This window comes from Suncus etruscus, chromosome 3, assembly GCF_024139225.1.
Source record: "Suncus etruscus isolate mSunEtr1 chromosome 3, mSunEtr1.pri.cur, whole genome shotgun sequence".
NCBI lineage: Eukaryota > Metazoa > Chordata > Mammalia > Eulipotyphla > Soricidae > Suncus > Suncus etruscus.
The window spans coordinates 126,636,989-126,709,077 of NC_064850.1; positions in this window are offsets into that span (position 1 = coordinate 126,636,989).

The following is a 72,089-nucleotide window of genomic DNA, read 5'->3' on the forward strand; positions in this document are numbered from 1 at the left end:
AATAAATAAATAAATAAATATTAGTATATACAATGCTGAAAAAATTAAATTGAAATGTGCTTGTGATTTCTCAGGAAAGTTAAAGCAATATTGAAAAGCTTAATTGTATTTGATTGGACCATTGCTGAAGTGATGAGATTTTATATCCTATCTATAGATGTAATACATATAAAATAGCCTGCTTAGTTATTGGTTTAATAAAAAGAGGGGGGAAATATGAAATAGGAGAAAGAATAAAGGCAAGGAAATGTTAAATAATTTATTTAGGGGACCAGCAGATAAGACAAAGGACCTAGTATGTAGCTTTGCATGCTTTGCATGCTTTGCATGCAGTAGTCTGGGATTGATCCCCTGATACTACATGTCCCCAAGCACCACAATGACTAAGTATGATGCTCAATATGGCACACTGTTCTCCTCATATATTGCAGATATGCCCCAAAGTAAGAAGTTAAAACCAAACCAAGGGGGCTGGAGAGATGGCACAGCAGGCAGGGTATTTGCCTTGCACATATCTGACCCAGGTTCAATCCCTAGCATCCGAGATGGTGCTCTGAGTTTGCCAGGAACAATCTCCAGGTCGGTTGTGGGTTTGATCCTCATCATCCCATATGCCCCCCCTCCCCAAGCCAGAAGCAATTTCTGATTGCAGAGCCAGGAGTAACCCCTGAGTGCCTCCAGATGTGGCTCCATCTAAAATGAAAGAAAGAAAGAAAGAAAGAAAGAAAGAAAGAAAGAAAGAAAGAAAGAAAGAAAGAAAGAAAGAAAGAAAGAAAGAAAGAAAGAAGAAAGAAAGAAAGGAAGAAAGAAAGAAAGAAAGAAAGAAAGAAAGAAAGAAGAAAGAAAGAAAGAAGGAAAGAAAGAAAGAAAGAAAGAAAGAAAGAAAGAAAGAAAGAAAGAAAGAAAGAAAGAAAGAAAGAAAGAAAGAAAGAAAGAAAGAAAGAAAGAAAGAAAGAAAGAAAGAAGAAAGAAAGAAAGAAAGAAAGAAAGAAAGAAAGAAAAGAAAGAAAGAAAGAAAGAAAGAAAGAAAGAAAGAAAGAAAGAAAGAAAGAAAGAAAGAAAGAAAGAAAGAAAGAAAGAAAGAAAGAAAGAAAGAAAGAAAGAAGAAAGAAAGAAAGAAAGAAGAAAGAAAGAAAGAAAGAAAGAAAGAAAGAAAGAAAGAAAGAAAGAAAGAAAGAAAGAAAGAAAGAAAGAAAGAAGAAAGAAAGAAAGAAAGAAAGAAAGAAAGAAAGAAAGAAAGAAAGAAAGAAAGAAAGAAAGAAAGAAAGAAAGAAAGAAAGAAAGAAAGAAAGAAAGAAAGAAAGAAAGAAAGAAAGAAAGAAAGAAAGAAAGAAAGAAAGAAAGAAAGAAAAGACCCTACCACGGATCTGACATCGACCTGCTCAAAAGAGACTTCCCTTAGCACTAAGAAGACTTGACAACAACAACAACGACCTGCTTACAGGACAGGGTTCTCTGCATTGTCCTTTAATTGTGAGGTGAAACGAGAGGATGCTCTGCACCATCCTGACTGCAACAGAGGATATGCAGATTCCAGGGTCTTTAATACAGAAACATGATACCAACAACAGAGACTGTGTGAAAAATAAAAGTGTGTTGGCACTACAGACAATGACCTGCATTGGACAAACTAGATTGCCTGGAGCCTAGAGTTGGTCTTATGCCAGGAAACTTCAGGGGTAGGGTCTCCTTGTATTTAGGCCAAGGCTTTTTCTTTCTATGTCCCTCATATTTTGATGGGCCTATGCAAACAATAATTGCCACTCTAACACCATTTTTACTGTGCTCCTTGGACTCTAATCCTTAAGAAAAACAACCCACTTCCATGTGCATGGAATAGTAAAAAAGTACTTTGCCTTCAATGTTTAAGGAGTTACATAAGTTTTATGTCCTTAGATTGCTTTGTGTGCTGCTAAGAAATATTATGTACTACAATCTGGGGGCTTGAGGGACAAAGTAATTGTACATGAGTTCTGTTTTATTTTCCTTAATGTTCTTTGGCTGAAAATTCAAAGTTAAGATATCAGCAATGGATGAAGTCATGAAATTTTCCTATACATGTATGTACACAGAATCTATTATGCTGAGTGAAATAAGTCAGAGAGAGAGAAAAACGCAGAATGGTCTCACTCATCTATGGGTTTTAAGAAAAATGAAAGACATTCTTGCAATAATAAATTTCAGACACAAAAGAGAAAAGAGCTGGAAGTTCCAGCTCACCTCAGGAAGCTCACCACAAAGAGTGATGAGTTTAGTTAGAGAAATAACTACATTTTGAACTGTCCTAATATTGAGAATGTATGAGGGAAATGCAGAGCCTGTTTAGAGTACAGGCAGGGGTCGGGTGGGGAGGAGGGAGATTTGGGACATGGGTGATGGGAATGTTGCATTGGTGATGGGTGGTGTTCCTTTTATGACTGAAACCCAAACACAATCATGTATGTAATCAAGGTGTTTAAATAAAAAAAAATAAATAAAAAAGATATCAGCAATGGGACTACTGAGAATTCTGTTTATGGGTGATTGTCCTTCCACTTTAACTTTACCTTGTCCTCTTTCTTTGCATATTTGTTCTCATAATTTAAAATAAAAAAGTAATTAAAAAAAGAAAAGAAAGAAAAGAAGGAAGAAAGAAAGAAAGAAAAAAAGAAAAAGAAAGAAAACCAAACCAAGCATCAATTAGCTACACATCTAACAAATAATAAACAACCTAAACAATATAAATTAATTTACCACAAATTACTAGCTGACAAATTATTGCTAGGATGGGGATTCAAGTTATAATTCAAGTTACATATTCAATGTTCTATTTTTAGATCTGATATTGTCTAGGCTGTGGTATTTGTTTGTTTGTTTGTTTGTTTTTGGGCCACAGCCATTTGATGCTCAGGGATTACTCCTGGCTAAGTGCTCAGAAATCACTCCTGGCTTGGGGGACCATATTGGACGCCGGGGGATCGAACCACAGTCCTATGCTAGCGCTTGCAATGCAGACACTTTACCTCTAGCACCACCTTCCCGGCCCCAAGGCTGTGGTAATTTGTTTGTATGTTTGTTTGTTTTTAGTCCAATAACTATTTACTTCATCTTGCATACAGAGGATTTGTCTTAGTGATTGCCAGCTTATGTAGTAAATGGATGAGGAAAAGCTAATCAATTATTAGCCAATTTATTCCCAATACTGGCTCCACCATCCAATTCGGCTATATTATTTTAAAATAAATTTTATGATTACCCCTCACTGTCACTTGTAATAATTGATTATAAAGAAGTGTTATAGGATATGAGAAAGTAATGCAATAACTTTTTTAGACTCTGTAGAAATTATTGACATAATATATATTATGAGAAAATGAAAAAATTATACAGACACATATAAAATACATATAGTGTTTTCTGGTATTTTATCACTAATGGGGGAAATCTCATCCTTGAATCTTTATGATAAATACAGAAATAATTAAAATGACAGTTCAGTGAGATGATATTTAATTTATAGACATCCCTGGTGTTCTATGTAGATTTCACTGCATAAGATGATCAAGATAACCACCTGCTATGCAAAGTTAATCTGGAATTAAAACAATCACAATGCAAAGTAGTAAAAAAAAAAAAAAGCAATTTGTGCCCTTGACAAATTGCCAAGATTTTTTTTCCACTATGGTCACAATTCTGTAATATCTTATGTCATGGGGATATTTTTCTGCAGAAAGTGTGTATATTTTAAGCAGATATAGGAGTTCTTTTACTTACTTGGAACGTGTAAGACACTATTGCTGAACTTTGTTTTTGCCAATAGTAGCAAAACGTGCGCCTCATTAGGTTAGCCAGACCACAGCAGAACTGCAAATGAGACAAATGGAATAACAAAAACATATTAATTATATACAAAACGTTTAAGTTTCTATGAATAGTTTCTTTCCCTCCTGACTTCGGATTTGTGCATTATTAACCCATTAACTTTCATCTAAAGCTATTAGGATGGTCAGCTACGCAAGGACTCCACAGAGCCCGAGGACTAAGATGGAAGTCTCTGCGCATTCACACTGACCAGTCACTCGGTCTTTGCATTACCTCCGCATGAAAGTGTGGATGGTTGACTCAAACCTTATTAAAAATCTGACCCTAAAACTCGTTTTAAAGTCATATCGATTGAAGCTCTTATACATTCATTTTTAAGAAGATGTTCACTGACTTTTTTGAAAATCTAAAATTGCTATTGCTTGTAAATCTATGCCCTAAAATACATGAAACAACTTGGCACAGTGGCAGTATTGTTAGCTGAACTTTATCTGAGGTGTGATTATTACTAATAGGAATACATGAATGTATAAAACAATATCAGAAGTGAATTGTTAATATCTGAGTAGAATGCAGGCCGAGTGTTACCACTTGCTCATAAGTCATACGATTGTGTAAAGTTCCAGACTTACATTTATCTACAGTACAATGCATGTCACATGAGGTCTGAGCAATTGAAAAGGACTTAACGGGATTATCAACATACCACCAGTTTCCAGCAGATTTCCCTGTTATGATAGAGATTATTATACATGTCATCCAAGAGATGTGGGGTTTCTGCCTGCTGAGTCCTCTTCATGAGTCTTCCTGGAGTACTCTGCTTTTTCCAAAGCAGTGACCACCATATGCTTATGTCTGAAACCTTAAATTTGCTTTATTCCTGCAAAGCTAAGTAGAAACAGTAGTGTAAGCATAAAAAGAAATCTGAAACCAGTTAGAAAAATGCATTAAGCATTTTCAGTGCATTGTTGGAAATAACTGAGGAAATATTTTCAAAAACCAACTTTTAAAAGAGTTTTTTTTTTACTTAGTAATAAGTTACAAGAGATTTCAATGTGTCATTTTATGGCCAATAGCTTTTCAGAGTTTCTAGACCACTGACAAACACAGACACTTAATCATTGATCCAAGAAAAAAATTTCAGATCATAATTTCCAGAGGAGATAGAATTCTTCCAGAAAAATACTATTCAAAGACCTCAGTAGATTCTTGGTACCTATGATTGTAAGATAATAGTAGTTCTATTGCTTCTATAAATGAGAATAAATGGTAAATGGATTGTGACCAAAATATTATGAGAATAATGAACATTCATAACAATTATTTCCATTCATTTAGTCTATAGATAAATGTATGAGACAAAGAGTAACAAAATACACAATTATCCTATCTCACAAAAACTCAAGTTGAATTGTAGAAAACTATATTATACTTTCATGAATAGGATTCTTATCTGTGGGAGATTGTTTGGTGTTTGTTCTTTGGTTTGGTTTTTGGATCACACCCAATGAGGCTCAAGGATTACCACTTATTTTGTATTCAGGGAAAGGAAAAACTTTTGGCCTATAAACAGGGAAATCTTTCTCATTAAGCATACTGGCATAAGACCAACTACAGGCTCTAGGCATACTAGTTTGTCTAACCATAAAGCCTTTCTCTGTGGCACCAGTAAAAGTTCTTCACAATCACGATTGTTGTCGTCAGTTTTCTGTAGTTAGAAATCCTGATTTGTACAGATCCTATGTCAAAGTCATGGTGACATGGAGTGTCTTCTGGTTTTGTCTCACCATTAGGGGCAATGCAGAGAACCTTTCCCTGAAAGCAGGTTGTTACCAACTTGCCAGGGTGTCATATGAACCCACTCTGGAGTAAAAGAATAAAAACCAGCACTAGGGCCTTCTCTGGTAGAAATTCGATTTCTGGTGCTAGTGTACAAAACCATGCTTGGGTCCTTGGGACCCAAGGTTCTGGGGTAAATGGCCAATGTTCAAACTTTTGAAGCCTAAGCCAAGTTTCTATGACAAGTGCTCAGGGTAAAAGGCCCCACTGCAATATAAAATTTATGTGTTATATCCCTATTAGATAAGAATTTGTTTACACACTTAAGATTTCTCCATTTTATTGTGACTATGCAAAAAGAAGCAATGCCACATGATACTTCTGATGCATATGAATGTAAAAAAGAATAAGCTAAACAATCCCATAACCTGGTTCTAACATGAACTTGGAACACAAGAGAAACTTAACAGCTAGAATTTCCTACAAAATAGATAAAAAAACATTGGAGAAAACTATTGTAACATAAGAAGATAGACAATAAAAATTATATCAATTAAGTAAATACATCTAAAGAAATATTCTAAGAAAATATACATGTCCCCTTTAAGTCTTTTGAAACAGTCTGGGGGTGGGGGAGGAATAAAATGCTAAGCACAGCTTCAGCCTGCAAGATGATCTTGTGGAGTCTGACAAATGGCTCCCATATCAGGAAATGTCCTTAAGATGGAGACTTCTCAGAAACCAAATATGGTAGCAAGAAATAATCCACATCAAAGAGAGGTAGAAGAAAAGGGACCAGTGAGAGCAAACCACCAGCAGCAGTGGTGGCAGCTTCTTCTCAGACTGAGGTAAGAAGAGCTGGAAATCTGTCTTTTTGCTTTGGGGGCTATTTAGCAGCTGCTGGGGGGGGGGCATTCCAGTTCCTGATGAGTTAAGAACTGTGGGTAAAAAAGGTTTAAATGGGGAAAATAACAGATCAGTATGAGATAGTGAAGGAATAAAAAAGTATTTGTAACATGGTAAGCGAACGAAGGAGAAGGTTATATATAACAGGGGTAAGGATAATATACAGCATAAACATATATTATGTATATTACAGATGGACGTTAGACAGAAATTGAAGTTGTCAACACATACACTCATGCACATACATAGACAGACACTGAGGATCAATCCACAGATTACAGTTGAAAAGCTGACCCAAGTAAAATGGGTCAGAACACTTAAAAAATTTAAAACTGGCAAGTCAGATGTAAAGGTTTTCTATTTTCTAGGCCAATAATCATTGGTGAGGGTCAAGTTTACTGAAGAAAAACTTTGTGGGTTATAGTGAGTATAGACCATTCTTAAAAAAAAATCATAATTTTCAAGTCTAGGAAACTAAGTAATATAGTAATGAGCACCATAAGAGGAGTATACACCACGATGAATGATCTAGAGGGTCTTGAGCATCCAGGTTTCTTTTCTAAATGTAAACTAAAGTCATGAGCATTATGGAATAATGGTAAACTACTTAAAGTTAAAAACAAATTACAAAATCATACTCAATGAAAGAGCTCTGTAGCAGGAGCTTATGGCAAGTAGTGGCATATTTTATTGTTACTGGTGGACATAAATTTTAGATTATACTAGCAGACATAATCAAGTAGAAAATAAATAGATAGAATTTTATCATGACGTGATCTTAATAAGCACTGTCTTCTGAGTCTAATATAGTATAGAATTGCAATGTGAAACTAGGGCAACCAACCTATATCTCCAAGTACCACTGTGGACAAAAGGAACAAGGAGTTATTTACTACATAGTAAAATTAAGACATTAAAACTTTTTATAGCACTCTTGTACACTCTTGTAGTGTAATTCCACAACTTCCACATCCTTTCTGCACCAGTTTCTGTGGATAAAAACATTAGAGCATTACTAGAGACATCTAAAAAGATCAGTTAATTGGACATCTGCTCAATCTAAACAGCTGTATTCATTGCTGAAGATCTCTTTGAAGTATAGAAAAGAACGCGATTTTTAGTGTTTTTCCTTTTCCACTCAGTTGCTTCTCTTCATACTATACTCTGGGGCTAGTGGTGTTCAGGACAACTACCAATTACACACTTGTGTTCCTCCAGGCAGTTATTCTAAATACCACATATAAGATATCATTCTGTATTTATTCTTTTTCTGGCTCATTTCATCTAGCATAACGTCTCCAAGTTCCATCCATGTTGTTGCAAATTGCATGATTGCATAATTCCTTATAGCTATATAGTATTCCATTGTATATATGTACCACATCTTCATGATCCATTTATCTATTGTTGCACATCTAGTTTGATAACAAGTCTTAACTATTGTACTGATTGCTGCAATGAATAGAAGTGTGCATATATTCTTTTGGAGGAATGTTTTATTTTTCTGTCCTGTGGATAAATACTCAAAAGGTGGACTGCTGGGCCATATGGCAGCTCAATTTTGAGTTTTGTGAGAGCCCTCCATACAGTTTTTCACAGTAGTTGAATCAAGTGGCATTCCCACCAGCAATGGAGGAGAGTTCCTTTCTCACCACATCTTTGCTAACAGAGAGAGTTCCCAGAATTTTTTATTTAAGATTCTTTGGTCACACCTGGCAAGTTCAGGGGACCATATGGGATGCCGGGATTTGAACTACCATCTGTTCTGGATCAAGCAGCATGCAAGATAAATACCCTATTGCTGTGCTATCTCTCCGGCCCCATTTTCCCAGTATTTTTGATATGCGCCATCCTCACTGGTGTAAGATGATATCTCATAGTTGTCTTGATTTGGATTTCTCTAAGGTTAAGTGATGATAAATATTTTTTCATGTGTCTGTTGGCAATCTGTTGGTCCGGCTCTCCCCATTTTTTATAAGGTCTTTGGGTTTTGTGAAGTTAACCTTTTGAGTACTTTGTATATTCTAGAAATTAACCCTTTTATGATGTGTTGAGTGCAAAAATGTTCTCTCAATCAGTTAGTTGCCTTCTAATTTTAGTTCTTGTTTCTTTTGCCATACAGAAGCTTTTTCGTTTGAGGTAGTCCCATTTATTTAAGTTTGATGCTATAACTCTTGCCATTGGCATCCTGTTGTTGAAGACATCTTTGAGGTCCAAGTCTTGGAGTATCCTGCCTGTTTTTCTCAATTAACTCTATAGATTCAAGTCCAATCTCAAAATTTTTAATCCACTTTGAATTGACTTTTGTGTATAGTGTGAGACAAGAATCAATCTTTAATTTCTTACACATAGTTATCAAATTGTTTCAAGGCCATTTGTTGAAAAGATGCTTTTGTTCCATTTCATATTCTTGACTCTTTTGTTAAAGATTATGGGGCCAGAGCAGTGGCACAGTGATAGGGCATTTGCCTTGTCACTGCTGACTTAGGACAGCCACAGTTCGATCCCCCAGTGTCCCATACGGTACCCCAAGCCAGGAGAAATTTCCGAGTACATAACCAGGAGTAACCCCTGAGCATCACATAGTATGCCCCCGCCCCCCAAATATGATTGGTTGACCATATGCTTAAAGGATTTGTCACTGTATATTCTATTCTGACACACTGGTCTGTAAATCTGTCTTTGTTCCAATGCCATCCTGTTTTGATCACTATGGCTTTGTGGTAGAGCTTCAAATTAGGTAATGAGATGCCCCCCAGTTTATTGTTTTTCAGTAATGATTTGGCTATTCTAGATCTTTTATGTTTCCAAATGAACTTTATAATTGATTGTTCTAAGTGCTTAAAGAATAATGTTAGAATTTTAAAGGGATTTATTGAATATATATATATATATATAACAATTTAGGTAAGATGGTCATTTTGATGATGGATTTTTCAAATCATTGAGCATGGAATGTTCTTCTATTTTCTTAGATCTTCAATTTCTTTCTGAAGTGTTTGAATTCCTCTTGATATAGGTCTCTTACCTCTCTTGTTAGGTTGATTTCAAAATACTTGATTGTTTTGGACCATATTTTAAATGGGATGAACTCTATGATTTCTTTCTCCTCTGATTCATTATTTGTATAAAGAATGCAACTGTCTTTTGTGTATTGATTTTTTTTTCTCCTGCCCCATATTACATATCTTATTTTTTTTCTTCTGTTTACTTTAGTAATATCTTATCAATTTCAGTGTATAGTCTTTCACTTCATTTGTTAGCTACTTTAACTTTTTTTTTTATTCATTTATATTCAGGTTTATTTCTTCATTCCTAGTCCCTCCACTACGTCACCTCCCAGTCCCCTTCTTTTTTTTTTTTTTTTTACACCACCCATCACCAGTGCAACATTCCCATCACCAATGTCCCAAGTCTCCCTCCTCCCCACCCGAGCCCCGCCTGTACTCTAAACAGGTTCTCAATTTCCCTCATACATTCTCATTATTAGGACATTATTAGGACAGTTCAAAATGTAGTTATTTATCCAACTAAACGCATCACTCTTTGTGATGAGCTTCCTGAGGTGAGCTGGAACTTCCAGCTCTTTTCTCTTTTGTGTCTGAAAGTTATTATTGCAAGAATGTCTTTCATTTTTCTTAAAACCCATAAATGTGTGAGACCATTCTGCGTTTTTCTCTCTCTCTCTGACTTATTTCACTCAGCATAATAGATTCCGTGTACATCCATGTATAGGAAAATTTCATGACTTCATCTCTCCTGACAGCTGCATAATATTCCATTGTGTATATGTACCACAGTTTCTTTAGCCATTCGTCTGTTGAAGGGCATCTTGGTTGTTTCCAGAGTCTTGCTATGGTAAATAGTGCTGCAATGAATATAGGTGTAAGGAAGGGGTTTTTGTATTGTATTTTTGTGTTCCTAGGGTATATTCCTAGGAGTGGTATAGCTGGATCGTATGGGAGCTCGATTTCCAGTTTTTGGAGGAATCTCCATATCGCTTTCCATAAAGGTTGAACTAGACGGCATTCCCACCAGCAGTGGATAAGAGTTCCTTTCTCCCCACATCCCCGCCAACACTGTTTATTCTCATTCTTTGTGATGTGTGCCATTCTCTGTGGTGTGAAGTGGTATCTCATCGTTGTTTTGATCTGCATCTCCCTGATGATTAGTGATGTGGAGCACTTTTTCATGTGTCTTTTGGCCATCTGTATTTCTTCTTTGTCAAAGTGTCTGTTCATTTCTTCTCCCCATTTTTTGATGGGATTAGATGTTTTTTTCTTGTAAAGTTCTGTCAGTGCCTTGTATATTTTGGAGATTAGCCCCTTATCTGATGGGTATTGGGTGAATAGTTTCTCCCACTCAGTGGGTGGCTCTTGTATCTTGGGCACTATTTCCTTTGAGGTGCAGAAGCTTCTCAGCTTAATATATTCCCATCTGTTAATTTCTGCTTTCACTTGCTTGGAGAGTGCAGTTTCTTCCTTGAAGATGCCTTTAGCCTCAATGTCCTGGAGTGTTTTACCTACGTATTGTTCTATATATCTTATGGTTTTGGGGCTGATATCGAGGTCTTTAATCCATTTGGATTTTACCTTCGTACATGATGTTAGCTGGGGGTCTAAGTTCAATTTTTTGCAAGTGGCTACCCAGTTTTGCCAACACCACTTGTTGAAGAGGCTTTCTTTGTTCCATTTAGGATTTTTTGCTCCTTTATCAAAAATTAGATGATTGTATGTCTGGGGAACATTCTCTGAGTATTCAAGCTTATTCCACTGATCTGAGGGCCTGTCTTTATTCCAATACCATGCTGTTTTGATAACTATTGCTTTGTAGTAAAGTTTAAAGTTGGGGAAAGTAATTCCTCCCATATTCTTTTTCCCAATGATTGCTTTAGCTATTCGAGGGTGTTTATTGTTCCAAATAAATTTCAAAAGTGCCTGGTCCACTTCTTTGAAGAATGTCATGGGTATCCTTAGGGGGATCGCATTAAATCTGTACAGTGCTTTGGGGAGTATTGCCATTTTAATGATGTTAATCCTGCCAATCCATGAGCAGGGTATATGCTTCCATTTCCGCGTGTCCTCTCATTTCTTGGAGCAGAGTTTTATAGTTTTCCTTGTATAGGTCCTTCACATTTTTAGTCAAGTTGATTCCAAGATATTTGAGTTTGTGTGACACTATAGTGAATGGAGTTGTTTTCTTAATGTCCATTTCTTCCTTATTAGTATTGGTGTATAGGAAGGCCATTGATTTTTGTGTGTTAATTTTGTAGCCTGCCACCTTGCTATATGAGTCTATTGTTTCTAGAAGCTTTTTGATAGAGTCTTTGGGGTTTTCTAAGTAGAGTATCATGTCATCTGCAAACAGTGAGAGCTTGACTTCTTCCTTTCCTATCTGGATTCCCTTGATATCCTTTTCTTGCCTAATCGCTATAGCAAGTACTTCAAGTGCTATGTTGAATAGAAGTGGTGAGAGAGGACAGCCTTGTCTTGTGCCAGAATTTAGAGGAAAGGCTTTCAGTTTTTCTCCATTGAGGACAATATTTGCCTCTGGCTTGTGGTAGATGGACTTAACTATATTGAGAAAGGTTCCCTCCATTCCCATCTTGCTGAGAGTTTTGATCAAGAATGGGTGTTGGACCTTGTCAAATGCTTTCTCTGCGTCGATTGATATGATCATGTGATTTTTATTTTTCTTGCTGTTGATGTTGTGTATTATGTTGATAGATTTACGGATGTTAAACCAGCCTTGCATTCCTGGAATGAAACCTACTTGATCATAGTGGATGATCTTCTTAATGAGGCATTGAATCCTATTTGCCAGGATTTTGTTGAAGATCTTTGCATCTGCATTCATCAGCGATATTGGTCTGTAATTTTCTTTTTTCGTAGCATCTCTGTCTGGTTTAGGTATCAAGGTAATGTTGGCTTCATAAAAGCTATTTGGAAGTTTTCCTGTTTTTTCAATTTCATGAAAGAGTCTTGCCAGTATTGGTAGTAGTTCCTCTTGAAAGGTTTGAAAGAATTCATTAGTAAATCCATCTGGGCCTGGGCTTTTGTTTTTGGGCAGACATTTGATTACTTTCTTAATTTCCTCAATAGTAATGGGTGTGTTTAGATATGCTACATCCTCTTCATTCAATCGTGGAAGATTATAAGATTCCAAAAATTTATCCATTTCTTCCAGGTTTTCATTTTTAGTGGCATAGAGTTTCTCAAAGTAGTTTCTGATTACCCTTTGAATCTCTACCATATCAGTAGTGATCTCTCCTTTTTCATTCCTAATACGAGTTATCAAGTTTCTCTCTCTTTCTTTCTTTGTTAGTTTTGCCAGTGGTCTATCAATCTTGTTTATTTTTTCAAAGAACCAACTTCTGCTTTCGTTGATCTTTTGGATGGTTTTTCTGGTTTCCACTTCATTGATTTCTGCTCTCAGCTTTGTTATTTCCTTCTGCCTCCCTATTTTTGGATCCTTTTGTTGAGCACTTTCTAATTCTATGAGCTGCGTCATTAAGCTATTCAGGTACGCCCCTTCTTCTTTCCTGATGTGTGCTTGCAAAGCTATAAATTTTCCTCTCAGTACTGCTTTTGCTGTGTCCCATAGGTTCTGATAAATTGTGTCTCCATTGTCATTTGTTTTCAGGAAGGTTTTGATTTCCTCTTTGATTTCATCTCGGACCCACTGATTATTCAGTATGAGGCTATTTAACTTCCAGGTGTTAAAATTTTTCTTCTGTGTCCCTTTGTAGTTTATATATAATTTCAGGGCTTTGTGGTCAGCAAAGGCAGCCTGCAAAATTTCTATCCTCTTGATATTATGGAGATATGTTTTGTGTGCTAACATGTAGTCTGTCCTAGAGAATGTCCCATGTACATTAGTGAAAAATGTGTATCCAGGCTTCTGGGGGTGGAGTGTCCTGTATATATCTACTAGGCCTCTTACTTCCATTTCTCTCCTCAGGTCTAGTATATTCTTGTTGGGTTTCAGTCTGGTTGACCTGTCTAGTGTTGACAATGCCGTGTTGAGGTCTCCCACAATTATTGTGTTGTTATTGATATTATTTTTCAGATCTGTCAACAGTTGTATTAAATATTTTGCTGGCCCCTCATTCGGTGCATATATGTTTAGGAGGGTGATTTCTTCCTGCTGTACATATCCCTTGATTAATACAAAATGTCCATCTTTGTCCCTTACAACTTTTCTAAGTATAAAGTTTGCATCATCTGATATTAATATGGCCACTCCTGCTTTTTTTTGGGTGTTGTTTGCTTGGATGATTTTCCTCCAGCCTTTTATTTTGAGTCTATGTTTGTTCTGACTATTCAGGTGCGTTTCTTGTAGGCAGCAGAAGGTTGGATTGAGTTTTTTGATCCATTTAGCCACTCTGTGTCTCTTAACTGGTGCATTTAGTCCATTGACATTGAGAGAAAGAATTGTCCTGGGAGTTAGTGCCATCTTTATATTAAAGTTTGGTGTGTTTGTTGGTAAGCCTTGTCTTAAAGTATGCCGTTCAGTTTTTCTTTTAAGAATGGTTTTGAGTCTGTGAAGTTTTTGAGCTGTTGTTTGTCTGTGAAACTATGTATTGTTCCTTCAAACCTAAAAGTGAGTTTTGCTGGGTACAGTATTCTAGGCGAAGCATTTATTTCATTGAGTTTTGTCACTATGTCCCACCACTGCCTTCTGGCCTTGAGTGTTTCTGGTGACAGGTCTGCAGTAAATCTCAAGGATGTTCCCTTAAATGTAATTTCTCTTTTCGATCTTGCTGCTTTCAGAATTCTGTCTCTATCTATGGGATTCGTCATTGTGACTAGAATGTGTCTTGGGGTGTTTTTTCTGGGGTCTCTTTTAGTTGGCACTCTTCGGGCATGCAGGATTTGATCACATGTATTCATTATCTCTGGTAGTTTCTCTTTAATGATGTTCTTGACTGTTGATTCTTCCCAGAGATTTTCTTCCTGAGTCTCTGGGACTCCAATGATTCTTAAGTTGTTTCTGTTGAGCTTATCATAGACTTCTATTTTCATCTGTTCCCATTCTTTGAGTAATTTTTCCATTGTTTGATCATTTGCTTTGAGGCTTTTTTCCAATTTCTTCTGTTGTATGTAATTGTTATGTATCTCATCTTCCAGTGTACTGATTCTATCCTCAGCTGCTGTTAACCTGTGGGAAATCTCAAACATGTTTTTCTTCAATTCATCTACTGAGTTTCTCAGACCTGTTATTTGATCTGAAATTTCCGTTTGGAGTTTTCTCATTTCTATCTTCATATTCTCCTGATTCTTTTTAGTTTTCTCTTCTATACTTTGTTTGAGTTCTTTAAACATGTTCCATATTGCAACTCTAAACTCCTTATCTGAGAGACTGACTAGGTGGTTGATCATGTTCAAGTCATCAGAGTTGCCATCTTCATTCTCTATGTCTGGCACTGGCCCATGTTGTTTCCCCATTGTCACACTAGTACTGCGTGTTTTTCTACGTGTTGTGATTGTATTCATTGGCTAAATGCTGTGCACCGTCGCGAAGGGGAGCGGAGCAACCGTGCTCCTCTGGCTTCTCCCTTTCTGGGCGTGTCGACTCACCTCCACGGAAGGCTCACAGGAAGGCAGGCTGGCAGATGGGCTGCACCCAGGATGAAATCAGGCCAAAAATGCAGGACAGCAGAGTAGAGAGGCAGAAGGGTGCTGGCATCTGAGATCCAGCAAAGTTCAGTGGCTCCTCCCTTTCTGGGCGTGTCGACTCACCTCCACGGAAGGCTCATGGGAAGGCAGACTCCCCGGAAAGTTCACAGGAAGGCAGGCTGGCTGATGAGCCGCACCAAGGGTGAAATCAGGCCGAAAATGCAGGACAGCAGAGTAGAGAGGCAGAAGGGTGCTGGCATCTGAGATCCAGCGAAGTTCAGTGGCTCCTCCCTTTCTGGGCGTGTCGACTCACCTCCACAGAAGGTGTATTGATTTTTGTAGCCAGCCTCTTTACTGTATTGTTTTACTGTTTCTAGAAGGTTTTCTGTGGACTCTTTAGGGTCTTTGATGGATATCATGATGTTATCTACAAATCGAGACAGTTTGTCTTTCTTTTTTCCAGTTTGGATTCTTTTGATTTTCTTCACTGGTCTGATTCCTATTTCTAGGACTTCTAATACTTTGTTGAATAAGAGTTAAGATAGTGGACAGCCTTGCCTCATGCCAGAACTTAGTGGAAATGCATTCAATTTTACACCATTAAGAATAACGTTGCTGTTTATTGTTCAAAATGGAACAATAAACATCCTCGAATAGGTAAAGCACTCCTTGAAAAAAGAAATATGGGAGGCATTACTTTCCCCAGTTTAAACTCTATCAATAAGCAATAGTTATCAAAACAACATGGTATTAGAATGAAGAACAGCAGAATAGACTTGAGTACTCAGAGAATGTTTCCCAGACATATAATCACCTACTTTTTGACAGAGGAGCAAGAAATCCTAAATGGAGCAAGAAAAGCCCCTTCACAGGTGGTGTTGGCACAACTGGTTAGCCACTTGAAAAAAAGTGAACTCAGACCCCCAGCTAACACCATGTAAGAAGGTAAAATCCAATTTTGCACAATGAAGGGGGGTGTTCTTTATATGACTGAAACCAAACTACAATCATATTTTTAATCAAAGTGTTTAAATAAAGATATTAATACAAAAAAGAATAATGTTGACTATGGGATTTTTATAGAGAGCTTTACTATCTTGAGGAAGTTTCTATTTATACCTATTTTTCTAAGGTTTTTTTTTATCATGAATGAGGGTTAGATATTGTCAAAAGCTTTAACTGCATCAATTGATATGATCATTTGTTTTTTATTTTTCCTTTTATAGACGTGGTATATAATGTTGATTGATTTGCATATATTGAACAATTCTTGCATTCCTGGAATAAAACCACTTGATCATGATATATAATCTTTTTGTTGTGTTGTTGAATTCAGTTTGCAAAGATTATGTTAAAAATTTTTGCATCCATGTTAATTAGTGAGAGTGGCATCTAGCTCTCTTTCTTGGTGGTATCTTTGTCAGCTTTGGCAATGAACTTGATATTGCCTTTATAGAAAGTATTAGGGAGGGTTCCTGTCTTCTCAATATTTTGGAAGAGTCTTAGGTATTAACTTTTCTCAAATTATTGAAAAACATCACCTGTAAAACCATCTAGTCCTAGTAACTTTTCTCTGAATTCTTGATAAAATTCACTTGTAAATCCATCTTGTCCTGTACTTTTGTTCTTGGGGAGTTTCCTAATTACTGTATCAATTTCCTTACTTTTGATTGGCCTATGTAACTGGAGGTGATATTTTTCCAGAAATCTATCTATTTCTTCTAGGTTCTCTAGCTTAATTGAATACAGTTATTCATAATAAGCTCTATTTATGTCTTGAATTTCTTAGGGTTCTGTTGTAATCTCTCCCCTTTCATTTATTGATTCTATTTATTTGAGTGCTTTCCATTTATTTCCTTTGAGTCTTGCCAGTGGTTTGTTTATATTGTTTATTCTTTCAAAAAAATATCTGCTCATTTTATTAGTTCTTTGTATTTTTCTATATTGTTGATTTCTGCTCTAGTTTTTTTAATATTGAAAATATTTAATTTTTTCTATTTTTACTTATTTGCATATAATATCTTTTTTTAGTTTTTATTTTTAATTATGAGAACAAAGATAAAAAGAAAGAGGACAAGGTAAAGTTACAGTAGAAGGACAATCACCCATAAACAGAATTCTCAGAAATCCCCTTGCTTATATCTGAACTTTGAATTTTTAGCCAAAGAACATTAAGAAAAGTAAAACAGAACCCATGTACAATTACTTTGTCCCACAAGTTTCCAGATTGTAATACATAATATTTCTTAGCAGCACACTAAACAATCTAAAGCCATAAAACTTATGTAACTCCTTAAACATTAAAGGCAAAGTACTTTTTTTTCATTTCCATGCACATGCATATTAATTTATGTTAACCTCAAGAGTTTAAGTGGGTTTGTTTTTCTTAACGATTAAGTCAAAGGAGCACAGTAAAAAACGGTGTTAGAGTGACAATTATTGTTTGCATAGGCCCACCAATATATGAGGGACATGGAAAGGAAAAGCCTTGGCCTAAATACAAGGAGACCCTACCCCTGAAGTTTCCTGGCATAAGACCAACTCTAGACTCCAGGTAAACTAGTTTGTTCAATCCAAGTCATTGTCTGTAGTGCCATTACACTTTTATTTTTTACATAGTCTCTGTTGTTGGTGTCATGTTTCTGTATTAAAGATCCTGGAATCTGCATATCCTACATTGCAGTCAGGATGGTGCGGAGCGTCCTCTCGTTTCACCTCACAATTAAAGGGCAATGCAGAGAGCCCTGTCCTGTAAGCAGGTTGTTGTTGTTGTCAAGTCTTCTTAGTGTTAAGGGAAGTCTCTTTTGAGCAGGTCGATGTCAGAGCAGTGGTAGGGTCTTCCCTGGTAGAAGATTGTTTACAGATGTTGTTATAAAAAACCTTGGATGTTTTGTAGGATTTCTGCTCTAGTTTTTATTATTTCTTGTCTTCTGCTTGTATTTGGGTTTTTTGCTGCTGCTTTTAAGGTGTCACTTTAGGTAGTTAATTTTGTCATTTTCTTTTCTCCTAATATATTTTTTATTGCTATGTGTTCCCCCTAATTACTGATTCTGCTGTGTTTCATAGATTTTGGCAATTTGTTTTTTCATTGTCATTGGTTTCCAGGAATCTCTTCATTTCTTCTTTTATTTCTTCTTTGATCCAGCTGTTGTTGAGCAGCATGCATTTAGTCTCCATGTGTTATATTTTCTTCACATCTTTTTACACTCAATTTTGTTGTCTGTGGCTTTGTGAACTGATAGGGTGGTTGATAAAATTTTTCTGTTTGTGACCTTATGTATGTTAGACTTCAGTTTTAAAATGTGGTCTATCTTGGAGAAGTTTCCAGGTGCACTAGAGAAGAATGTGTGTTCTGCTTTTGTAGGATGAAAAGTTCCATTAGTCCTAATTTTTATAGCTTCTCGTTTAGGGCTCTTCTGTGTTTGCTAGTATTCCGCCTAGTGGATCTATCTAATAGTGATAATGGGGTGTTGAAATCTCCCACTACAATGATGTTTCCATCCATATGTTTCTCTAAGATTGTGAGCAAAAGACTTACATATTTTTCTGTGTCTACATTTGGTGCACAGACATTGATCAGAGTTAGTACTTCTTGATCTATTGTTCCCCTGATCAATAAGTAGTGACCATCTTTTTCTTAGTGCTTTCTTGAATTTGAATGCAGGTTGGTCTGATATGATTATGGCTGTCCCAGCTTTATTTCTTTACCAGTGGCTTGTATAGTTGTTTTTCATTCTTTTACTCTGAGCTTGTGTCTATCCTGGACTTTTAAGTTTGTTTCCTGCAGGCAGTAGATGTCTGGGTTTTGTTTCCCACCACCCTGTGCCTTTTGATGCAAGAGTTTAGACCATGGACATTTAATGAAACTATTGATAAAAAGGATTATTGTGGCTTATACTGTTTAGGGTTGTTGTTACAATTGGGGGTTTGGTTTGTATAATTGCTCTTTAGGTACTTCATTTAGGATTTGTTTTGTTAATGCAAATATTGCTCATTCTTTTTTGTCTAAGAATGTTTAAATCCTCTCTCCCTTTTGCTTTTGGTGAAGAGAATAAGAGGTAGGGTTTTCTATTTTCTTCCAGACACAACCATGGCTGGCCCCGATGGCACTAAAACCTTGAAGGAGGCTGAGGGAAGACTGGAAAGAAGGCCCAATTCACACTTCTAAAGAGGAAAATTCTGTGTGTATGGAGGAGTTATGTAGTGAGACATATGAGAAGTGAGACAGTTCTATTAGAGGCTTTTCTATGTCCCAATGGACACAGTTGTCACCAGATCTACCCTCATACTGTTGGTTTTTATCTTCTCTGGTAAGTGGAACAAAATAATCACAGGGAAGAGTGATATTCATTTTAGAAATGTACACAGCCATACAAACACAAATGCATGAAATAGAAAACACTTCTGAAAAATGTACTGAATGTTGTTTTCTAGTGCTGAGTTCTTTCATATAATAACAAACTTAGTTTGTTAGCTCCCTCAGACCAATATATGTATTTAGTAAATCTTAACATACTCATGTTAAGATATATCAGAGTCTGCACTCAACAAGGTGTTCCTCAATTTTTAAATATTTAATGCTTAGCTAACTTCAAGCCAAATTATTTAAATCCAGTTGATTTCAGTGTTAAGGTTTCTAACAATATTCTTCTATATCAACATTTTTCCTTTCTTTCTTCCTTCCTTCCTTCCCTCCCTCCTTTCTTTATTCTTTCCTTTCCTACCTTCCTTCTTCCTTCCTTCACTACCTCCACTTTCCTTTCTTTTCTTTCTTTCTTTCTTTCTTTCTTTCTTTCTTTCTTTCTTTCTTTCTTTCTTTCTTTCTTTCTTTCTTTCTTTCTTTCTTTTTTTCTTTCTTTCTTTCTTTCTTTCTTTCTTTCTTTCTTTCTTTCTTCTTTCTTTGTCTTTCTTCTTTTCTTCCTTCTTTCTTTTACTTTCTTTCTTTCTTTCTTTATTTCTTTCTTTCTTTCTTTCTTCTTTTTTCATTTTCTTATTCTTTATTACTCTCTCTTCCTTTATATCTATTCTCTCTTTCCTTTCCAAGAACAACAAAATGAAGGTGCTTGGGAGACTAAGAGAAACAAGTTTTTATGATAAATGAAGTAGGTTACTTACAATGTGATAAAAGTTAGGGGAACTGAAAGGGTTCTCTACAGGTGCTAATTTTACTACTTGAAATGAAATTAATAAGACTCTATAAAACAGCAGGAGATCCTTAGATTACAAGAGTAATCAGCAAGAAAATTTATTGTGGTTTCATGAAGCATAAAATGTTTGTGTAATATATGCAAAAGTGGCACTTTATTCTCTGTCGTGAACAATTCTCAGTCCTTATAATAGAAAAATATTGAATAGTTTGACACCTCTTGAGGCATAGATTTTAAAAACTGTTCAAGTGTGATTAATTTGACTCAACATCCAATAACAATGCAGCAATGCTGAATCATGTAAACCACTAGACAACCTTATGCATCAATAAAATTTTATATCACGGGAGGAGGGGGAAATATCAGAGTATTTCTAGATTTTCATGACCATATATATAACAAATTTTAAATATCTTTTTCAAATGGGAAGACAGCACCCCAAAATTGTTGTCAGTAAATTCCAGTACTTTTGGTGGGGGGATTTCAATTTTTTTCTTAGTGGAAGTTGATCTCAAGGGAAATTCTGGGGTGTGTTTTTGTGTCTTTTTTTGTTTGTATTATTATTTATTTTTTTTTTGGTTTTTTGGTCCACACCCGTTAGATGCTCAGGGGTTACTCCTGGCTATGCACTCAGAAATTGCCCCTGGCTTGGGGGGACCATATGGGACGCCTGGGGATCGAACCATGGTCCTTTCCTTGGCTAGCGCTTGCAAGGCAGACACCTTACCTCTAGCGCCACCTCGCCGGCCCCTGTTTGTATTATTTTTTTTGAAGGTAAAGAATATCTGGTTCAAGTGTAGTGATGTTCATAAAACTTTAATTTAATAAATAATGGTCAATAAAAAATAATCAGCTACTACTCATGAATAAGCAATGTGAAAGCTGAAAAGGAATTAAGTTAACAGTTACATAGAATATAAGGTGAATATAAAGTGCTTAAGGAAGATTAAACATAATGGCAGGTTCGCTTTAGACCATAAAAATATTTATTCTTTGTATATATACATGTAGTATATAAAATACAACACATTTACATAAATATTTGTGTGTTCTAGTTATCAATTATATATAAATAAATCTATTCAGATTTAATTAAGTCATATTTCAATTACAACTTGCTTCAGTTTTGCTGGAACCATTGTGTACATATATTTTCAATGTGCTTAAATATGTTTATGCAGTCTTTTCCTTTACATTTAAGACAACACTTTTGATCTCCACTGATTTTTTTTGATATTCAAGTGCTCAGGTCTGGGGACATGCACAATCTATGGAGGGAGTGGATCTATGTAAATTCAAGAACAGTCATCTACTCACTGTAGATTAGCAAAGAAGAGTGGTGAATATAGTCATTCTTTTCTCTTAAGATATATTCCTCCTTGATATAATAGTGCTCAAGAAACGTTCTATCAAAATGTTTTAGTATATTTAATTAAATATATTATATGTTAGGTTTTTATTTTCAGATTTTATTTTATAGTTTTTATTGTAACCAATGTGAATTACAAGTCTTCCATATTATATTTAAGGTGCATAGTGACAGTGAATCAGGGCCATTCCCACCACCAGTGTTGTCCTCCCTCCACCTAAACACCAAATCTGAAGAGATATCAAACATGTTTTTAAAGTGAGTACCAGCATTGGAAAATCTTTATAAAGCTGCTTTATTCTTAAATTCTTAAGAATATTACATTTTTAAGGGCTAGAGTGATAGCACCACGGTAGGGCACTTACCTTGCAAGCAGCCAACCCAGGAAGGACCTGCGTTCTATCCCAGATATCCATATGGTCCCAAGCCTGCCAGGAGTGATTTCTAAGCTCAGAACCAGAACAACCCCTAGGTACCTCCAGATGTAGTAAAAAAAAAATATGCTATTATGAAAGCAGGCCCTATAATAAAACCTTTTGTTCAAGATTGGTCAACATTCTTTGGGGCTAGGATGATAGCACGGTGGTAGGTCATTTTGCTTTGCAAACGGGGCCGACCTGGAACGGATCCAGGTTTGATTCCTGGAGTCCCATCTGGTCCCCCGAGCCTGCCAGGAGCAAATTCAAAGCCAGCAATAGATTGAGCACCACAGAACCAAACCGCAGCACCAAAACCAGAACAACAACAACAAAAAGAATGTTACATCTGTTACATTTTTATGTTTTTTTTTTTTTTTTTGCTTCGTTTTGTTTTGTTTTGGGCCACACCTAGCAGCGCTCAGGAATTACTCCTCACTCTGCACTCATAAATCACTCCTGGCAGACTTGGGGGGACCATATGGGATGCCTGAGATAGAACCCTTCTCCAACCCAGGTAGTCTGTATGCAAGGCAAATGCCTTATCTATGTGCTATCAGTCCGGCCACACATTTTTTAAATGTGGCAAATTCTATGATTGTGTTTAAGGATAAAATATTTACCCTAATATGTACAGGAGGAGTATATTCTGAAGATAATAATTAAGACAGTACATCTTAATACACCATTAATTTTTTCAAAGTCATTTTCAGATTAATGTATATAATAAAACAATAAGAAACAAAAGAGATAAGTAATATACCTATTGGCTCTATCTGATAGATTATAAAATTAGAGACAAAGAACCCAGTAGTCCTAAAATGGTTATTTGGTAGAATGAAAACTTTAACCTTGGGTCTATTGCCTTTAATACTGGTTGCTTATCTAATAATATATTGCCATATGGTACAATGAAAATATGAACACTGGTTCCATTGAAAAGCCTGGAGAGATGAAACAATTGCATTTATTTTTCTATTTGTTACTTATTTAGACATTTCTCAGATTCTTGCTTTCCTATTTAATTCAGGGAAAATTTCTATTTACATTTTTCTAGGGGCACCACTCTGATGTCTAGTATGATGTTTCTTGATTCAAATTGTGTTTGTTTCTCTGGAATGTCAAGTGATTCTAAAATATTAGTAAGAAAAAATATAAAACAAATGTACCTGGGGAGAAAGAACAGAGGTGATAGTCACATAAAAGCCAAGATTTGACAGTCAAATGAATGTCTATTCTGGGCTGAACTTCAGAAAAATATTTTCCCGATTAAAAGAGATAGCATAAAATAAAATTGGCGTTCTGAGTGTTATAACATATTTTAAAGAGGTGTTAGATGTATACTCATAAAAAACATATAACATAATTTAAAAAACACTATTTCAAAAAAAACACCCTAAATTTTCCCTAATAATCTATAAATTATTTAAGTAAAACATATTTACATGAAATAACCTGAGAACCTTTTAATAGCCACATCACAGCTGAGGAATGAATGTAGTTTACTATTAGATAATTAAATACTCACAGCATAGCTCTGCAAAGTTTGTTTTCAAAGACCATAAAGATTTAATGTCCACAATCTTGTATAAAGTTGAACTGTTATTATTAATAAAAAATGACTTTGAATGTATGCATATCTGAAATTTAGGAGCATTTACCATTCATTGATTTGAGACTTTAAATGCAATTTTCTGCACTTGTTATTTTAATTAAATGACTATCAATATAAAAAGCTCAGAATTTAAAGTTGAAGTGAATTAGAACTAAGCCAAAACACTGACACAGGAAATGCTAACTCTTATGAAACAAACTCTTTAATCTAATTTGGGTTGTCTAAAATAATTTATATTTATAGTAGATTTAGCCATCAGATTTTTTATAAGATCAATAAATATGGGTATTTATCTAGAATCAGACTTATATATTTATCTTGATATTAATTAAGAAAATATGTCGTTATGCTTATAATGGTGTGTATATGAGTGTGTGTGTGCATACAAAACTGCCTTTACCAATTTTCTTCAGCTTAGTTCAAATCTCTAAAGTTGTAAAGATAATTTGCTACCTAGTTTGAGTCCATAACAGTGAATTAAGTCTGCTCATCAACTTGGCAATTCCAGACACAGTTCACCTATGAGTGATCATATTCTCAAGATACTAATTTTTATATCCATACATTTATTCAAAATGGAATATATTTCCTTTGCTGCATAAATGTTCCATTTGTTGCATAATTTCACACAAGGGACATAATACTGAATCATGAAGTTAGAATAAAATTAGACTAAATTTAAATAGTATTAGAACTTTTAACCAAATTTTGTAATTTTATTCAATCTATTTTTTCTGTTATTTTACCAAATTATAACTGAGTTTCATCAGGTACTGGGCTCTTCCCTAAGTGCTAAAATTCATAGGTAGATTATGTGACAACCAGATGCTCCCAATTCTATAAGGATGCCAGATTATGCATAAATGCTGCACTCTAATTATGGGGAGGTGTGGGTTATATTTTAGATATGTGGGAGATAAGGGCTGTCTAAGGAGATATTCATTAATCAGGCAATCAAGTGAGGAGTGGAGATTGTGGAGAAGATAGGTGGAACAAGATTCCCAGCAAGAGAATCAACAGTTGTAGACTCAGAGTAGAGTAAATGAAGGAGTATAGTAGGGCTGGATGGAAGGAAGGGTGAGATTGGAGGGCTGAGGTTGGAGCAGTTCTTGGAGAATAGAGTAAGGTTGGAGTATGAGGTGGAAGGACTCTTAGAGAAAGAGATGGGAGCCTGTCATCTAGGTCCTGAAGGGTGGTCACATCAGATATTTTATTTTGATCAGCAGTGATCGGGATTTCTTTCAGAATTGGAAGCTGTAGTATGCTAGACCACAGTGGCAATTTGTCATTGGCATAGTTAAGGCTACATTGAAAAATAGTTGTATGGGAGTCTTAAAATACTGTACATGACAAAGAAATCTATTATATTTTAGGAGAGAAACAATAATGTCTTAAGACAGAAGGATGATGGTGAGAAACCAGAAAAAGAACTAATTAGTTTAAGTGAGGAAACTTGCTGATAGACAGGATGTGGAGGAAGATAAAGAGGTGAGATGAATGGGAAGATTTGAGCCTGAACAGTCATGTTGATAGTGATCATGATAACAGAGATTATGAAGAGTGAGAGGCTGACGGGAAATCTAATGTCTCATTTTATGACTGACTTTGGGTACCTTAACACCCTCCCCCACCTCTGGAAAGTGGCTGTGAGATAAGGAGTTAGAAAATCTATTTGCATATTTGAGACCCTGAGTTTGGTCTCTGGGATCTTACAAAAATCTTTATAGAAATAAGTCAGGACTTATTAATCAGAACTGTTGAGATTTGAGATAATGTGGCCATCATATGCCAATAGCATTCAAAATGGGACACAATAAATTACTTAGGGCATAATAAAGCAAAAGGGCAGATATTAGAAACACGCTGTTAGGAGCATGGCTGTTAGTATAGCAGATTGGGTGCTTACCTTGCACAAGACTGATTTGGCTTTGATCCCAGAATCTCATAAGTTCCCTGCACATCACCAATAATGTTTTTTTTTTCCTGTTTGTTTTTCTTTTGGGGATATACCCGGTGACGGTGACGCTCAGGGGTTACTCCTGGCTATGCACTCACAAATCACTCCTGGACATGGGGACCATATGGGGTGCCAGGAGTCCATCCTAGGTTAGCGTGTGGAAGGCAAATGCCCTACTGCTTGTGCCACAGCTCAGGGCCCCACCAATAGGGTTTTCTGATTGCAGAGCTAAAAGTAAGTCCTCAGCATCATTTAGTGTGGCCCAGAAAAAGAAAAACAGAAAAAGAACAGAAATAAGAAAAGAAAAGAAAAGAAAAGAAAAAGTACATAAATAAAAAGAAGAAAAGAAAATAGAAGAGAAATGAGGAGAGGGGAGGGGAGGAGGATAGGAGAGGAGAGGATAAAAAAGAAAAGAGAAGAAAAGAAAGATGAGAAAAGAGAAAAAAGAAGAGGAGAAAAAGAAAAAGAAAAAAGAGAAGAGATAAGAAAGGAGAAAAGAAAGAAAAGAGAAGAGTAAAAGAAGAAAAGAAAAAAGAAGAAAGAAGAAAAAGAAGAAGAGGAAAGGAAAGAAGAAAAAGAAGAAAAAAGATGAGAAAAGGAAAGAAGAAAAGAAAATATTAAAGAGAAGTGAAGAGAAAAGATAAAAGAGAAAAAATGAAAAGATAAGGAAGAAGAGAAAAGAAAAGAAAAAAGAAGAGAATGGAAAGAGGAGAGAAGAAAGGAGAAGAAAATGAATGAAAAGAAAAGAAGAAAACCGAAAAAGTAAAGATAGCCAAAAATAATACCTGTTATTATGAAAAGAAAATATTTGGTATTGTATCTACACAAAGCATCTTAAGGAATAGTAAATAATATCATGGGTAAGAATAGAGAACATTAGAAGATTAAGGTGCTTGTAAAGTAAAGGTAGAATTTTCAGGAGAACTAAGGTTTTTTTGTTTTTGTTTTTGTTTTTTTTTTTTAATCCCTGATATCAATGCTCTCCAGAGTTAATTAAGAAAGAAAGACTCTCTATAAACAGAACAATCTGGGAATACCTATAGACTTGGATTTTGTTTCTTTTAACATGGATAAATTTTAAACCTTGACTAATTGACCAAAGGCAGAAAAGCATATTTATCTTTCTATTTATATCACTTAGATTTTGGCTGTCTTGCTTTTATGGTAAATAGTAATAGTGGAGAAACATTATTTGACACTTTTAGACCCTCAGGGTGATGTGGAAGAATAAAAGGTTTTATCACAACATTGTTTATCATTCATAACTATGAAAGTTCAGACCAGAAATAGCTAAAAGGGCAAGCAAAAAGTTATATCTCAACCAGTCTAATCTTACACTATAATGTTTCAGTGTTGTTTCATATATTTATATTGACATAAAAGATATAAAGAATAAAAGTTAGACACAAACACATAGAGAAAACACACCTATTTAGAACTACTCTTCAGGAGTGATAATACTTGAAAGTATTTTGCCTGCTGGACATTTGTCATTCATCTCACTAGGACTATGTTCTCTTCCATGTGGTCTGTTTTCCTGTTTACACAAGTTAAATTTCATGGTCAACATTCTTACTTTGCACAATTTCTCTAATTCACTTTGAGGGGTGGTCTTTTTAAAGTAGCAGGACTAACCTATTGTTGTGTAGAAGGACAAAACTCAGTTCAGACCTGCTAACTGAGAAAAAGTGTTATCCTGGGGGTTATGCTCTCCCCAATAGAAGTGGTAGTCGCTAAACTTTTCTGTAATCAGTGGGAAAATGTCAGTTTCAAAAGGCAATGTCTGTGTTAAAGTTTGAAATGCATTATATTTATATGCTAATTTGTTTTGTAACCAATATTATAAGATTTGCTTGATTCACCTAGAACTAATAATAGTTAGGACAAGTCAGGCTTTAACCCTGAGCTTGGAACACCGATAAACAGGCAGAACCAAGAAAAGACTGGTCCTGTTTTACCTTGATCCTTATCTATGAGATATATTAAGTCCTGTTAAAAGCATTGGGGAGGGGGGCTGAGTGGTGGCACAAGCGGGAGGGTGTCTCTGCCCTGCCTGCGCTAAACTAGGATGGTCTTTTATTTAATAATAACAGCCTAATCACCTTTGTGAGGCCACCTGCCTTTATCCTAGGTTCTGGTTTAGCACTGGGTGTTCTTTAGGAAAATATCCAGTTTCCACAGGATCCTGCATGAAATCAGAATCACACAGTACTCAGCATATTGTCTAAGAATGAGACTTGATACAAATGAGACTGAAACAAAAGTCACCTCACAATATTAGATTGGATTAGAGAACCCCATGATTGTTAAACTGTCTCAGTAATAAGTTTCAGTGTCAATACTCAGAAATTATTAGGCAATTTAAATTATTTCAAGGTAGCTCAGAAGTATTTCTAGTGTTAAAACAATCTTTAAAAAATAAATTTAAAATTATTTTCATAAAATTATCCACTATTCATATATATATATATATAAGTTTTTGGGCCATACCCAGTGGCGCTCAGGTGTTACTCCTGGCTCTGGGCTCAGAAATCATTCCTGGCAAGTTCAGCGACCATTTGGGATACCGGGAATTGAACCCAGGTCTGCCCCAGGTTGTTTGCATGCAAAGCAAATGCCATACTGCTGTGCTATCACTCCAGCCTCATTCCAAACTATTTTTAATAAGATCTAAAATATTATTTTATTGACTTAGAAGCCAAAAACAAAAATATATTTAATCATGGGGGATAAAAACTTAAACCTTGGGAGAAGAATGTCTATTTATAATTCAAGTTTGTTTAACAATCAAGATAGATTGAAATGGATCTACAAATGTCTAAAAATAATGTACCAGAAAGAATGCAAGTTTCTTTTACTGCAGATAGGGTATTTCAAGCAAGCTTCATGTTGGGGCCAGGCAATAGTGCAGTGCATAGGATGCTGACCTTGCACACTGCCAAACTGGCTTGATTCTGCTACCATATCTCACACCCTAAGCTCTGCACTGAGCACAGAACCAGGAGTAAACAAGCCCTTAATACTTTTGAGAGTCAGTCAGGAAACAATGAAGAAAAAGAAAACATCAAATATAATGGTCCTTTAAGTGAAATATATCCTAATATCTTTTCCATAAATCATGCTATTAAGATGGTTCCATCAGGATTCTAGCTCTTCTTTCCCAAACAATAACTTCAGCATGAAAATGTGGATAAGGACTTGAAAAATTCCCTGTAGTTAGCCCATGCTAATTTTAAGAACTACAAATTCTAATTCAAAAGAGAAAGAAGTCAAAGATATAATGATTAATACACAAGACATTTCTAAAAACTTTTCTGGATTTGCTAAGTGTCATATGATTTCTCATCCCAAAAGCAAGACATAAACCTAGAATAAAAAGTTAAAACATATGGTGTAACTTCTTTACTAGCATGATGCTTAGACAGACACTACATCCAAATTTTGAACTGTTTTGTGTTTTGTGATTACTTTAAAACCAACTGTAGCAGTTGACAAAACATCTACAAAATTACCCCTCAGTCTGTAGAATAAAATCTAAGACCCTAAACAGGGAATAAATGCCTGAAAACATAAAAGAAAACAGCCCTTAGCAAGGTGGGAAAGCTCCTTTGACAGTGCTCAGACTTACACCAAGAATAGCCCTGACTCCTGGTTTGTTCTCTTTACTTTAGTTCTCCAAACTGTCACTGCAAATATAAATGGAGTCTCATGGCAGACCAGCATTGTTCAACTAACTCTCTGCAAACCCATTGGTCCATGTTACGAATGCATGTGTTTTTTAAAATATTTTTACATAACAGAGAAATGAAGAAAAAAAGACAAACCATGTACATGATTCCCTATGGGTAGCAAGTAATACCTGGAACAGAAAAGTTAGAGGTATTTCATTCTCTGGCTGGTTTTGAGTCCTGAAGGTTCTCAGCACTGAGAATTCCAAGGGCCAACCCAGGGAACTTGGGCTCAGACTGAATGCTCTCTTGGGTGTCTTGTTCTTCAGATGCAAGTTCTTCTTGCATCATAAATTATGTTGGGGTTGGAAGGTCAAGGCCAGAAAGTTCAGAAGGAAGGGGTGCTCCCTCTCCTATGAGGCCACATGCAGAGAGATGAATCCCATAGTTCCTCAATAGCACCATTCATTACTGAGGAACACATGCAAGGTGCTTGGTTATAATTTGAGGTATCAGGTTGTAGACCAACATGAGTTGTGTCTGAACACTGTATCATATGCAGTAGTAAGACCTCAAAGATCAACTCTGTGAAGTAGGCAGATTGGAGAAGACAGAAACTGATAGTCCATAAGTCAGATCTCTGGGTTCTCATGAACACTTTTCCGACTCTCCCACTTCTCTTATTACTGAGTTGCTAGCTCTACAGCCAATCCATATTGAACTACTTGGTTGTTCTGTTCCCTAATTGCCTCATAAATACTTTTCTTACAAGACTAATCTTTTTTTGGGGGGTCACACCCGGCAGCACTCAGGGGTTACTCCTGGCTCTATGCTCAGAAATCGCTCCTACAGGCTCGGGGTATCATATGGGATGCTAGGATTCGAACCACCGACCTTCTGCTTGCAAGGCAAACACCTTAACTCCATGGTATCTCTAGAGACTAATCTTCTTTTAGTTTAACCACCTCCAAAGAAATAGCCTGTTATTAGAAAGATGGTAAGAAATAAAGTTCAACAAAAAAAACCTCCATTTTTATCTCTGACACAGTCTTTGTAGAATTTGGTTTGAATGAGCGTATGCCAAAGCCAGCTTTATGCCATGTTAATGTATTTATTTTAGAAATATAATAATTGACTTTTCCTTTTTTCCCCCATTTTATCTTACATTCTTTTATTTCAAAATTCACTACCCTTTCTATCTGGTATTTCCAAATGAAACATAATGTAAATATAAAATAAATTTATTATGAGATGCATGTAATATAGAATATGTAAAAGTAATACAAATACAAATATAAGTGTGAATAAATAACTGTCATTTAAGGAATAGTTTCATGCTCATAGTTCCAATAAAATTACACTCCTTTAACTATAAAACAATTCTACTTAGACTAGAGCCATCTTCAAAGGAGCTTCCTTTGACATTTTTAACAACTGAACATGTCTCTTTGTTGGCGAATAATCAATTATTGAAATGTGTGCATAAAGTAATTGAATAAAGTGATAACTTGCCTTCACTAAAAGAAGCAACTTTAACTAAAGGCAAATTATCATTTTACTGTATTCGAGTCACCTCAGCCATAGTTAGCTTCCTTGAACCTAATTATTTCAATAAATACTCTGGCACAGCAGTCTTTCTTTTGCTGATTGTTTTCTGTTAATATGAATATTGAGTCTGAAAAAAGGTAGAGTTTATTTTTCTTTTATGCCTGCTACCACCCACCAAACATCTTCTCTTCTTTTTCCAAGAGGAAACACAATTTTACTGTTCATTCTCATCTGGTGAATTTGTTTTCCATAATCAACTATGCTTGAATATTTAACACATATTTTTGTTTCATAGTGAAAATGAAAATGATTCCTAAAGAAACTTTACTACAAACACACACACACACACACACACACACACACACACATACACATACACACACACTTTTATCCCAGTTACAATCTATTTTCTACTTTGGAAATGCCAAATAAAAAGGGCAGTGAATTTTGAAATAAAAATAATGTAAGATGAATTGAACATGCACAAAATTTTCCAATTAAAACTTTTGCACCAGCATCAGGCTTTAAACGGCGACTTTCCTAATGACACATCCAGGCAATGAGAGGAAGTTGCAGGACTGTGCCTGGCCAGAGGCTGCAGCTGTAAAGGACCACATTTTGGTTTTTCTGGAATGCTTGGTTCCACTTGGAAAAAGAAGTATTGCACTGCCACCTTCTGACAGCATCGTTCTCTGGGATGAGAGAATTGCTCTTATAAAAAAAAAAAGCGTGCGGAAAAAAAAAATCATGCATTCTTCACTTGCATCTGGTATACTTAAAATGTTTTTTGATTAGCTACCTTTATAAAAAAAATAATTTGTACTATTATTAACAGATACAATGACTTAATCTGATTATCTGCGAGTTATAGAAAAATGACAAAACAACCAGGAATCCACTCTCCAAATTAAGAAATAACATTGTCAAAGAAGTTGACATGGCATTTATTGCCTCCCAAGCTAAATTTCACATTAAATTCTGAAAATAGGGTTTGAATGAGGCTGTTCAGGGGACTGACATTGGCACCAGCAAGATCTCCTTAGCTGGTTTGCTTAGTTCTCTGTTCTGACCAGCTTCGGGTTCTGTGTGTGTGAGCGCGCGCTTTCCTCTTAATCTTTGAAGTTGTCAGGAGGAAAGACTGTATTCATCAACAAGATTTATTGGAGCCACTACGTGTCAGTCTCGGTATCAAGGCCCTCAGGTCCCAGGAGGAGCCCGGAAGCATCCCTTGCCCACCTCAGTCACAAGATTGATCTTGATGCAGAGAAAGAGACACACAGAGAAACTCCACTAAAATCCATGACTGGTCAGGTTAGTGCAACACTTTTGTGGGCCTGGCTGCTTCTCAGAAATCCCAGGAACTCCAGCACTGTGTGAAGTGAATGTGTGTGTGTGTGGGGGGGGGGGGGGGAGACTCTGATTCATTCAGAGTGGCTGAAAATTGTCCATAGGTCAGTCATCAGGATATTGATATGAGTGAACTTGGGCTTCTAAACCCAATGTCCTATGAAAATGACTTGGTGTTTGTTTTTTCTTGTTTGGTTTGTTTTATTTTTTTAGTCATTTTGATTGAAGTACTGGGGTTTGTTTACAAGAATGTTCATTCTACTTTCATCCATAAGTCAATCCAACACCAAACTTATCACCAGAAGGACAGCTGCCTCTGCCAATGGAAACTCTATTTATTTTTTATAATAGTTTCTTTACAAAATGTAATGTATATCCTATTATTACAGAGTGTTGTTCCTCTAATAAAGTTGGCAAAGGTGACAAGTTATAAGATTCAAAGAAATTTTTAAAAAATCGTTGGATGTGTTACAATGAAAATGACATTCGTTTATGTGCATAAGAAAGTGGTTCTAAGGTTTGTTTAGATACATCCAGCACAATAAACTGGTGACATAGAACTCAGTCATTTTCCTTAAAATTCTTAAATAATGAAGAAACCAAGCTGTCAGTTCATTTGTTACTCAAAGGCTTTCATTAGTAAAATACTTACCATTTGTTCATTTCTTGAATAAGAAACAATATTTTTGTCTGAAATTGCTTAAATTACTAAACTATGGTGTGAAACATCTGCTTTAGCTCATGACCACAAACCATATAATGTGAGAAAATTAAGTTTCTGCCCTGAAATGGGGGGGGTTAATATGAAAACTTCATTCTATACTTTGGACTCCAAATCAGTTTTTTAAAAATACATCTGGATTTTTTCTGATATTTCATTGTTTCAGGTAGAAAAGTGAAAAGTCAATCAACAATTATTTGTGTTACATTTAATGTTCCATTTGGGGCTTTTTGGAGAAGGCCAACTCTCAACTCAATAGTGGTTTCCAATATCCCAGGTGAACACTGGTTACTTACCTGGGAGCACTGGCCCTTTATTTACATTCCAAAGAATGTAAAGGATTCCAAAGAATCTTCTAAGGCTGGAGCAATAGCGCAGCAGTAGGGAGTTTGCCTTGCACACGGCTGACCCAGGGTGGACTATGGTTTGATCTCCAGCATCCCATATGGTCCCCCAAGCCAGGAGCGATTTCTGAGCACATAGCCAGGAGTAACCCCTAAGTGTCACCAGGGGTGGGGGATGGTTCTGTAATCCAGTTGTGGTTTTACATGCTAAAAGAAATGTTTAAGAAAACAGGAAGTAGGAGAAAAAGCCTTTGTTAGGTTTTTACCTAGGTTCACTTTATACCCTCACAACCTCAGGCATTTCCAAAGACTGGATTCCACACAAGCACAGAGCCTCTCTCTCAATTATTTAGGGCATGAAATAGTTCTCAAAGATGATCATTGTTAAGGGTCTGAGAAAGCCCCCTGCCTCAAAGAAAGATGATGAATCTTCAGAGAATGCAACAGTAAAGCAAGTTTATTGATTCCAGCTAGCTGCGTCGACCTGATCTGTCATGCAAACTGAAACAGCAGGCCCCTAGCAATTTAGGAAAGTATCTTTTATAGGCTTTAGGGGTGTTGAGGGGAGGGTCGATATAGAAAGTAGGACTTGTAGAATGCACCAATCTCTTATCTGGGCTCAAGCACAATATCCAATCTGTTGACATTACTGGGAAAATTTCAGAGCAAGGGTGGAGGACAAGAGTGGGGGTAAAAAAAAAATGCAGATGCTTTCAACTAAACAGGCGTTTGCATTTTATCACTTAATTGAATTACTGAAGGAATTCCAGAGCAAGAGGGTGGAGGAGAGCAAGAGGATGGAGGACAAAGATGAGGGAGGGTAAAGAAAGCAAGAAACAGAAGCCTTCAAGCAAGTGAAAGCAGAAATTAACAGATGGGAATATATTAAGCTGAGAAGCTTCTGCACCTCAAAGGAAATAGTGCCCAAGATACAAGAGCCACCCACTGAGTGGGAGAAACTATTCACCCAATACCCATCAGATAAGGGGCTAATCTCCAAAATATACAAGGCACTGACAGAACTTTACAAGAAAAAAACATCTAATCCCATCAAAAAATGGGGAGAAGAAATGAACAGACACTTTGACAAAGAAGAAATACAGATGGCCAAAAGACACATGAAAAAGTGCTCCACATCACTAATCATCAGGGAGAAGCAAATCAAAACAACGATGAGATACCACCTCACACCACAGAGAATGGCACACATCACAAAGAATGAGAATAAACAGTGTTGGCAGGGATGTGGGGAGAAAGGAACTCTTATCCACTGCTGGTGGGAATGCCGTCTAGTTCAACCTTTATGGAAAGCGATATGGAGATTCCTCCAAAAACTGGAAATCGAGCTCCCATATGATTCAGCTATACCACTCCTAGGAATATACCCTAGGAACACAAAAATACAATACAAAAACCCCTTCCTTACACCTTTATTCATTGCAGCTCTATTTACCATAGCAAGACTCTGGAAACAACCAAGATGCCCTTCAACAGACGAATGGCTAAAGAAACTGTGGTACATATACACAATGGAATATTATGCAGCTGTCAGGAGAGATGAAGTCATGAAATTTTCCTATACATGGATGTACACGGAATCTATTATGCTGAGTGAAATAAGTCAGAGAGAGAGAGAAAAACGCAGAATGGTCTCACACATTTATGGGTTTTAAGAAAAATGAAAGACATTCTTGCAATAATAACTTTCAGACACAAAAGAGAAAAGAGCTGGAAGTTCCAGCTCACCTCAGGAAGCTCATCACAAAGAGTGATGAGTTTAGTTGGATAAATAACTACATTTTGAACTGTCCTAATAATGAGAATGTATGAGGGAAATTGAGAACCTGTTTAGAGTACAGGCGGGGGTCGGGTGGGGAGGAGGGAGACTTGGGACATTGGTGATGGGAATGTTGCACTGGTGATGGGTGGTGTTAAGAAAAAAAAATAATATTTTTGTTAATACTGATGATTTACCTAAAATACTTATAGGATTATGTGTAGAAATAAAGCAAAGATTAGGAGCAAAAAAAAAAAAAAAAAAGAAGAAGCCTTCAACTAAATAGGTGTCTATATTTGATTATTACATTTAGCTATTATCTGTCATACTACACTTAGCACTTAACACTAAACACTAATTTCACTTAATTCTACCTTAACAATAATAGTAGCCATTGCTTCTTCCAGACAATTAATAATAACTATGCCCACCCAAGCCAAGCCCTTCTCTGACGGGCTAGAAGCCATTTTCCTCCTGTGCTGTTCAGACAGATTTTTACTGAAAGTGCACCTAACAGTCTACATAAGCAGATGGCAGAGGGAAAACTAAAGGATTTCTGCTGTGAAGACATTGTTGGCTCCAGTGATAACATATATAATTTAGAATGGAAAAATGAACTGGAATAAAATGGTTTGGAAAAAAGAAATATTTCCAGCTCATGATTTGAGAACAGTGGCATGGAGTGAAATAGTCACTCCGCAGTATGACGGGTGGCTGTCCTTGTTCAGAACTGGCAGAAAACATGCTGGAATGAGGCATCAGACCTGGATAGTGTTTCTATGTGAATTGAATCCTAAGTGTAAAGCCACCTTGAAATAGGACAATTGTGGGACCAGAGAGGTGCCGTAAGTGGAAAGATGTCTGTCTTACCCGCGCTAGTCTAGGACTGACCATGGTTCAATCCCCTAATGACCCATAATGGTCCCCCAAGCTGGGAGCAATTTCTGAGAGCATAGCCAGGAGTAACCCTGAGCATTACCGGGTGTGGTCCAAAAACAAAAAAAAAGAAAAAGAAAACAAAAAAGAAAAGAAATAGGACAATTATTTTGGCGTTAATTCCTGGATGTTTTTTTTAATTTTCATTAATTACTAATTAAAATGCAAATACTTGGGTAAGAGAGAGGAGAAAGATAGTATAGGGCTTAAAGCACACATGTATTGTATATTCTGCCCTGGTTTAAACTCTGGGGCTCCAGCATGTTTGGGAAGGCCCTAGATCATAGGGGAGGGGAACCCCCAGTACCTCAGGGCCTGAGTAGGCCCACAGTATCCTGGTAGAACCTGGAGATCAAACCATCAATGAAGCAATGGCTGGAAGGCTCGTTTAGCTTTAGAAATGAAAATTCAGAGCCTGTAGGGCTTTGTTAGTTAATTTGTTTATTTGTTATATGAAGGTATTCTCTTTGGTTTAAGGAAGTCAAATTAATTTAGCAAGTGAAAGAAATGTGCTTGCATTAGTTAGCATGAGGAAGAACCCTGGTTGTCAACTCCTCCTGCTGCTGTCCTAGGAGCTCCAGCAGAGCCATACTCAGTTTCCCTGCTGAGTCTCCAAGATAAGACATGAAACTTCTCAAGATCTCTTGCAGGAGAGGAGAGAAAGGTCATTTCCACAAGTCTGCAGAAAGCAGCCCATCATAGCTGATGGTCCTTTGGCTCGCAGTGTCCACTAGTCTACTTGCTGTCCTTTCCAGGAATGAAAGATGCTCGCTTGGTATCTGGCGGGACTGGGCATCTCTCAAGCCACCTGAAAGGGTCTTATTAGTATCAGACTTTAGTGGGGTGCGGAGCACCACGGGAGGGAAGGAGAGGGGCCTGGGAAGAACACTGGATAGACTTTTTCTAACCAGCCCAGACTCCACATTGATATTGTTGAATGTTTTGCTTCCCATGATTCGCCGAAAGAGTAAAAGAAATTGGAAATGTGAGACCAAGTATTCACATTACTGTAAGGGCCAATGGGACAGGGCTGGTATTTCTCCAACTTCCACATAAATAACCATACCATAAACACACACACAAACATACACATGCCTGCAGACCAGTGAGTAGATCCAACTTGTCACTTAGAAAAACAGCTCTAGCATGACAGCAAACTAAGAGAAAGTAAATAGAATGAATCTACTTTGGAAATATTTGTTTTTCCTCACATAAAATATGCTTATACAAAATACTGTTCTTTGTCAGTATCTCTTTTTGAAATAGTGACAACTCTTGTTCTTGGACTATTATCAAAGCAACAGAATTTTTTGACAATAAAAACTAATCATTTATTTTTAGAAGCAGCATTTAAACATTTTGAAATGTGTTACAGATAAGTTATTTATGTGCCTATAAAATAAATATGTTGGTTTATAAATTTACAAAATTTCTTAGTAAAAGAACAGATAGTAAATATTTTTCATTGAACCTGCCATATGATTACTTTTGATATTATAATTAAGAAGCAGCCACAGTCAAGATACAATGAGTGAAATTTTCTGTTTTAATAAAACTTTAATCATAAAAATAGGTGACAATATAAATGTAACCTAAAGGGATAGTAGGCTTACCCCTATTACATGAAATCTTTATTCAAACAAAAATTAAATGTATTTATACTATTGTTCATTTTTAAAATAATATACTTATTTTAGAGTATGTATTTAGTAAGAATAATTTATATCTAATGATTTTCATATATAATTTACAAATGTCAATAAGAATATATGTAGAAACATATTTATGTATACAAATATGTTTGTCTTTTTTAATTTTGAAGAAACAGTTGTTTCCTTTGATCTTGTGATTATAAATGAGTAAGTTTACACACATTACTTTTTCAAAATATATTTTTATTTTAAAGGTCATAAATATCTCATTTATTGGGCCTGGTTGATTAAACATGTATCAAACTCCACATAGGTGGACCAAACTGTTGCTCAAATTCTATCCTTCACAGGATTTTGATGAAACAAGATGGCTTTGTTTCCAGTAAGTTAAGAAACACATTCAAGGGCTAAGGAAGTGTTTTTTCCCAGGAAAATCAAAGGACCTTGGAAGAGAGTGTGGGATTCTTTTTTGGGGAAGGGGTTGGGTCATACCCAGCAGTACCCAGGGATTACCTCTGGTTTTGCACTCATAAATTACTCCTGGCAGGCTCAGGGTATCATATGGGCTGGCAGGCAGGGGAAAAACGAAAGTTAGCTGCATGCAAGGAGAGTTCTCTACCTGCTATACTATAGCTCTGGCCCAAGAGCCTGAGGTTCTGACTTTGATAGTCTTACCATGATCTAGCTCAAATGTTTGTGCAGTTCTTAGGTTTACTGAAGGAAAACTTTGATAGAGAGAATATAACTGAAGTAGCACAGACAGAGCTAGGTAATTTTAAAATCACTCCACTTACCATATTTCCAACTCAGGTCTGAAGCAGAGTCACTACACAAAATAAACCAAACCAGGCTGAGGGTGAAACACAGGTATTCTGGCAATCTTTAACCTTGTATCAAGAGAACTGCCTGCCAGAACTGTCATTTGTATTGAGTACAAGGACCACCTCCAGATAAGGGAGTGTGGACAGAGTAAGGACAGACAGCTCAGGATATCCTGTCCAGTCCAGGTTTACATGTAAGACAATCTCTATTTTGGGATAAAACCAAGTTGTAAGCAAAAAGATACCAGGGATGATCTTTCTTTTGGGTGAAACCCAGTTGTAAATAAACAGATACAAAGAAACCTGGGATGAACTTTATTTTGGGTGAAATAAGCTGTAATCTAACAACTCACCTTTTTTGTTCAAAATTTTAGAGGAGTACATAAATTGTGTTCTACTGTCTTCTGCAAGAGATGGGAGACCCAGATCAGAACTTTTAAAAGTGGTTATTAGTTTGCATAGCATAGTAAAAACTGGGGAAATAATAAAAAAAAAAACACTTTTAGCATCAAGTCAGGTGGTGAGAAAAGTTTAAGCCAGTTACTGTTATAGCTAATTCCTAGGAATCACTGCTAGTGAGGGTAAACTTAATTATAAAAGTGTTATAGGTTAGATGGTGCACACATCATTCTCAAAACAATCAGCTTTTTCCATATCCACCTTATACATATCACAAATTTTTTCATAGAAATTTTGGAATATAAACATTAGAACCTCTCTGCAGATATATTAATTTGAAAACAAGTTTCTAAACATTCTTAAAATGAGCACTGCAATATAAGTCTAGAGAATTCAAGTTTCTTTTCCATAGACTTTTCTAGACAAAATAATTAGAACACTTCTGCAGATATATATATATATATATAATTTGAAAATAAGTTTGCTAAAACATTCTTTTAATGAGTACTATAATAAAAATCTATAGTATCCAAGTTTCTTTTCCATAAACTTCTGTGGACAAAGACATTTTTGCAAGCGTACATAATTTGAAAATAAGTTGCTAAATTATATACACAATCAAACATCATAGCAATTGGAAAACATTCACTAGGATAGCTGAGAACCATTAAAAATCTAACAAAATATTATGTACCTCCCCAAACTAATATTAAACCACTAGAGCTGGATACATAATTATCTGTTTGCAGTGAGATCTAGACCAAAAGAGTAGCTATCAAGATCTACACAGATAGACAGTTTAACCAGCAATATAGTAACCTAGAATAAAGTTAATTTTTTGGAAGTGATTCAGGTGTAGAAGCTGAAAGCCACTTCTCTTCAGTTGGACTCTGGTTGGTTTCTCCATCTCCATCTTCTATGGTAGGTTGCTGAGGTCACCTGGGACAGAAAAGCCTTTGGTTCCTGAGCTAGAATCTGGATTGGGGGCGGGGGGGTCACTCATCTTACTACTGTTGGTCACCCTCCAATGGAGCTGTCCCTTTGTTTTCAACCCCACCAGTGACTTCAATAAGCTGCTGCAGGTTTTGGGGCCAAAGTCCTCACGTAAAACACCTTTGGTAGAAGAAAGGTGGTAGGCATTGGCATCTGGGATGCTGCCCAGTGTCTTCAGATCTCTCCTCTTTCACTGCCCGCTTCTGTCCCATCTGAGGGAACTTCTGCTACCATAGGTGGTTTGGCAGCTGAGCAAGGCTGGGGGATAAATGGACAGAACCAATGTCAATTGGGACATTATTGTCTACCTTTCACTGGCACTCTGCCAGGTCCAGATACATTAGAAGCTTTTAGACACCTCTCTCCTTTCACGACATCAAATTCCAAAGTCTCCCCATCTCCAACACTATACAGAAACTTTTTGTGATTGTTTCTCCATGCTGCCCAGTAAACAAAGACATCTTCTTTGGTGTTATTTCTGTTGATAAATCTATAACTGTTCCAGACATTGAAACATTTGACATTGCCCAGGACTTGAATAGCCAGCACTGGATAGTCCACCTGACCCTAGTCTTGGGGCATAGGTGTCTAGTGGAGTCATTTTCAAACTCTGAGTTTGTAGAGATGGTAGTTGGCTTGTAATCATTGGTAGGACATGGGGGGCGATCTCTCTGTTTTAATGCCAGTACTAAATGATAAAATATCAGCTTTGGGAAGAACTTGTCGCCACCAGGAAGGCATACCTCCCCTCCTTAGGCATGTACAAAGGAGAATCTTCAGGGAGATTTAAAGTTCTTTACAGTTGACAGTTATTTTTTTTTTAATGATCCCCTGAGCCAGGTGCTATTTCTTTTATTTATTCTGTTTTTTATTAACCTTTTTTTATTTAAACAAATTAATCACATACATGATTGTGTTTGGGTTTCAGTCATGTAAAGAACACCACCCATCACCAGTGCAACATTCCCATCACCAATGTCCCAAATCTCCCTCCTCCCCACCCAACCCCCCGCCTGTACTCTAGACAGGCTTTCAATTTCCCTCATACATTCTCATTATTAGGATAGTTTGAAACTTAGTTATTTCTCTAACTAAACTCATCCCCGTTTGTGGTGAGCTTCATGAGGTGAGCTGGAACTTCCAGTTCTTTTCTCTTTTGTGTCTGAAAGTTATTATTGCAAGAATATCTTTCATTTTTCTTAAAACCCATAGATGAGTGAGACCATTCTGCATCTTTCTCTCTCTCTCTCTCTCTCTCTGACTTATTTCACTCAGCATAATAGATTCCATGTACATCCATGTATAGGAAAATTTCATTACTTCATCTCTCCTGACAGCTGCATAATATTCCATTGTGTATATATACCACAGTTTCTTTAGCCATTTATCTGTTGAAGGGCATCTTGGTTGTTTCCAGAGTCTTCTATAGTAAACAGTGCTGCGATGAATATAGGTGTAAGGAAGGGGTTTTTGTATTGTATTTTTGTGTTCCTAGAGTATATTCCTAGGAGTGGTATAGCTGGGTCATATGGGAGCTCGATTTCCAGTTTTTGGAGGAATCTCCATATTGCTTTCCATAAAGGTTGAACTAGACGGCATTCCCACCAGCAGTGGATGAGTTCCTTTCTCTCCACATCCCGCCAACACTGCTTGTTTGTTGTGTATGTAAATATTTTATGGGATTATTATGTTACTGACCCTACCCTGATGGGTGATTGTGCTCTATCTACCCTAGGGTGTGACCTGACATTCTGCCCCCACCCTAGGGTGGTATCTGATTCTGCTTCCACCATTGGGTGGTATCTGATCCCACCATTGGGTGGTACCTTATTCTGGGGGATAAAAACAAGGGTCTGTGAAAGGCGAGAGGCTTTTTGCTGGAACTTATGCTGAGTCTTTGGACTTCAGTCTTGTCCACCGAATAAAGCTAATATTTCCACAAGCCTGACTGTCTGCGAGCTGTTTACCCACCGTTTCACCTCAGAACCATTGGCTAGACAGGGTGGCAGAGGCGTGCTCCGAGCTGGACGGGAAGCACCTCATCCTCCATCCCTCCATCAGTCAACCTCTTCAGGGGCTGACTTACAACACTTGTGCTCATTCTTTGTGATGTGTGCCAATCTCTGTGGTGTGAGGTGGTACCTCATAGTTGTTTTGATTTGCATCTCCCTGATGATTAGTGATGTGGAACATTTTTTCATGTGTCTTTTGGCCATTTGTATTTCTTCTTTGTCAAAGTGTCTGTCCATTTCTTCTCCCCATTTTTTGATGGGATTGGATGTTTTTTTCTTGTAAATTTCTGTCAGCGCCTTGTATATTTTGGAGATTAGCCCCTTGTCTGATGGGTATTAGGTGAATAGTTTCTCCCATTTAGTGGAGGACTCTTGTATCCTGGGCGCTATTTCTTTTGAGGTGCAGAAGCTTCTCAGTTTAATATATTCCCATCTATTAATCTCTGCTTTCTCTTGCTTGGAGAGTGCAGTTTCCTCTTTGAAGATGCCTTTAGTCTCAATGTCCTGGAGTGTTGTTCTATATGTCTTATGGCTTCGGGTCTGATATCGAGGTCTTTCATTCATTTGGATTTAACCTTCATACATGATGTTAGCTCTGGGTCTAAGTTCAAGTTTTTGCAAGTGGCTAGCCAGTTGTGCCAGTACCACTTGTTGAAGAGGCTTTCTTTGCTCCATTTAGGATTTCTTGCTCCTTTATCAAAAATTAGGTGATTGTATGTCTGGGGAACATTCTTTGAGTATACAAGATATGTATTGATTTAGGGATTATTCTAATGACTGATATCAATGTCACTGTGGGAAAGGCTATTCAAATTATATATCTTTATCATGTTCAACTTTGTGTGAGTCTATTGATATTTTTGAAATAAACAAAATTTTTGTTCCATTAAAAGGAAAATGAGCAATTACTGTTTCAATAATATTTTATTAAATGTAATTCTTGGGGCCAGAGAGATAGCACAGTGGTAGGGCATTTGCCTTAGACACAGAAGGACAGTGGTTCGAATCCTGATATCCCACATGGTCCCCTGAGCCTGCCAGGAGCAATTTCTGAGCATAGAGCCAGGAGTAAGCTCTGAGCGCTGCCAGGTTTGACTGAAAAACCAAAAAAAAGAAGTTAACATAAATGTAATTCTCAACATTTCTTGGAAGTGTTTCAGCTGTAAGTCAGATTTTTAAGTAGCCAATCAGTAGTTTATCTTTTATCATATTTAAAAACAATATTTTTAAAATAAACAACATAATTTTCTTTTATAATAAAGTATTTTATTTGAAGTCCAGATCAATATAAAAAATTTATTGACTTTTCCATAAGTTATCTGATTTCAGGTACCAAAAAAAATTGATAGATTATTAAAGTTTTGAGGAAATTAAGTATTTTCTTAATGCTGTCACTGTATATAGAAGTCAAACATAAAAATATTGCATTGTTGTATTCTTATTTAAACAACGTAGTGATGGTTATTGCTATATACCAGGGTGCCACCGCATACATAAACTTAGGGGAACTCAAGAGACACACCAGATATATCCCCAGATTTTCCTGGTGTGGAGTACTGAAATAACCCCCTCAAAAAGCTGTGGACGCCTTTACCCCCTGCGTGGATAGTTGAGGAAGTCCCGAAGAGATAAATCTATGCTTGGTATTACATTCTCTGTCATCATTTGGCTAACTCTCTTTTGTAAAATCTCAGGCAAAATTATGACCTCTGTCAAATAATTTGGCTCAGAAATTCCAGCACCGAAGATTACTATAAGAACCCCTTTTCTGGATAATATTTAGCACCTAAAAGCAAAGAAAATGTTTTTTCTCTTTTTCAAATATGTCCTTGCTGTTTTTGGTAATCAAGGGTGTAGCCAGAATGAACCTGGGCTATTGACTCTTCTCAGAAAAAGGGAACCACACTTTAGAGAATTTGGCTCCTTCCTTTACTTGACCTTTAAAATAACAGAGCCTAGCTCAACGAACACCATGTTCCTAGATATTTTCTACTTCTTAATATTCCCTGATTTTGTATTTGAAATAAGCTTGCAAAGAGCTGCTTGAGTTATAAACTTCTCTTTTGTAACTCAGAATCCTTATGTCACACCCATAGTTCAAGTAGTGTTTACTGTTAAACTTTACTTTGTGATAGTAAACATTCTTCTCTATACCTATGACTATTTTTCCCCTTTTAAAGCCCCCTGCTTAAAGAATAAACTTGTCGCACTCCTGCCAGAAGATGTGTTGACCTCACATACTCTGTGTGTGGTTTCATTATTTCATATTTCATATTTCGCTGCCCGTGCCACCTGCTCTCCCTGAAGTGCATTCATTGAAATCCCACCGATGGTGGTAGGACATAAGTCTCCTCCAGAACCAGGGGGTACTGGAGAGATAACAGCCAGGAGGTGGCTTGCTTTGCATGAAGCCAACATGGGTTTGATCCCCAGTATACCATAAGATTGCTCAAGTATAGTCAGGAGTGATTCTTTAGCACAGAACCATGAGTAATCCCAGATTATCACCTCATGTGATCCAAGATTTAATCTTTAGCTCTACATTTGGTCCCTTGAGCTCTACCAGGAGATATCCCTGAGCACAGAACCCTTTGAATCACCAGGTGTGGCTCAAAATCTAAAATAAATAAATTAAAATGCCATCAAGCCAACTAGATGGATTAAAAGCTATTTTACTCAGTTTTAAAAGTATAAACTAAATGCATGATCTAAAGAAGAAAAAATATTATCAGCCATGGTTGACCTTCTAAAGGTTATTGTTGTTCTTGTAACAGAATTAAAGGCATTTTCTGTTCAATAAAGATTTCTAATAGTAGTTGATGGTCTATAGATCATTGCTGGGAGGTTTTCCTGCCAGATTCATTTTCTATGATCCAAACCCCTTAAATTAAGGAGCATAGTGTTTGTAGGTAGCTAACTTGGCTTTGCCCCCACCTGAAAAGTGGCTCCGAGTTTCTCCCAAGTGCTATGATGGCAGAATTAGTGGACTATGACTATTAGTAGAAATGGAACCAGTGGCAGGAGAAATCTGGCCTTTGAACCAGTGCAAAGTTAAGTGTGAATTACTGTGAACTATGAATTCAGCATAAAACCAGTAGAAAATTATATAATGTGAGTTATTTGTGGAAAATGATAAAGAGCATTTTCATGTTGGTTTCAGCCCTAAAATTTATGATTATAAAGAAATAGGAAAATGAATTCTTTTAGAACAAGTGAGGACAGAAGGCAGGAGAATTAAGGAATGAAATAGTGTCAGTACCTCACAACCTCACAAAATTTCATATTGGTTTCTCACCTGAATAGTCCAAGCAAGTGTCCCTAGGAGCATGTCAGGGCGACCGGGTCCAAAGGAACATGTCTAGAAAATTAGGTTTCTCTCTTTTCTCCCTGAGATATGAAAAATTTATTTGTGCTCTGTGAGATGGGAGAGTGTTCTGGTTTAATCATATTCCACTGAATGTGATGAGTCACAAATAGTACCTAAAGTAATGTCCGCCTCACTTATAGGAGTGGATGGCCAGGATTCCATTTGTTTGAACCACAACTAAACATAATTCTCAGAAAGCTTTGGAGCTCATTGGGGGGCATTAATAAAAAGGAACTGGATAACTAACTCCCTTTCAGACCATCTATTTTGAGGCTCATGATTTGCCTATCTAGGAAAAAGGAAATATCTTATTCTAAACTATTTTACTTATAGAATTCAAATACAAGCTCAAATAAATCCTTTGCTTTTCTGAGCAGTACACTTCCTTTCCAACCTGTCTAACATTTGCATGATTTGATAAAAATCAAGTCAATTGAGTCTAAAATAAAAATCTCCATTTTTTTATTTCCAACATCATGGAATAAATCTGGAATATTTTTTATCTTTTTTGTTTTATTTAAACAACTGGAATATTTATTTTTATGTTAAATTTTAATACATGTATACTATGTCTATGCATACAGACCTGTATTATGTAGATCTATACAGTCAAATACCCAATTCCTTGGCACTAGAAGATAATTGTAAAGTCCTGGCAATATACTGGTAGGGCAGTATATTAACTGGTATGGAAAACTGAAAACTCAATTTTCTTATCAGGGAAGAGAAATTGATTTGTAGTTTACCAGAAAAAGGATTTCTTGCAGTATTGACCTCTTTGTTGGGATTTTCCCTACTGTCTATTATTGACTTTATTATTACCAATAATGACTGGTAATGAATTCTTCCTTTGCATGTTCATGCTCCTTGGGACACCTGTACCTTCACTGACTCTGGCTAGATGATGTAACTTCCTCTGAGCAATAAGACATTACTCAAAGAAGAGGCGATGCAGAATTATGCAGGGAGAGGGTTATGACTCCAACTTGTATTTCTCATGAGAATCTTATAATCATCTATCACCCTGTGATTCAAACTGGCCTTGTCTGCTGAATATATGTGGCTGAAGATTCCAGCAAGAGTCTAGAGAACAAGTGTCAGGGGAGTGGTTCAATCTATGTCCCTGAGAGCACAGTTAAACTGTCAGTTACCAAAGCACAAGATATGGACCGCTTGGCTGAGTCCGGCCCACATGTCTAATTTTCAAATCAAGGGCTAAAGCTTGAACTCTATTTAACTTAGAGGTGGTTTTCTTTAGAGCAAATTTTATTAATGTACTATTCTTATCTCAATTGGCCTGGCCTGAAGCCTGAATCTCTTGTACGCCTAGTGTTTTCTCCTTGCACATAAACCACCTTCTGAAAAATCTGTGTCATGATAAAATCTGGAAAACATGGCCCAAGACAACTATCAGTTTGCCTACACACCAGATTTTAGGGAAGAGAAAAAGATTGTTCAAACTTATGCAACTATATGAGAACAATGGAACAACCAGTTTTCAGACCATTTGAACTCAAACAAAGCAATTTTTCAGAAATAAGCTTGAGGATAAAATCTGGTGGAATTTGCCAAACCTGGATTATTTACTCTTCTCCTTACTGTGCAGCCAGCCTCCTCCTAACAACATTTTCTCTGAGAGCTATGCCAATGAAAGGCTCAGGTCCTGTGTAGAGACATGCCAGTGGAATAATACTTCTAGAAATCTAACAAACTCTTTCATGTAAAGGGCTGCGAATCACTCATGTTATTCCCAAGGGCTGTATTCCACACAGAAAAAGCAATCAAGAAAACAGGTGGTGAGATATTTGCTGTCACTTCCATGACACATAACAACAGAGAAGGTGTCCCTGCCATTTGTTGCTCGACAGAAAGATGCTCTAGCACAGGAGGGGTGAAAGGTACCCGCTGAGGAGATCTTGCCAGCATGGCCTGTGGGGCTGGCTGTCCTCTTACACAGGTAAATGCTGAAGTGACAGAAGCCTGTCAGCACCTTAAAAACTGGCATCAGGATTGTCACTGTCACCTCTTTTTATGTGTGATGCTTAGAGATTTAACCACCAAGGACTGTATCAAAGGCAGAGCGGGCTTTTAGACTCTCCTACATTTCCCAGGGAGAAATCTAATCATGTTTTTTTAAGTATGTGTTAAAATTTTGCTTACAAAAATATGAAAATCTGAAAATATTAACTGATGCTTTTTACATATAAACTTATGTATGATTATTAGAAAGAGTAACTTTCATAGAGTGATAGCATATCAAGTTTCCAATGCAAGTCTGAGAACCAGGTTATAGTCTATTTCTGAGAGATGATGTATATTTTATTTGATGGATGAAAATTCAACTTTAGATAATATTCTAAAATGAAAAGTTACTAAATCTTTAGTCAGATGATTACTTTTCCCCATTAGTAATAGTAAGGGAGTATAAGACTATGATAAATGGGGATATTATATTTGAATTACTGAAATTAGCAGTACAAAAGGAATGGGAAGCTAGAAATTTGTGTAAGAGAGAACATTCATTTGACCTTTAGCAACTCTTTTATAGAACAAATGCTGAAATTCAGATTAGGTAAAAGTGCAGTACATGTTAAATGGCTCGCTTGTATTTAAAACATGTAAACTTTATAAAACAATGTGGGCTAGAAAAATATTGTAGTACAAAAAATGGAAGTGTATGTAATCAATGCTCTTGAATCTAGAAAGTCTAAGTTCCCTGTTTAAAGTACTGTTTTTAATTAATAAAGAACATTTAAGTATTATATTTTATATAATGTACAAAAATAGTATGATAATTTTGTGCAAATATATCATAGAATTTATTATTCTAAGGGTCAGTAACCAATGTTTGCTCCTAAAATTGCAAATAGTAATTTAGGTCTGACATGACTTGATCATGTCCCCTCTATCTGTGTGTTTGGTAGAGAACAGTGAGCATCTCTGATTTGGGGAGACTGCTCATCTACCAAACTTGTTTGGAGATGCCCCTAGAAGAGCAAAGCTACTCCTCTTTTCTTGGCAAAGAGTTCAATGTCCTTTGTGAGACCAGAGTATCATCTTGGACTATATGGAGTAAAGACACAGTCTGGATAGCAGATCAATACAATAAACACTGGACACTGGGTCACCACCATATATGTTCCTGTTCCTGCCATCTGACATTCTCATTCAGAAAGAAACCATATTTCATGATCTTCCCTTCTCTAAGTTCTGATGTCAGCTTAGATAATAGCCCTTCAGCCAAAAATCATAGGGGAGAGAGAGAGAGAGAGAGAGAGAGAGAGAGAGAGAGAGAGAGAGAGAGAGAGAGAGGGAGGGAGGGAGGGAGGGAGGGAGGGAGAGAGGGAGGGAGGGAGGGAGGGAGATCCAGCTACAAACTGATCTGACCATCTAAGAGCCTGTTCCCTACACTACAGTCACAAAATGGGGTGTTTGTTATTTTGGGCTCTTAACTTGGCTAGGCTCTATGTCATCCCTCAGTGACCTGGGCAGTTACCACTGATATGTCTTGTAGACATGGTTCAGGTTTATACCCGAATTTGATAATGAAATCTGATCATATGGGTGAGTCAGCTTAAAAGTAGAAAGGAAATAGTGCCCGGGATACAAGAGCCACCCACTGAGTGGGAGAAACTATTCACCCAATACCCATCAGATAAGGGGCTAATCTCCAAAATATACAAGGCACTGACAGAACTTTACAAGAAAAAAAAAAAAACATCTAATCCCATCAAAAAATGGGGAGAAGAAATGAACAGACACTTTGACAAAGAAGAAATACAAATGGCCAAAAGACACATGAAAAAATGCCCACATCACTAATCATCAGGGAGATGCAAATCAAAACAACTATGAGATACCACCTCACACCCCAGAGAATGGCACACATCACAAAGAATGAGAATAAACAGTGTTGGCGGGGATGTGGAGAGAAAGGAACTCTTATCCAGTGCTGGTGGGAATGCCGTCTAGTTCAACCTTTATGGAAAGTGATATGGAGATTCCTTCAAAAACTGAAAATCGAGCTCCCATACGATCCAGCTATACCACTCCTAGGAATATATCCTAGGAATACAAAAATACAATACAAAAACCCCTTCCTTACACCTATATTCATTGCAGCACTATTTACCATAGCAAGACTCTGGAAACAACCAAGATGCCCTTCAACAGACGAATGGCTAAAGAAACTGTGGTACATATACACAATGGAATATTATGCAGCTGTCAGGAGAGATGAAGTCATGAAATTTTCCTATACATGGATGTACACGGAATCTATTATGCTGAGTAAAATAAGTCAGAGAGAGAAAGACGCAGAATGGTCTCACTCATCTATGGGTTTTAAGAAAAATGAAAGACATTCTTGCAATAATAATTTTCAGACACAAAAGAGAAAAGAGCTGGAAGTTCCAGCTCACCTCAGGAAGCTCACCACAAAGAGTGATGAGTTTAGTTAGAGAAATAACTACATTTTGAACTGTCCTAATAATGAGAATGTATGAGGGAAATGGAGAGCCTGTTTAGAGTACAGGCGGGGGTCGGGTGGGGAGGAGGGAAACTTGGGACATTGGTGATGGGAATGTTGCACTGGTGATGGGTGGTGTTCTTTACATGACTGAAACCCAAACACAATCATGTATGTAATCAAGGTGTTTAAATAAAAAAAAAAGTAGGATGTCTAAAAAACAAAACTGAGGTTTCTCAGGAGGAAGAAAAATTTTGTCTCAATATGAAGAAGATATTTTTTATAAGGAAGAAAATATTTTTAATTACCAAATTTAGCCCCAAAATTTCCAGCTGGGTGGCCTGGCTTCCACATTTTTTTGAGGGAGCCACACCTGGTGATGCTCAAGGATTACTCCTGGCAGGGCACTCAGAATTACACCTGGCTTGGGGGACCATATGGGATGCTGAAGGATTGAACCACTGTCAGTCCTATGTTAGTGCGTGCAAGGCAGATGGCCTACTGCTTGTTCCACCACTCTGGGCCTTGGCTTCCACATTTCTGTTTTACCAACTCCCACAGTCATCCAATATAATCGCTGGAAATCTCTCTCTAATTATAGAAAATCTGTGCATTTATTCAAATAGATGTGTACTTGTTCTAAATATAAATAAATAATATATATGTAGATGTATAGAGTGAATTATATGCATATATACACACAAATATAAGAATCCTATTCTCTGAAACCCCATTGATACAGTTGAGTTTATATCCTTTTACTTTTTCTTTTCTTTTTTTTTTTTTTTTTGTGTGTGTGTGGTTTTTGGGTCACACCCGGCAGTGCTCAGGGGTTATTCCTGGTTCCATGCTCAGAAATTGCTCCTGGCAGGCACAGGGGACCATATGGGACGCCGGGATTCAAACCGATGACCTCCTGCATGAAAGGCAAATGCCTTACCTCCATGATATCTCTCTGGCCCCTCCTTTTACTTTTTCATATTTGAAAGTTCTGGGGATTAAGGAGAGATTTTTCAGGACAAGGAAACTTACTATCTCAGAAATTCTGTGTCAGGGCCCGAGAGATAGCACAATGGTAGGGTGTTTGCCTTGTATGTGGCCAACCTGTGAGGTACCCAGTTTAATTCCCTGCATCCCATATGGTTCCTCAGCCTGTCAGGAGCAATTTCTGAGTGCAGAACCAGGAGTAATCCCTGAGTGCAGCTGGGTGTGGATAAAAAAAGCAATCAATTAATCAATCAATAAAGAAATAAAGTTAAAAAAATGAAATTCTGTAACATTACCTTTCATCCTATATACATTTAGGCCTAGACAGTGACAAGGTAGCACAACTCAACAACCTGCAGGCTTATTGGAATCACTTCCTTTGTCAGCTCTGAACTCAAGATCAGATCCACAAAGAACATGAGGAGATGGTCAATAATGCAAAATCAAAAGAATTTATTCCAACATGTTGGGGCTGTAGCTCACACAAGGTGGCAAGTTGGTTTCTCAGGACCTTTTTATAGGGTTGCTAAGATTTCAAGCTATGGGTACTTGGCCTTTAAAACTATAGGTTCAGATTGCATTAGACAAACGACGAGGTGTGGTCTTAGGCCCAGTAGAAGGAAATCATGCATCTCCAGACCCAAGGTGAGATAGTTAGTTCTTGCTTTCTTGAGTCTATTTTTAACTCTCTTGGGACATATGGCCATTGAGGTATTTTCTGGTATGTACCATGAGGTCTGGTACCTGGAACTGTTCATTTTTCTAAACCTAGTGTTTGTTTCTTGTGGCTTTAAGCCTGTCATGGCTGTCCTTATATCTAAGAAAATCCAAGTTACAGAGGCAAAATAGTGGTTAATGCTATACTAAAGTAGGTTTCTCATACCAACAGCAGAAGCCAAAAGCAAAAGGCAGGTAAAAAAAAGGTTTGTCTTTCACACCTTAAATTCCTGATCAGAGGTGAGATACATAATTATCCACATAAATATTGAGCTTGAAGAAGATGATATTCCAAGAGTAACAAACTATAATTGGAACAGGGATGGATTTGAACAGTACTCACTGCATCTTAGCCTCAAAATCATTTCCTATGTCAAAGGGTGACACAGATTCATAGTTTATATAATTTTATTTTATAACAGTTACCAAGTTATTATATGGTTGTCTATATAAAATTAATATATTAAAAGTCTAGAGCATAAATGTCAAAATATATAGAAATTGAAAAGAATAGTTGAAGTAAAAAGAATATTTGGAGGGTGTATAAAATAGGATAATCTTAGAAGTTTTGCAAGCAATATTTGGGCATGTTTACTAATTTTTAGGGTGACTGTGTACTGAAAGAGAGTTTTTTAGGAATATTTTATGACTTACATGGTCCAAAACTTCAAATTAAGAGTTATGTTCAAATAGCAAAGGGATTAGAAGCCAAAGTTTAAAGATGGTTCTAACCCAAACATTGGCTCTTTCCTATAGATCAGGTCAGAATAAAGACTTCCTGTGCTTTCCCCAGAGATGACTGTTTACAATGCAGAGTAACAGGCCCTCTTCCACAGACAGGGGAGTGGTGCTACCCTACATAAGATTTCATTGCAGGGGCCGGGCGGTGGCGCTGGAGGTAAGGTGCCTGCCTTACCTGCGCTAGCCTAGGAGACGGACCGCGGTTCGATCCCCCGGCGTCCCATATGGTCCCCCAAGCCAGGAGCGACTTCTGAGCGCATAGCCAGGAGTAACCCCTGAGCGTTACCGGGTGTGGCCCAAAAACCAAAAAAAAAAAAAAAAAAAAAAAAAAAAAAAAAAAAAAAAAAAAAAGATTTCATTGCATAACTTAGAGGTTGCTCTTCTGTGATGTAAATTAATAGCATTTAGGCTACCAGGGCACTGTGACAAGAAGTTACTGAGGCAGTAATTTGCTATTTTTCTGATGTTGAAATTCTAAGATCATGCTGGCTCTCCCCATCTTTATCTATATTTATCTATCACAATTTATCATTAATGTATATCTACCAACTTTCTATTTCCATCTTCATGCCTATACCAATTTGTATTCATACATATTGCTCTCTGGTCTTTGTACATGTCTTTACATATATACCCTGTACAAACATGTAGAAATGTTATATATTCTCTGTAAAGCCATTTCTATAGCTCTATTACCTATGTAGCTTTATTGACAATACTTTTTTTGGTACTCTCACTCTGGATCCATATTTTTTGTTTCTTCCAGTTTCACTTAGTTGAGATAATTAAAAACTGAATCAAGTTCAGGGAAGAGTCCTGCATTCTAGTTTCTGTGAAAAGTCCAAAGAATCCTCCATTCAGTTTAGTTTCTGTGAAAAGTCCGAACATCGGGCAAAGCCTGGAGAGGACCCCCTGGTTCTCCGTGGCAAGGGGGCAGCGGGGCTCTTGCTGCCGGCTGCTTCTCGCCCATGGGGTCTGCTCGGGTATGGTGAGTGTCCAGCCTGCTCATGGCCTTACCACTTGGCTGGAGGTGGTCTCAGCTGGGCAGGGTGAAAGGGTGAGGAAAGTGACAGATTGCCAAGGCAGAGATCCAGAGCTAAATTCCTGTTTCCATCCACGGAAATCACATAGCGCCCCAGAATTCGGGTTGGGGTGCGGTGGCTACCCCCCCCCCCCGACCCCCGGAAGCTTTAGTGCCCAGGAAGCAGTACCAGGTTGCCATGGCAGCACTGGATGCTGTCCGGACCCCTCCTTGTGCTTGGGCCCCAGCAGGTCCGTGCACTTAGCCCAGAGTGCACCAGGGGGTGGCGGCCTTGTCACAGTCTAGGCGGATGTTGAGGACCGTGCAGGGGGCGCCGCCCACCAATATTGTCAATATTTCTGCAATATTTAATATTTTGGTAATAGTCATTGACAATATTTTAAAACAAGGAATGGTGTAAACATGGAAATGATATTTGGTGGATCTTTTCACTGGAACATAAAGGGCCCACCATTTTGTAAACAGACATTTGCATGAGTTCTCTGAAAACTAAGCTTCACAGTGCAGATGAGCTGGTTGTCAATAGGCTTTCTTTTTTTTTTTTTCAAAATGTCAGTTCACTTTAGAAGGAAATTTGACTGAGGAACCTGGTCCAGCAGTCCAATAGAAACTATGCATTTGTACTTGGTGTTTTGGATAGTGTCAGCAACTCTTCCTATCCCGGCTTCTCTTTCTGTCTCATCTCTCCTGTCCATCCATGCAGGATTTTGCTTCTGTGTTTTGTTTTTGTGTCTTGCTTTTCTAGAGGTTCCCCTAAGATTGCCTTTCCTGGGATGAATCAGTGTGATCTTAAGGTTTTAAGGTGTGGAAACTTCATTGCAACTGTTGTTTATGGTCTTTTATCATAAAATCACAAACTTCATACTTGCCTGTTTAAAAGATAAGACATGAGCATATTTTTATTCTTTGAGTAGGGAGAGAGGGATTTACCTATCACAATTTATCTTTCAGGGTCAAGTTAAAAAATTACTTCCAAGACTTCTTGTTTGTGCACCATACCTAACCCAAAATTAGCCTCACAAAGCCTTCAGATATTGAGAAGCACAGAGCACTTCTGCTCACTTTTTTTACAGGATACACCAAGAGTTTAGTATTATTAGCATATATGTGAAGATGAAAAATTTTCTTGTGGCGATGAAAAGAAATGATCTATTCTGAGTGCTCACTGTCACTTATCAATTTAGAGCCTAAATGACTATAGAGTTAATGGGTGGCAAGGCAAGGTGTCAGAGAACTCAGTTATGCCTTTGGTAAGTAACAATTCAAAGTGAATTCAATATTGAATTTTATGATGGATGACTAAAGCATTGAGATTTGGCTTCACTGATTAAAGGAAGACTTGAATGTTTGAAAGACGGAGTCTGTAGGACAATTTTTTAAATAAAGTCATTGACATAAAGGATGACTTAGTAACATGTCATTGAAAAATGCTTAATTATGAAAAATAAATATAAGCATGATCATGTGACTAGTAAAACAAGAAATGTCATCACTTTAATTTAAAAGAAAAAAAATTACATTTTTATGTTAAGTGTGCATTAAAATTTTCAAGATAGTTCAATAAATATTTGTAAAACTATAAATTTTTATTCTGGGTGTGTGGATTCATAAGAAGTCTACAAAATTAAACTATGTAATATTTCCTTTCTTATTTCCTTTTTTCCTATTTATATTTTCCATTATTCTATTTGGCATTAATACCCTTGCTTTTATGTGTTTAAGAAACTTGCAGAAATTTGGGTAATATCCTTTGAAGTATACAAGTGTGCATGCTAAGATTGGTCATTGCATTAGGCTTCCCGATTCTGGTTACCGTGGAAAGGTACTCTTGAAAACACTGGTGGAGGTCTATATTTGTGTCATATTTAGAATGACAATCATGCAGCCTTTTTTTTTTTTTTTTTGGCTATTAAGAATGAAAATTTATCTGTTCTGACAAATGAATTTCCAGATCTAATTAGTCTTAAAACCAAGCATTTACAATTCTAGTTACTCTTTGTTCTTTCTAATGTGTAGAGTAAAATAAGACAAATTAACTAGATCCTCTTCAGCAAGCTTGTCATTTAAAGATTAAATCAGCACTTTAGTGGATAGTGTGATACAGTAACATGGCCTGCCTAAGGCACAAACATTAGCACTTTTTGTAAACCAGGCTTTCAAAATTACAGTGGTGATGAAAATGAAGATGAGGAGGAAAGGAGGAGGGGGAGGAGGAGGACAAGGAGGACAAGGAGGAGGAGGAAAGGAGGAAGAGGAGGATGAAAAAGGGAGAAGAAAAAGAAAAAGAAGAGGAAGAAAAGCTGAGTTTGCTCTCCTCTCTCTCCCACCTCTCTCAATCTCTCTCCCCCAGCTTTCTCTCACCTCTCTCTCTCTCTCTCTCTCTCTCTCTCTCTCTCTCTCTCTCTCTCACTCTTCGGGTCACATACCTCTTCCCACACACCCATGGGGTCAAAGGAAAACTCATACACTAGCCCTCAATCTGAATAGTAGTCATACACTACTCTCCGTCACCCACAAAAAAAAAAAAAGAGGGAGTAAGAGAAAAGAGGAAGAAGAGAAAGAAAAAGAAGAGGAAGAAGAGAAAGAAAAAGAGGAAGAAGAGAAAGAAAAGAAGAGGGAGAAGAAGAGAAAGAAAAAGAAAATGGAGAAGAGGAATAGAGGGAGGAAGAGGAGGAAGAGAAAGACAAGGACAAGAAAGAGACTGCTTTTTTAAATTGTCCATAAGACTTATCTAAGCATAGATTAGGGCTGTTTCTTTACTTGATGTTTCATCAATCTGAAGAAATCTCATCTGTTTTTATGAAGTTTTAGTTTCTCTGACTAGACGGTAGTATAAGAACATAGAAGAGAAAGAGTAATATTTAAAGAGAAGGAGCCAAAGTCAGAAGACAAATAGGGGAAACTATTGGGGAAAATAGGCCCCAATCAGGTCTCAGTTGGACTTGGTAGAGAATAAATATTATAGTTACTTGATAAGTGTTGCAGAATGGGTGTCATACACTTTTATCCCATCTGATTAATGCTTGCATTCATGCTTGCACCATGTAAATGTCAGTTTGTATGATGTCTGTGATCAAAAAGACACTCACTGGTTGTCCATGTAAGTCTTATAATGATAAGTTTGGAATCTTCAATTCACATTGATTTACAACAAACACTACTGCCCAGGGAAGACCCTCCCTACCAAGGCTACCTGCTCAAAGAATCAAGAAGAGTCGTATTTTTTTTTTTTTGGGCCACACCCGGTGACGCTCAGGGGTTACTCCTGGCTATGCGCTCAGAAGTCGCTCCTGGCTTGGGGGACCATATGGGACGCCGGGGGATCGAACCGCGGTCCGTCTCCTAGGCTAGCGCAGGTAAGGCAGGCACCTTACCTCGAGCGCCACCGCCCGGCCAGAAGAGTCGTATTTTACCCTTCAAAAACATCCAAATCTCAGAGATGCCCTTAGCTATTCTTTTTGCCATTTATTCTATGACAAGGCATTTATTTTCAAATAAATTTCATTTACTTCATTTTATTTTGATTTGTAAATATCAGCCTTGAGTGTCCTGCCTATTAACCTAGCCTAAGGACTGATGCAGGTCCTGATTTCTGTTCAGATGTGTGAGCCAGCAGACAGTCATAAGTTGTACTATACCTTCTATCATCTTAATTGAGGCCTATTCACTAGCCTAATCTAAAGACTTCCTCTCCCTCCTTTTATTATCAAAGCAGCACACCAGTTTGAACACACAAAAATTGAGACAGGCAATGATGTCCTCAAGAAAGGAAAGTGGGATAGACCAAGAGGTAGAGGACATCCTCTAGAAATTATGATGAATGTCAGATCTATACCTGGAGACTAAATCTGAAGAGACTATTATACACCCTCTCAATCTGTCCATGATTCTGAATATTAATTGCCCTAGTTAATTTGATCAGGCAACAAGCATCCACATGAGTAACATTGTGCAGAGGGCTGTACCAAAATGTGTTGGTTGTTCTCAAGGTCAATGTGTTTGTTATGGGTAGGAAAGCATAGAGTTATTTCACATATGTATTTTCAAAATTCTTTTCAAAATGTTTCACATATGTATTTTCAAAATTAAAAGAAGTATAATAGGGGTAGATAAATTGATTATAACTAGAAAATTCTGCTTTCTGACTCACACAATGGACATCAAACTTTAATTGTTGGGATATTCTATGTGAACTATCCATAGGCAGGTTAACTACTTGCCCATTTAGTCTCACTGCTTTGAGATTTATAGTGATTTACTCCTGATCACTATTCAAGAAACACAATCTATGCCATTTTGGCAAGACGTGAAGCATACACAAGCACTCACAGTCTTGCCTTCAATGCCTTCACCTATCATTTCCAGTCCCTGAGTAAATTTATGACACTCGGGCCATAGGGTCTAGGAAAGCTGCTTTGTGCCCAGGTATGAGAATAAAGAGCTTTGATAAATTGGATGCCAGGAAGGCTGAGGCTGTAGACATGGGTTTAACTTGAGAAAGAAAAACAAGGTTTCAAGACTTGATGGAACTTTTGCAAACTAAAATTGAGCCAGATTTTAGAAACAAGACACCGTGTTTGTGGGTTTCTAGCCACGTGACAGAATAGTTTAGATTTTTCTCAAGGCAGTTGATGAGGGATTATTCAGAGTTAAAGTCATGTTCCATAGGGCAGAGGGGAGAGAGGCAGAGTACTCGGGCCACCCAAGTGTAGAGAGGCCACCCAAAGCTCCAAGTGCAGTATCTAGTGTCCCAGTATTACTCACAAAATGTCACTTTAAAAATAAAATGTGAAGTAGATGAGCAGCTCCAAGTATGAAGAAAGAAGAGGCATGGATAAAAGATATCTCTCATGAGCAGAAGGTCAGGAAGTCCTGAGGTCACAGAGGACCCATGTATGACACTAAAGGTCAAGGAGAACAGTTGAACCTGTGTCTGTTGTAGATTCTGGACATCAGTTGAGCTGACAAGAAAGTTCTAATATCTGATATTTACAACCAGCTCACTCATAATTATAAAGAAAGTCCTCTGAGAATGAGATATAAATGACTCCCGACTGATTCCTGTCCACTGGGGAAGAAGACCAAGTGGCCATGAAGTGAAGATTCTGGAATCCAGAGAGGGACAACTACAAACAGAAACACTTCACCATCAGTTCCTCCCTCTCTTTTGCTGAATTGGGAAGAAGCCAGGTTGGAGAGAAATCTTGTGTGAGACAAGACTAGTAGCCTCAGACTTCCTCACATAAATCTGTATGAATTGTCTTCCATTGCCACAGACATTTACTAAAGGGCATTTATGGCCTGTAGCTCTGTACGCTAGAGGGCCAAGAAGTTTATTATGGTCTCTGGACACTAAAACAATGTGAAAAAGGTTTTGAGTCTTATCTGGGGTTATAAGGCAGAATTTATTCCATGGTTGGTTGGCATCATTGCCCAAATTCTGTTCTCATGACTGTAAAGCTGGCCCAGATTCCAGGTGCCTTACTTGATCTTGGCCCATGACCTCACTCCATCATCAAAATCAGCAATTTTCTTTTCAGTGGCACTCAGGGGTTACTCCTAGCTCTGCATTAGGAAATTATTCCTGGAAGGCTCAGGGGACCCTTTAGGATGCTGGGTAATCAATCCCAAGTTGGCCACATGCAGAGAAAATGCCCTACCCACTGTGCTTTTGCTCTGGACTCAAGATCAGCACTTTTCTAACAAATCCACTCATACTTCTAACCTCTTTTGTTGCATCACTTCCCTTACCTTTTCTGTGCTCTATCTCTCAGAATGGAGAATTTTCTTTTTGTTTTTTTTGTTTTTTGTTTTTTGTTTTGAGCCACACCCATTTGATGCTCAGGGGTTACTACTGGCTAAGCGATCAGAAATCGTCCCTGGCATGGGGGGACCATATGGGACGCTGGGGGATCGAACTGCGGTCCTTCCTTGGCTAGCGCTTGCAAGGCACACACCTTACCTCTAGCACCACCTCACCGGCCCCCAGAATGGAGAATTTTCATTGATTATACTGGACTCAAATATATGACCCAACATTCTAGATTTCTATGTTAAGTCTCATGTATGAATATATTTCAGTATTAGTCCAAGTGTAAGTGTCTTAATAATAAGCAGAATTTAGTTTTAAATAATCCTAAAATAGGAGGCTACTGAGCGTTATGGTTATAATACTCAAAAAAAGGGGGAATCTTATAGAGAAATTGGATCAACCTATTTCAAATAAACCAGCAATATCTGTTTGAACCTTTCTGAAACTCAGGAATTTGAACCACCTTCCTCCCATTCCAATATTGACTTTCCCTACTACTCTTCTACTAAATTAACTATTGTTTTATTATTCCAGATTTATTGTAGAGCAATTCTGTCCTCTAATTCATAACAAATAAAAGGCATGTACTATGCATAGACATTGTATGTAAATATTATAGTAGGTTGAATATAGTCATTGGTATCAGATCATCAAAACTTCCCATGATAGGCTTTGAAGCTCAGTGAGGACCTCATGCTTCAATAATGAACAGAAGATAGGAATATACTATAGTTGGGTATCATAAGTTCCCTCAATATTAAATAAAACTATCCAGTAGAACCTGCAATGTTGAAATAGTTTGATCTGTGCTGTGCAAATTGCCAATAAATTAGTAACAACTACTAAACAGTAAATAAAACATAAAACCGGATGAATCTTTCATTGTGTTCATTTTACTCTATTCAAATATATTTATCCTCCCATGTTTGATGTCTCTGGACTATTATCTCGGAGAGCATCCTAAAAGATGAATGTTGCAGTCCTGGCTTCCTTCCTCTCTCTATCTGACCTTGAATTCCTCTGAGTTTCAAGGTATTTCCCTCTACTGACACTGAATTGGCCACCAGAACTCACTATACCACCAAAAGACTTGGGGAAGACATGCACTCATGCCTGTTACTTCCATGGCCACACATGTTATTCTGTTTCTTGATCAGGTAGTAAACTTCCTGGAAAGTAACTACACACAGATTTGAGGACACTTCGCTTTGGCTGTAGGGTTAAAGCAGACATTTTAAACATATTGTATTCTCTCTTAAGCAATTAAAATATAGATTTGTTTCTATATGTAAATCTGTCTTTAAATCCAACTTATCTGAATTTTTTCAAATATTGACCTTTTCTGAAGTTCTCTCAATTTGTGTTTGTTTTTTTATTTGTTTTGCTTATTTTTGCCAACTTTATTGGTGAGAGCTGAGTTACATGTTATAGAAAAAAATAAAGTTGACAATAGAAATGCCAACCAAGTCTTAAGTCTAACAACCTAATGATAAAGTTTGGTTTGCACTGCAGTGCACTCCTCTTCTAAAGGTTCTTGAGTCTATGTGGAATAATTTCACCTCTCTAGTAGATATATGCATGAAGTTTCTCTGAGCCCGGCCTATTTGAAGAATGAATCACAGCATTATTGCCTTCACTTTTCCCCAGCCCTGAGATACACCTTTTGGTTATGATGCCATTCTGTATGGGATTTGACAAACTTCAACTAATTTAATGAAGCAATAATCCCAGTCAGGGAGTGTAAGACTCATGAGGAAAAATAATCAGTCTTGCATTGGTGAGATATACAATGTTTATGAGCAAGCGTTACTAATATGTCATCTTAAATATGTATGACTGTACTTGGTACTGTTCTTTATATTCCAACACGTATTCTCCAGTCTGCCTTTCTCTTCTCCTGTGAAAAATATTCCAATAACTGATCTTCCCTCTGAGAAAATAAGGCGCTGTGTTGCAAATGTAGACAACTGTATTTGGTCTAGGATTTTGATGGTACTAGATCTCATACAATGAAATAAAACTTTGGCAGCTCATCCAATCTTTTATTAACTTTCTGCTCTTTCTCTTTTTTGCTCTCTTTTTCTCTTTCTTTCTTTCTTTCTTTCTTTCTTTCTTTCTTTCTTTCTTTCTTTCTTTCTTTCTTTCTTTCTTTCTTTCTTTCTTTCTTTCTTTCTTTCTTTCTTTCTTTCTTTCTTTCTTTCTTTCTTTCTTTCTTTCTTTCTAGTGTGTAAATGATTATGATGGGCATTATGAAACATCATCCTTGACAATTTACAGTGATAAGGCAAACCACAGAGGCTGGAGAGTTAATATAAGAAGAGAAAAATGTTACCTAGGCTGCTGAGCTCAAAGCCATCCTATTGAATTGCCTCTCATATAATTGGTAGAGAGAGAGAGAAGGCAAAAGGATTACAGGAGAGGGATTGTTTCAGAAGACCAATAAAAGAAAATGCATGACAATAGAAATATTCCTTTCATAATCTTTCTTTCTATTATTTCTTTATGGCTCTATTGTAAAAAAAAAAAAAGAAACGTCTATAAAAAATCCAAATGAAAATCATACATTTCTAGTTTCAAGATAATGGCACCAAATGTATAGTTTGAAACTTTATATCAAGGAAATTACTAACATTAAGGATCCTGGTAATATTATTTGAAACACTCCACCCCCCAAAAATAACAAATCTGAAAGACAAAATATGTTTCCTAGTGTAACAAAAGGAATTTTCATTGGGTAAAATAATACATCAAAATGTTTAACCATTAGTCTAAAGGTCATACAAATCCACATAGTAATTTGTGTACTTCTTATAGTACTAAACATCTCATTTACTCACAAGGGAAAATAAGTGAAGTTCCATTTCCCAGCACCTTTGTATTTAAATATAGACTTTAGACAATATTAAAAATGGATCATATCCTTTTTTTTTTTTCTCCCATATTTTGCTGTGCTTATGCAAACATCAACAATTGCCCCCACACACATACACACGCATACCTTTTTATTGTTTTTATTCTTTCATCTGTAAAGAAAGAGTTTACTAAACCTTCAGCTATTGTATTAATGAATTTATTGGCGATACAATAATTTTCACAAGTATACCTGCTACTGATCTTGCTACTGAACTTTTACTTCATTTTTTCTTCCATTTTAACTTTTAGTTTTTCTTTCTATTTTTTTTTTTTTTTTTGGTGGAGATGCCGGGGATCGAATGGTTCTATTTTTTAATGATTTTGCTTTCTGTAATCTTGAAACAAATGTATTATAATCAGTTATGTAAACTATGTGATGCATTTGTTTTAAATTAAAAAAATTAAAAAAATAAATTAAAATGTTCTTCTAGGAAAGAAATAGAGTGATTATCTAATGCATCAAGTAAATTATAAGCATAAATAAACAAATATAAGAGATATTTAATGCTTTGTTAATACTTTCATTTTGTTATGGACTACTCTACATGAAGTAGTCTCCCAAATAGTGATCTTAACTGCTTCTCTACATATTCTTCCAGCAATGTATAATTTATTTTGCTTAGTAATTTTAAAACTATAAACTCAATTTAGTGATCTCAGTAAATAGTTCAAAGTTTTATAGAAAATTACATATTTATGATTCAACATAAATTTTTTTTTAATTTTTTTTATTTAAACACCTTGATTACATACATGATTGTGTTTGGGTTTCAGTCATAAAAGGAACACCACCCATCATCAGTGCAACATTCCCATCACCCAAGTCCCAAATCTCCCTCCTCCCCCCCCAACCCCCGCCTGTACCCTAAACAGGCTCTACATTTCCCCCATACGATCCAGCTATACCACTCCTAGGAATATACCCTAGGAACACAAAAATACAATACAAAAACCCCTTCCTTACACCTATATTCATTGCAGCTCTATTTACCATAGCAAGACTCTGGAAACAACCAAGATGCCCTTCAACAGACGAATGGCTAAAGAAACTGTGGTACATATACACAATGGAATATTATGCAGCTGTCAGGAGAGATGAAGTCATGAAATTTTCCTATACATGGATGTACATGGAATCTATTATGCTGAGTGAAATAAGTCAGAGAGAGAGAGAAAAACGCAGAATGGTCTCACTCATCTATGGGTTTTAAGAAAAATGAAAGACATTCTTGTAATAATAATTTTCAGACACAAAAGAGAAAAGAGCTGGAAGTTCCAGCTCACCTCAGGAAGCTCACCACAAAGAGTGATGAGTTTAGTTAGAGAAATAACTACATTTTGAACTGTCCTAATATTGAGAATGTATGAGGTAAAAATGGATCATATCCTTAAAGAATGTAAAGTTTTCATTATTGGACACATTGGATTTTCATAACAAAGATAAAAATAAATATATTAAATAGAAATAAATTTGAATCAAGAAGTGGACATACATACCATCCCTGACTAAGATGCTAAGTGACATCACAGTGAAAATTGAATTAAATCTCTCAGTTTCAGGTTGAACTTAAATGTTCTTTCAGAAAAAAAGGTCACTTACATGCTTCTTAAGGCAACAGACAGTATTTTCTAGATCTATTTCTTGTTGATTTCTTTTATAACCCTCCATCTATACGTGTAATTATCTCATCAGTGTTCTATTGAATGGTTTATCTTAGTCTGCACATTTTGAAAAGAGAATATTAGGACCCACACATTTCTTTATCATTAGAATGTTTAGTTCTTAGGCAAATTCTTTAACCAGAGTAAATAGAGAGAAAGACATGTGGAAGAATAATCATTATACAAATATAAATCATTTGGAATGAACTATCAATAAATTTTATATTACTAATAGGTACAATAAGTATTTTTTTGTTTTGGGGGGCCACACCCATTTGATGCTCAGGGGTTACTCCTGGCTAAGTGCTCAAAAATTGCCCCTGGCTTGGGGGGACCATGTGGGATGCTGGGGGATTGAACCGCATTCTTTCCTTGGCTAGTGCTTGCAAGGCAGACACCTAACCTCTAGCGCCACCTCATCAGCCCCAGGTACTATAAATTTTAATAATCATTTTAATTACACCAATAAAGACCAATATAGTTAAGACCTGCCTTATTTAAAAATTATAAAGCATTAAATAAAACCTTGAAGAACTAATCTTAGTTAGTGGCAATAGTAAGTCAATTTTCATGTATATTTTAAATCTTATCTTTTATGTATATATTTATTTAATTACTGACTACTTGGTGTAATGGATGAATATGATGACATTTAATTAAATCTGTCTCACTTATTATCATCTGCAGGAAACTCATGAAGCTATAACAAAAACACTGTCATTTGTCTATTGATTATTTATTCTAATTATATGGAAAATATTTATGAGGAAACATGTTGCTTGTTAACAGCCAGTCTTGTACACAAGTCATTAAATGAAGACAAACATCACACTTAAAAATATATTTTCTGGAGATGAAATTTGGCTTGAAATAGTAATTGCATGCTTACTTTGTAAACTCGAAAGAACTGAAAATACAATGAGTAAATGAAAGCAGTTCTGAATCCACAAGTAGAATAATCACTAAAAAAATGTATACCTGACAATATTTACATATGATGTCAATTTTATATAATTTAAATATAATTTTGATTATTGTATATATTTTACCAGTGCATACAAAGCTTCCTTCCTTCCTTTTTCTTCCTTCAACTTTTCTCCCTACTTTCTTGCTTCCTTCCTTCCACTTTATTTCTTTTCATATTGTAGGACAGAATATAGTTTCAGAAGTTGAGAAAAGTGAGAATTGTAGATTTAGTAGTACTTTGTTTTGTTTTATGAATCTGAAAACAGACCCTAGTATTCTCTGCACACATACATGCCCAGTGAAGTATATTTCTGCCTCAAGATCAATTTTGCCATATAAACAGTAATTTTATTTTGTGTTTCAACCTCATCTGGCACAATGATATATCTTCATATTTTGTGTAGTTTTAATTTTTGGAATTAATTAGCTATGCTAAGGGGCATGTGTCTTACCCATTGTAGTATCTCTTGAATACTTAAATTTTATATTTTGAATAATATAATGCCTAAATATTATTAAAAGTCTTGTTAATCATCCTTTAAATATTATTGATTGACTCTAATAACACATGTTTAATAATCTTATTGTATATTCATGTTGTATTTGTTACATAATGTAACATTTTTTCTGGTACATACTACTAAAAAACCTAATACTGAATAATAGTGTACCTAAAAACTCAACTAACTTGATAATAAACATTTTAGTACATTTTAGAATTGTATTAATTTGGAATTGTATGTTCCCCTTATTTGAATATATTTCAGATAACAAGAGATCAAAATGCTTAAAATGTTTTTTGAGGCTTAAAAAGTTCAAAATTATGTTTCAAAGAAATAACTTGATAGCTAACATGCTTGACAATTGGTTCACATACTTAGACATGTATGAGAGTGAACGTGTTGATGGGTTATTTCTCAATGTCATAATAAACAATTCTCCAGAATTCAAAATAGACAATGAAAAGAACTACTATTACTGGTAAAATAAAAGACACACACACACACACACACACACACACACACACAAACTCGCCACAATAATGAATGAGGTTATTTAAATCAAGCCAATTTTCCAGTTAAACAAAGTTTCATAAATGGAGTGAACTTTGAATGTAATGTAATCAAGAGCTGGAAATCTACTTCACTAAGTCTTAATTTTCAGTATATCATTAAAAATGGGAACTTAGGTCAAATGAACATAAATTAGGGATAATGGAGCTCTTTAATTCCAAAGGTGATTAATTAGCAAGTTCTTAATGATTTTTATTTTAGAATTATCTGGGGAAAGAGTGCTCATAGCTAAAAGAATAACATAATATCAAGGTACATAAGTCAATAAATCAAATTTCCCTTGTGAATGGAATGTGCATTGATGTACTGTGGAGAATTGCAAGTAAGAGTAGATTGCTCCTTTAGGTCCTACTCTCCAGAGCAAATTATTCATATTTAGATTGTTTTTTGAATGGGATGTGTGACTTCCTTTGAATTCACTCTCTGGTTCTCCCAGCAGGATTTCCTTCACAAATAGAGCAGCTGTTGGGGGGGTCTGTTGCCTGGAAGTTGATCCATTTGCTGTTTTACAAACTTGAATACAAAGCTCCCTGAGCCTCCAGCCATTCCTGAAAATAAAGTGCTGGGTGGGAGACCTGAGAGGAACTTTGTGGTAGGGGGTGAGCGGCTTCAGATGATTCTAAGGCACAGAGCTAAAGAGACTTCAAACTAGTGCGACTTAACAATACGAATTTTCTAAAATCCCAAGGAATCTATGCAGTTGATTAATTGAATAAAAAAAATTCAATGGTCTCAAGGTAGCATTTTATTAAATCTAAATAAAACCCAATAAGAAGATTATATGTCCATATTATGTATGAAAATCCTTGCCTGACATTTTTATAGATGAAGTTCCACCATGTTCTAATTCAACTTACCATGTGTTCATGCATTGGAATCAAAATTTCTATAATTTAGGGGATCTGCTACAACATAGATTTATGATTAGTGGTCAAAGATTGAAGCTTTTTAAAAGTATTTTTTTGTTTTTGGCCATGCTCAGAGGTGCTCAAAGCTTATTCCTAACTTCATGGTGGCCCTGTTGATGCTCAGGGAACCATGTGTGGTGCCAAGAATCTGAACTGGGTTGACCAGAACCCCCTTACCTCACAATCTATATCTCTTGCCCATCCATATCTTCCAGGCCTTTAACCTCACTGTATCACTTCTGATAAACAAAGCCAAATGGTAAGCAGCTGCCTTCAACATTTGTGGCCTTATTTATGTGTTTGTTTCAAAAAGACCAAAAAAGATCGAACTTTTGTAGTTTCTGAACTCTGACTGCCGAGATGAAATATTCTTCTGCAATTATGTTCTCCCTAAATCACAAAGTTTCTTCTTTACCTCCATAAAAATAATCAACTTCTGAGAGCACTAGTCTTCATTTAAAGATTAAATCAAGAGAACGACAGGAAGGTATCCTAGGAGTGTGCCTAGGAGAAAGCTAAATAGTTCAAAGTGGAAAATATTAGCCACACACCATAATGTCAACTTTCCAAACTTCCTCTTTAATAAGATTTAAGCAAAGCTATGTTAAGAAGTGGGAAATTGAACAAGTGAACAACAAATTCAAATTTTATGTTTTTTAACTTTTTACTGGTCAGTTATTAGTTTATACTCTTTATGGTTGTCAGAAGATTACAGAATTAGTCTCCACTGATCAGGTTCAAATATTCTCCAACAACTACAGCAATGACAGTCCTTGGTGAGGGAGCCATAAACTTTCACAAGTTCCACTGTCCTCCTGACAGATTTCACTTCTCTGCTGAGCTCTTTAGCATGGTCGTCAATGCTGGTACTTGGAACCCTGAAGATGTTTCTGATGTGTTCAGAGGGTGGGTGAGCAGGAGGCCTACAGATATCCAAGTGACTTTACCTTTGTCACAGCACAGTCATCTCAGAGTCTCAGAGCAAGAAGGAAATTCAGGCCACCTGGAGGTTGGGAGTTACACTTATATCTTGACATTTCCCTTATATTCTAGCAATTTCTCATGACAAAAGAATTATTATTGTAATCACTATCCTTCCTTGACCAAGTGCATTTGGGAGTCTTGCTAACCAAACTGAAAAACTTTTGTCCAAGGCAAGTTGGAAGACAGATCATAGGTATACAAGCTCCATGAAAAAAATGTCTAATAAGAACCATAATAACAATGTGGGTTTAGGTACCAGTCACTTACTTCAGTAATGTGTCATCAAAACAAAAACAAAAAAGCAATTTCTGAGAAAAAAAAGTTGTAGGAAGGAAGGCAGGAAGGAAGGCAGGAAGGCAGGAAGGAAGGAAGGAAGGAAGGCAGGAAGGAAGGAAGGAAGGAAGGCAGGAAGGAAGGAAGGAAGGAAGGAAGGAAGGAAGGAAGGAAGGAAGGAAGGAAGGATGGAAGGATGGATGAAAGAAAGGAAGGAACGAACGAACACATGAACAAATGAACGAATGAAAGAAGGGGGATGGAAGAAAGCAAGGAAAGGAGGGAAGGAGTAAAAAGAGAGAAAGAAAGAGAAGGAAAGAGAGAAAAAGAAAGAAAAAAGAAAAAAGAGGAAGAAAGAAAGAATGGAGAAAGAAAGAAGAAAGAAAGAATGGAGAAAGAAAGAAAAAGAAAAGAAGAGAAAGACAAAGAAAAAGGAAGACAAAGAAAGAAAAAAGAAAAAGAAGAGAGAAAGAAAGAGGAAGAGAGAAAAGAGACAAAGAAAAAGAAGAAAGAAGAAAGAACTAAAGAAAGAAAAAGAAAGAAAGAAGAAAAAAAGAAATCTAATTGAAAAAATGATTAAAAGAGTTGACACTTTATCCAAAATAAGAATTTAAAAATCCATCTGTGATAGGAGACGGGCAGTAGTGAATGAAATATACATTGTATGAAACTAAAACATGAACAAGTTTAAAACCATGTACCTAAATAAAGCATTTAATTAATTTTTAAAAAATTCCTTGAAGCACCAGGGTTTATATAAAACTAAGTTTTGCATTAAAGATCAGAAGAAGAGAATAGTCTTTCCGCCAAATTCAGCTCTCACACTGTGCTGAGTGGATTTAAACAGTGGGAGGGAGAGCAAAATCCAGGGGCTCAGCTTTCAAAGCACAAGACTGATTTCTCTGCCCATTGCCCTCCAGGGGCACAGAAATGTCTGGGTGCTCCACAGTTTGAAATGACGGTGCCACCAATTTCCTCTCCAGTCAAGTTGTCAAGAGTCCCAACAGGAGTGTGTGACCGCTGCTGAGCCTCACAACTAAACCATGTGAGAAGTGTGGGCAGGAGCTCTGTCTTCTCTGAATGCATGTGGGCAAGCAACATACATGGGGCAAGCAGGTGATGCCCCAGATTTCCAACAAGAGCAAAGGGAAGAACTAAGTGGGTATAATCAAGCCTCAAACTCCAAAGCCAGGACAATGGAGAAAGGCAGTTCTGGAATCAAACACTGATGCAGAAAATATCTACATACACTGAAGAGGGTGAAACACAACACACAAGCCTTTCACTCCAAAGAAACAGGCAGCTCAATGGAGAAATTTGGAAACTCAATAGAGGGCTTTCCTGAAACTACATTTTCCTGGTACTATTCAAAGATGATACCAACCAATGAGTAACAAGAGATTAATCCAACATTTCCCTCTAATCGACTTTATAGAAAATTGCAGAAACGTTAGGGGAAAATAAAGTAATACACATTCTAAGGGAGAGTGAACTTTCTAAGTGAAAGATAGATGCCTTTTAATGAAAAATAAAGGTGATGGTATAATTTTGCATAGGTGTGGCAAAAGTTGGAAAAATTAGAAAAGAAAATCTTTTGGCCTGAAAAACAGGGTGTCTTTATCCATGAAGTTTACTGCAATAATACCAACTACAGGCTGCATTCACGCTAATTTGTCTAACTCTAAAGTCTTTCTTTAAGGTCCCAGGAAGGGACCAATCATGGTTTTTGCTGTTAAGAATTAATAATTGGTGGGCCGGGTGTTGGCGCTAAAGGTAAGGTGCCTGCCTTGCCTGCGCTAGCCTTGGACGGACCGCGGTTCGATTCCCCGGTGTCCCATATGGTCACCCAAGCCAGGAGCAACTTCTGAGCACATAGCCAGGAGTAACCCCTGAGCATTACCAGGTGTGGCCCAAAAACAAAAACAAAAAAAAAAAGAATTAATAATTGGGCCCGGAGAGATAGCACAGCGGCGTTTGCCTTCCAAGCAGCCAATCCAGGACCAAAGGTGGTTGGTTCGAATCCTGGTGTCCCATATGGACCCCCGTGCCTGCCAGGAGCTATTTCTGAGCAGACAGCCAGGAGTAACCCCTGAACAATGCCAGGTGTGGCCCAAAAACCAAAATAAAAATAAAAATAAAAATAATTGGCAATATTGTTGCTAGCACATATGCTAAGTTGAAGTCAGGATGTCTCGAGAACTGTCCTGGTTTTATATCATTGTAATGTGGCTAGGCAGAAAAAAAAATTTTAAAGCAATTACTGATATCTAAGCCATAATGTTAACGTGTGAGCTCACCCCAGGGCAAGTATGAGCCAAAATGGATTCAGGGTCCTTCCTGGAAGAAGGTCTAGGCTGAGAACCAGGATATTTATTGGGAATGATCAGACCACACCCTGGGTGGAGATTAAGATATAGAAGGCACTACATTCAAAAATGTTTCCAACCAATGAGTAACAAGGAGTATACTGAGTGAGGTTGACTTGTTTAATCTAACAAAGGGGAAAGCCAGGTGTCAGGAAGGCTGGGCAGTGCCACCACATGCTTCTGCTTCAAAGAAAATGTAGCAGAAGCTCCAAAGACAAGGGCACGTGAGCAGAGACAACTTCAAACTAGGGAAGGAGACACCCATGTAGACACAGACAAGGCTCAGAAATGCATCTGCTTCAGACCATGCAGGTCAGAGGACAATCTTTGACCGCCTTTGTCCTCTATATTCTAACAGACCCCCTGAAAAGTCTAGAAATTTTGGCATACAAACTGGCATGGAGAATATAAAAGGAAATTTAATGAGAATATAAAAGGAAAAATTCCAAGATGGTCAAGAGACCATTTTATTTACTACCATTTCTCTATTCAGTACTTTCACATAAGGCCTTGGTTATCCATCATAGAAGCAGAGAGCTCTTAGCTCCTGGATTTAGCCAAGGAATTAGCTAAATAACAAAAGTTTCTCTAGAGAATGACTTTGTTAAGTAGGATTAAGAAACTAGAACAACAAATCATTTTGTAGCAACAGTTCATATTTGTATATGTCATTATACTGAACATGCTCTGCATATTATAAATAGTATAATACTGGTTTCTGATCATGTAGTCAAGCCATTCTTAAGTAACTGGTATGAGCATTTGAAAAAGGAATAAAAAATAAAAACCAGATGGGGCCGTAGTGGTGGCGCAGTGTGTAAGACATCGGCCTTGTGCACGCTAGCCTAGGACAGACAGCGGTTCTATCCCCAGCACCCCATATGGTCCCCCAAGCCAGAAGCAATTTCTGAGCACATAGCTAGGAGTAACCCCTGGGCGTCTATGGGTGTGGCCCTTAAAATAAACAAACAAACAAACAAAAAGCCAGAGAATTAGCACCACATGTAGAGCTTTTTCCTTATACAAATGGGTGCAATTCTATCTCAGAACTATATATCTATACATCCCTAGGAGAGACCCTGAGCACTAAGACAGGGTGAGTCCTACCTCTGCTCCTTGTGGCCTTCAAAGAGATATAAATTGATAGATAAGGAAATAAACAAGTCTTCTAGCTTCATTAAAATAGGCTATTACGATGTCTGCCCAGTGGTTCCCAACTGTGAGAAACTGTGAGTATTGCCTGTGTGTGTTTTTCCACTGTCCTGTCTCTTAAACTTCTTAGGAGTGGGCCAAAAAGAGCCCAGAAAAATAGCTCTCCCAGAGGCTCATCAAAGGGCGAGAACACCAAGGAACTGTGTCCAACGATGAAAACCAGCTGGCCGTAGGTTTCCTGTTTGTGGCGTCAGGCTGGGAAAATCTACGCCTGCCCAGTGGTTCCCCACTGTGAGAAACTCAGGGTAAAAGCAGCTGAGGACAGAATCGGCATGCTGGAATATGAGATGCAGAAAAACTCAACACAGCAGAGGAAATTGGAAAAGAACCTTAAGAAAAATGATCAGGCAGTGAAAAAAGTACTCAAAGAATGTGAACAGATGAAAATAGAAGTCTTTGATAAACTCAAGAGAAACAACATAAGAATCATTGGAGTCCCAGAGGCCCAGGTAGAAGATTTCCAGGAAGAATCAACTGTCAAAGACATCATCAAAGAGATACTCCCAGAGTTAAGGGCTACATGCAATCAAATCCTGCATGCCAGAAGAGTACCAGCTAAAAGAGACCCAAAGAAAAACAGCCCAAGACACATCCTCGTTACGATGAAAAATCCCACAGATAGAGATAGAATACTGAAAGCAGCAAGATTAAAAAGGGAAATTACATTCAAAGAAGCATCCCTAAGACTAACAGCAGACATGCCACAAGAAACTCTCAAAGCCAGAAGACAATGGTGGGATATTGTGACAAGACTGAATGAAATGGATGCCTC